Raw genomic sequence first — 55,907 nt, forward strand, 5'->3', positions numbered from 1 at the left:
AGAAAGAACGCGGCACCTTCTTTGGCGCTAGAATAGTAAAACACAGGGTTGGTCAGAGTTAAATCCGAGAAATGTATTGTTTGAGGTGGATCAAGAGGGTAGAATGCCTCGTTTAAATAATAGAGATAGAGAGAGACGAGGGAGACCGGGAACTGGAAGAGAGACAGAGTGGTTCTCGCGTCTAGGGGTACACAGATGTACGGAACGATATAATGGATCGGGTTCAACACTTCAATACGGGTTGGATTTTGTTCGAAATGGTGGTGGTGTCGGACCACCGACCACGTAATAGCAACTAGGGGTGATTAATGAGCGAGCATGAGCGAGTTAGGGTATGCTCATGCTCGCTCATTAAGTAAATGAGCGAGCTTTTAATGAGCGAGTTATGAGCGGCTCACGAGTTATGACTTATGACTCATAATAAAATTATATAGTGTGCCCACGCATAACAAAATTTGTTAAAAATCATTATAACAAAATCCAATAAATTGTCATAATTCATTTAAATGAGCGAGTTGTTATAACTATTACTTGTTTTGGGCTTTAGGCGGAGGTTTTGGTTCTGCCGATTGATAAAAAAAAATGAATATGAAACTATGAATATTAGTATATTACAAATGATTAAATGTTACATTGTGCTCACTATATTACACAGGATTAAATATGAAACTACGCTCACTATCTATCAATCTTAATGAGGCAAGGTTGATATTACACATAATTACATAGGATTAAATGTGGCAGGGATTAGATGTGGCAAATTATTAATGAGCGAGTTATGAGCGAGTTGAGTCATGCTCATGCTCGTTCATTAAGTAAATGAGCGAGTTGTTAATGAGCGAGTTTAAATGAGCGGATAAATGAGCGAGTTTAGACGAGCTTTTAATGAGCGAGTTATGAGCGATTTACTCACCCCTAATAGCAACCTCTGTTTTATTGAAATTTATTGCCGGATCGGGTATGGAAAATAGAATCCGACATGACTTGACCTCTTCATTGACAGCTTTCTGTTTGACTGTGGTGACACCATAGTAATGGAACTACGGATCTTGTTTGACTGGATGAGTTTACCACTTTACCTTGGTGTTTATATTTTGAAAGTGATATTAATCTATTTTAAGAAATTATCTGGAAGTTCCCATGAAGAGATGATGCATTTCCATTATCCGGTCTAGGTCAAGCGTAAAGCACGTATTTGAAATTAACAGATCATTATCCAGTATATATTGTTGTATACGGAAGGTAAAAGTTATCGACCTTGTACTGAAATTATATCAAAATTATGAATGGATCTACTCTAAATCTTAAATCTTAAATTCTAATTATATAAGCTCTAAATTGTAAGTTCTAAAACCTTGAATGCTAAATCCTAAATTTGACGGAAATGTGTTTTAGTTTTCTTCTCTATTCTTGCATCTTTTTTTATTTTTATTTTTTACATCTCTTCTTCGTGTAATGTTTTATTTGTTTTCTAAAACCCATAGTAGGTTTATTTTACCCGAAACAAACAAAAATCACATTTACCGATTCGTTTTTTTTTAATCTTTTTTATAATTTTCATATTGTACTTAATTTGATACATGATTTTTTTAGTGATGGAAATTATACTTACAATTTTATCTGTTTTAGTTTAATAATTATTTGAGGGAATTGTCGTGACAAACATATTATCGGCACTTTGTCCTATTAAAATGAGATAGATTAGTATTGACAAAAAAATATTTGACACTGATGATAACCGATCCAATGATTATCAAAATTAAAAATTGAAGCTACATATATTTTTAAATATAGTTTAGATAAATAATGTGTCGTATTTGGTGGTATTGGCAAATCATTTGATCTCCCATCAGATAGTTTTAGAATTTAGCGATATTCAGATGTATTCGCCCGAATTTTTTATTAATATCCAAATTTAATATTAAATTTCAAAAAATAACCGGATCAGTAACGTTTTTTGAAATCTACCCTTTCCGGAAAAAAAATTTCCGGAAACGGTAGCTACTTCCGGAAAAAAAATTTCCGGAAAAAATTTATACGGAAATAGGAATTTTTTTATTTTTTTTTTCCGGAAAAATTTTATCCGGAAATAGGATTTTTTTTTTTTTCCGAAAATTTTTTTTATAGGAAATTTTTTTTTTCAGTTTTTATTTATAATTTATTTATTTTTTGTATTTAAGTATTACAAATATTTAATATAGTTTTTTAAAAAATAGATGGAATACTATATAATTTGATTTATTCGAAGGACTGCTACAAATAATCCGGATCAACATTTTTCATGCCGGATTTTTTACGGCCGTAAAAAAAATAATATAATATAATATATGCATATGTATATGTATATATAATATAATATATGTATATATATGTATATACAATATAATATATGTATATATATGTATATACAATGAGTTAGGCTGGGGTGCTATGGATAGCATAGTGGCCTCTATGCTACGGCTCAATATTCGAGTTTTCAAAATCCAAACGGTCGATCCGAACCGTTCATCTTATTCTCCATATTAATATCTGCTTGGAGACCAAATTTTACATTTTTCTGAATTTTTTTACTATTTATTAAGTATTTTACAAAATTGTTGATCCAACGGTGGCTGCACAAAACAGTAAAACCGTTGGATTAGCGATTTTCAAAGTGGCTTAATAAATAGTAAAAAAATTCAGAAAATTATAAAATTTGGTCTCCAGGCAGATATTAATATGGAGAATAAGATGAACGGTTCGGATCGACCGTTTGGATTTTGGAAACTCGAATATTGAGCCGTAGCATAGAGGCCACTATGCTATCCATAGCACCCCAGCCTAACTCTATATATATATATATTATATTATATATACATATACATATACATATGCATATATTATATTATATTATTTTTTTTTACGGCCGTAAAAAATCCGGCATGAAAAATGTTGATCTGGATTATTTGTAGTAGTCCTTCGAATAAATCAAATTATATAGTATTCCATCTATTTTTTAAAAAACTATATTAAATATTTGTAATACTTAAATACAAAAAATAAATAAATTATAAATAAAAACTGAAAAAAAAAATTTCCTATAAAAAAAAAATTTCGGAAAAAAAAAAAAAAATTTCTATTTCCGGATAAAATTTTTCCGGAAAAAAAAAATACCTATTTCCGTATAAAAATTTTCCGGATTTAGCCTATTTCCGGAAATGGTAGATTTTAAAAAACGTTACTGATCCAGTTATTTTTTGAAATTTAATATTAAATTTGGATATTAATAAAAAATTCGGTGTATTCGCACTTGATTGGTTATTATATATTTTCAAATTGCATCATCAAATTTGACACATGACGTACATAAATTAGAGATAATTTTTTCTAATTTCACGTTTTATTTAATAACTATTTTACTAATAATCGCCATTAACATGTAAAAATAATCATCATTATATACCTTCTCATTAAAAATATAAGCCAAAAGGGATCCAATACTTTAAACTCTCAGAGAATGGAACTACCATTAATGAAAACATTGAAATTAAAATGACAAGTGAAAGTCCCTAAAATCATTTGGATATCACATTGTTTAAGATACATTCTGCGTAAGAACTATCATTCGATCTAGTGGTAGAAGACAACACTTTCATGTAAAAAATTGTGAATTCAAAATCTGAATGGAGGTCCTTTATGAACAGTTATATGAAAGTTGGTAGGTTAAATCTCCACCTGTCTATCTAAAAAGAAAAATCATTCAACGTAAATAAAATTGGTGCATTATTATTATTACTACTAGTAGTATTAATAATAATTAAAAAAAAAAGATCTCATGAATACTTACCAGTAATGTTGAATTGTTAATTTGTTATGGTTGATAATAAGAATGTAGGCAAAGAAATTAGATTGTAACTAGCATTCAAAATATGTATTTTTTTAAACTTAATTCTTAAGTTATCATTGTCAAACTAATTTATTTGGCATCGTCAACATGAGAAAAGTCCCAATATTACAAGTGATTTCTCCTCGAGGAAATGATAATACTTTTAGAAGGTAGATCTGGATTCATCTAGATTCTAGACAACCATATATTAGAATAAAATCATTTGACCGACATTTCGGGACATGATGTAGATCTCCATGTCAATTTATTCGCTTAATTTGGAGTAAAAAAATTGGGGACATCCAACGTATCCTACGAGTCTCGACATAAAGGTTCTCATGGCAGATTACTAAAGCTAGGGCTGTAAACGAGCTGGCTCGGGCCGAGCTGGGCCTTAGCTCAGCTCGTTTATTTTGGCCCGAGCCTGGACCGAGCGAGCTGGACCTAGGTCACCCGAGCCAAAATCTCTGGCTCAGCTTGTGACAAGCCAGCCCGAGCTAGCTCGCGAGCTAACGAGCTGGCTCGTTGGGCTTTATTGGGCTGTTATTGTACAAATTTAAAAATAAAAAATAAGAAATCTAATTCAAAAAATTTAAGAAATTGTCCAGCAGGCACATCTTCAAGCAACTAAAGCCATATTCTTTCTTCCCAAACCGAAAATACATCAATTTTGCATAATTGCGCCTTTAAAAATGGGACTGGACTTAAAATTATACGGAACTAAACCCTAAATTCACTGTAGCTTAACGAGCCGAGCTAGCTCGTTAACAGCTCGGTCCACTACCGAGCGAGCTGTTAGCGAGCGAGCTAGAGGCGAGCCACGAGCGAGCCGCGAGCTTTTTTGACAGCCCTAACTAAAGCGATGCCTCTGACAAAATCTGCGTACGGCCTCTCGCGGTGATCAGGATTCAGAAGATGAAAATATTAACAAGTTATTTTGTTTTTCACTATTAATATACAAAGTTCTAAATTAGTTAGTTACAGCTATGTTTTAATTTTTTCAGACTTTAAAAACTATAATGCTATCAGTCACTCTTTATTATTAGAGTTCTAAATAGTTAATTATAACTGCACAATAGCATAATCGTTATTTAAAATTTTGATGGATTAAAAACAAACTCAAATAATTTACTAGTAATGATTAAAACAGGATTCTCCGGAAAATGAACTCCGGAAAGATCCAAAAAGATATAGAAGAAAAGAGAATTCATATAAAAATTAATACGAAAATATTTCTAGAAGAATTTTTTTCTTTTCTTATTTATAACATTAAGAGATTAATCTGATTTTTAAACTTTTTCAAACAAAATATTTTAACTTGAAAAAAGTATGACCGGTTCTTTGACGTTCTAGAATTTCGGAGCAGGTAAAGATCTTTCTATATAGCAACAGGTTAGCAGAGTAATGATATAAATATTATCTGAATTATATTTGAAATATATTTTCGATAACCTCTTCAAACTACTTTCAACTTTAACAAACTGTACGAGCAGTATAAGCAATATAATAGTTATATCATAAGATGCATAAAAATTTACGAAGATTTTTATTTATGTTGCATAAATATGAACATATTGATGTATTATATGAATTATAAAACAATATACTATTTTCGTAATATCCGTGTCATCATATAATAACTAAAAGGTTAATTAATAATTAATGTATTGTTCCATCCTAACTAGGAGTGAAAACAATATTGATAATATTCAATCTGTATTCAAAAAAATAAAAGTGGATATTCAATATTCAAATATCTGTGTGGATAAAAATACTAATATAATTTTACATTTTAATTATTCATATCTAAATAGTAGATACATACTATGTATTTTAATATATATTATCAAAATATTATATTATTCATTATTATAATTAGATTAATATTATGAACTTTATTATTTTTTTAATAAATTTTTATATTATTTTAATAAATATCTATATTCGGCTGATATTTAATTTGTATTAGTATTCAGAAAATAAAACAAAAATATGAATATAATCTTATCACTTAAATATGAATATGATTTTAGCACTATCCATTCCGTATCACTCCGTTTTCACACCTGAATCCTAACTGATTTTACCCGTTTCTTATTTTTTTGTTCAACATTTCCTTCATTTTATTAAACTTTGTAATGTTTTTTCGAACTGCAAACTTCACATTTTTTTACCTAAATTTCTGAACTATAGCATTATTATAGTTGGCTTTGAACATTGACCAAAACTGTAGCATTATTATGTATTTTTATTTTTCCGGCAGAAGTAAGCTTTGAACAGGAACGAGACAAAGCCGAACACAGTCAACTCTACTGAAAATCCTATCTACGGTACTGTAATATGTGAAAGTGTGTGGCATAGCTCCGACACCGGTCTACAAGGAGGAATATCCGAATATCGGTGAGGACTTATCTGTTAGTTTTCTACTTACACGGTAACAAGAGATAATTCGGCCACATGAAATCTGGATCTCATTTCACGGTCAGGTACAACTGTACTGCACGGATCCCCGTGCAATGGTACCATTAAAAACCAGCAGATTACTAGATTAGCAACGCGGCAACTGGTCGTTCGTACATGGGACGTACTACACGTGGCAGCACCTGGTTTGCCCGTTACGTCGCAATTAATTTTTTTAGAGAAATTCCGATTTGAAAAGTTCTGATCGTTTGTGATATAGTACCTGCACAGTGTTTGAGATCACTGATCAACATCAAGGACGCACTCTATGTTAGGTAATAGTTTAGTAATGGGACCGACCTGTCAGTAGATTCACAGACAAATTTTATACTGAATCGGACAGAGAGAAGCCAAATGTTGTTTTTTTTTTTTTTTTTTTGAGAATTGCCCGTAGGCCGTAGGACAGAGAGAAGCCAAATGTCAGTAGATTCACAGACAAATTTTAGTCTGCACTCTGGATTAGATGAAAGACACTCTGTAATATGCCGAATTTTTAAAAAAATATCCAAAAAATAAATTAATTTATTAAAAATAATCAGTTTTTGAATGAAATTTTAAAAATGCCCAGGCCGCACATATTTTCCGTGCCCCAAAATTTTAAATATGTGCGGCCTGGACATTTTTAAAATTTCATTCAAAAACTGGTTATTTTTAATAAATTAATTTTTTTTTGGTATTTTTAAAAAAATCGGGTAATATGTGTATCCAGCTTTAGAACGTTCTTTTTTATTTTTCCTTTTAATTTGGATTAGGCTGTTATTTGGACGCATGTGTCCCGAATAAATCGTGAACATATTATTTTTTTCGTAATTTTCAGCGATCCGAATGAATAAATCAAATTCAGTCAGATCCAGTAGAATAATGATATTATTGTTACAAAATTATAAAATCGAGATATTTGTGCGCTTTTTCAGACGTGTTGATGCCTTATGTAAGGACGGGTTGTTCCTCTAATATTATTGCATTAAAAAATGAACTCTATTTGAAAGAGATACAAAATGATGTGAAGATTCTTTAGATTCGTTAAATTAGGAATTTGCATGCATAAGTTCAGAATTTGAATAATTTTAAGTGTATTCTATGTTAAATAGGTACGTAGTTGGAAATTTTTGTATTTAAGTTACGCTCTTTTGAGTTCTAATAAAAAAAAATTACAAGAGTTTATTCTTTGAATATTGAGCAACTGATAGCATCTCAATATACTTATAATATCGATGTACACAATTTATACATCCATATATTAGGACTAGGGTTGCACAAAAAATTTATAGTACGTGACTTGATTTGAGTTTGATTCGAAAAAGTTCATAAAAAAATTGATTCGAAATAGTTCGAAATAATTCAAATCAAATTCAAACTGGACCTGGTTCGTTCGAAATAGGTTCACGAACTATTCTAGTTCGAGATTCAAAGTAACGTAAACCATTGATTTCCGCTGATGACTTAAAAGTTAAATTATAAGGCCGTCCAGTCATAAGTCATAACTCGAAAGTCGTAACTTGTGCTCTCATTTCTAAAACCCTAGACAACTTTCACCTCTCGCTTTCGGCGACTACGATCACTCTTCCTTGTTGTAAAAAAATTTGTAAAAGATTTGAAATTGAGTTCGTAAAAAAATAAATTCGAAATTAATTCAAACCAAATTTACTTCGAAATTAATTCAAACCAAACTCAAACTGAGATAAGTTCGATTCGGTTTGATTCGTTTGCAGTCCTAATCAGGACCGTAGGCCAAAAAAATTCAGTAAAGTAATTTTAATGTATTATTTTCAAAAGTAAGACGTCATGTTAAGTAATTTTTAAAAATTATGGGTCAATTTTTGGTTTCTCTTTTAAGATTTGTTTAAATAAATAAGAATCAGTTAGCTTAATTGTGATAAAATACGGAGTCAATTAATCCTCATTAATTTATATTAATTTGAATCCACCCCAACATCACATTATATCCGTCTGATTAAACATATCATTAAAATTTGAAGTCCTTTTTATTAGAGAGGACAACAAATGATAAATCGTATGTTAATGATGAATTTCGTCAGGCGACTAAAGAATAATGGATGATCAAATTGTTCACAATTGTCAAAATCCACTATATTCTCAATTCATATTGTTATATTAAAATTGTCAAGCATAGTAAGAAATTCATAATTCTAGAATATATCGGTGAAGTTTAAAATTTATGATTCGAGTATAATTTACATCGGTATAAATTTGAAAAAAAAAACCATGTGAATAATAAGGGTATAATTGTGTCTTATTTATAAAATTTGTAAAATTCACAAATCGTACCATATCGTACAAATTATACAACAATATCCGCTAAATTTTTTTTTTATATATATAAAGATACAAGAAAAAAAATATCAATGAAAATCATGTTACTGATGTCTAGTCAGACAATATTCACTATATAAAAAGTTGCAGATTTAAAATTAAAATGTAGATCGATCTCTCGTAGAGTAGATGTTAAATAGTTGGTGAGTTCGACAATTGACATGTTATTGATCTGTCCTTGATTAAACTGATTAGATATTAATAGTTACACGTATATAGTAAAGCACTAGCCAGTAGCCACTAGCTAGGGCTTAACTTCTCTATGCCAGAATCACATGCAAGTATGTAACAACTAACACGCTCTAACTAGAAAGCTGTCATTTACTGATAAGAGCGTACTAATCAGTATTTAAATGTGAAATGCTAATATATTAACTAAAACCTCTTAATAGGTTCTCGTGAAATACCCTGACTAATAGGATCTTTGTCGCCGTTTCATTGGTTGACGAATTGATTATTAATCCCCTCAACAATAATTTACTAATTAATTATGTGCTCGACCTCATTTCAGCTCGCAATTCATTATTCTTGCCCAAAAGTAGGGGGCAAATATTAATATTTTATAATAGTTCTATGTATCGTCAAAAACTTAGCTTGGTCAGTTATAAACTTATAATTGGAATTCAGTTTAAAAGAAAGCGAGACAATCCAAAATCTTAGCTTGAAATTTTATTGTCAACGTTCATGAAGTAGGTACCAACCAGCTTTTTCTTGATTTTTTTTTCATACCTGTACGTAGCAATGACCTGAATTCGAATCCTCTAAAATACCTCAAAGATTGTGTTTGAATGTGAACCGTCAGATCAAATTTAATACAAATATAAAAAAGATCCCGTAAATTTTAATTCAAATATGATTGGCTTGAATTCAGATCAAACTGTCCGAATACAAATTTAATTCTTGAGTGATTTTTAAAAATGTATCCAATGATGGATCTAGAAGAAAATAGCGAATATGATTTAAATAACTAATTATGTTCAAACTCATTAACTAATCGGATACTAGATAAAAAAAAAACAATGTTTTAACTTATAATTCTCAAATTTTTAGCTTCTAATTTTTAGTGCTCTAACTTCTAATCTTAATTAGCAATTAAAATTCAAAATAATTATTGTGATTTTAATTTTAAATTTAACTTTAATTAGAAATTAAAATTTCAGAGGAGCAAATAATATTTCATGAAACAAATCCATAGAAATTCAAAATTCTAGAACTAGAAGAGACAACTCCTTATTCTTATTGGATCCGCCCCTTTTGTTTCATGCCCGTTACACAAACTGAAATTTTGAGTTGCTTTCAAAGAATCCGGACCCGCAATGAGCCGAGGCAAGTTAGGTTAAAACTTTAAATGCATATTTCATGCCTGTTATACTACCGTCTACCGAGTATAAGCGCATACTTCCAAGTTTGACTTGTGATATTTTGTTCTCCTCGGTGCGCACTTAATCAGCACAAAAAGCCAGGTCGGAAAAACGACTCGTTGGTGTGAACGGAGATGCGACTTGGATCCTACTTGTCAAATTGTCAATACCAAATCATCTTTTAGGTTGTCAACGCATGTTTCCATAATACAACTACGTATTAACAAAATGACACAAAACAATAATCAATGCACCGAAGAAATGGATGAGGTGTGGCAGCGGGAGCAATCAGCATCCAGCTCGGATACTGACAATGGACCAGCTGTATTTACAATTTATTAATTGACACGAGTTTGTATCTCTGTTATTTAACCTCTTATTCTGTCCCTATAATTCATTATTTGCACAGATAGACTGAAAGATACTGAATTGTACCACTGGTGTAATTATTGGATTGTAGAGGATGAGACGAATTGAATGAGGGAGATGATGCCTCGCTCTCTCAAACCGACCAGGCGCAGTTTGTTTGTGTTACAATCCAAGACGCGTTGTCTAGAAACCGCGCATGCAATTTGAAATTCTCCTTCTTTCTGCTTTTCGTTTTTGAGACACAATATGGATTTTTCTTGTTTATTTTAGTGCTCACGAGTTTCATTTTCGGGGAGTCTCCAGCTAGGAGGAAGACATGTACACTGTACAAGTGTACAAATTATTATGAAAAATCGCACAATATAAGATTCTGTGTTGTGGGTATATTTTGGTATTTGGATTCCTTTTTGCCACTACTATTAAAATTTTGGTTTTATTGTCTTTGTAAATATTGCACATCTGATTTAATAGCTTATTTTTTATATACAATTTCTCTAGTTGACTTGCGAGTTTTAAAATAATAGATACAGAATTAGTCACATAACTTTTTGTAAGTAAATGATAGTATTATATGAGAACGTCATAAATTATGACAAGTTGCGCAGAGTATAAATCTTACAACTACTCCTATGGACATGTGAGTCAAAAACTGAGATATTTGTTTTTTTTTTTTCTGTTGTTTTTTCATAGAATACAGTTGAGAAAATTTTAATTTTATAGTTTACCTACAAAATAGTATAAGATTAAATCATCACATGTTCTCAAGGAGTTGGAGCTTGGTTGTCTCAAAACATGGAAGATATACCCATACAAGAATGGAACCCAGCCACAGAGGGCCAGATCATTTATGTGGACAGTGAGGAAGACTCTGCACATTAAGTTTCGATTTACTTGATGCTCTTTTGTGTGCCATGTGTGGCCTGTATCTAGTTTATCTTCTAATTCAACGTACTTTAGTTAGTGATTTGCAGTGGGATGCCTTGTGAGAGTATCCCTTCCGTAGCTAGCTTTTGTTGATTATGACTTTGGTCTATTTTGGAGAACGGTCTTTTTTTGGTTCTTGGTTCTCTGCAACTTAAACTGGTTTCTATATGAAACGGGCTTTTAAGCCTTATTTCCAAAAAAAAAAAATAATAATAATTAGAAGATGTGATGTCATTTTATAAAATATGTGACTACAAAAGTTGATAACCACAGTATTGTGGTAACTCACTTCAGCGTGTTATAATTCACTCTAATTATATTACACATTTATTTGACTAAAAAATAAACTTTAAAATTTATAAAATTTTACATAAACTCAACCACAAAAAAAAAAAAATCAAAGCAGACCAACTGTTTAAATTCAATTTTGAATTTTTTAAAATTGCAAATAAAAAAAATATAGCCCAATTAAGGCCGAATTACTAATTCATAACAGACTTCAGAAATTACAAGGCCTCAAAATGACAGACCAAGCCCATGTATATTAAGTTCTTAGGCCCATAATAAATTTCTTACAAGCCCAGGTAGAATAAGTACTCTTCTTAAAAGACCAATGAATCATGATTCATGAAACTTCGTTCCAAGAAGTAACTCAAAATAAAAAACAAAATAAAAACAGAGATTGGGATTTTCTCTTCCACTTCACAATAGCAGCCACTGACGCTCTCTCTCCCCGGCAGCAAAAGGTATGATTTCAGATCCTCTCCCTTCCTCTGTTGCTCTCTTTCTTTCCGTCTGTTTGGACTCGCGCTGAACCGCTCTCACCACAAAACTCTAAAACTGATTTTTGAAATTTTACCAATTCTTTCGATAGTTAGTTGCTATTGATGTTTTGTACAGTTTTTACGTTAAGGGTTTTGTTATCATCTAGCAACTGGTAAGGTTGAATATTTTGGCTGGTACAAACAACTTCCAGATTGCGTTGGTGAACTGTTTTCTTAATTTATGGGATGTATTTCAAAGTTTGTTGTCTATCTTTCAATTTTTATATTAATTTCAGGAAGGATTGGGGGCTATATGGACTGGGCTTTAACAATGCTCGGAATATCATAGTAAATGCTGCAGAATTGGCCAGCTATTTGATTAAGTGGAACAAATTTCAATACTGATGCTGATTTATCAGTTAACTTTTTTATAAACTGTAATGTTTGGACTCATCTTTTGGCTGGATTAGGTGCTGTGTTTTTTGCTGTCTGCGTAGGTTCTCCTATTGATGTGGTATATTTTTATGCATATGCTGCTATTAGCCTATCACAAAATTGGTATACTATTCACAATTTTTTTTTATGGGTGTTGCATTGTACAGGTGAAATTAAGAATACTTTGCTCTAAGCCCTTTTGCTTCCACCACAAGGTGCCACAGTATGATGAAGAAGACGAAGAAGGAGGCAATTGAAATCAGTATACCAAACAGCTTAACACATGTGCTCGCTGAGTCCAAACATTACAATTTATAAAAAAATTGAGTTAACTGATAAATCAGCATCAGTATTGAAATTCATATTGGTAAAGCTTCGTCCATTTAGGGTTTAGGGTATACTGATTTGGGAATTGAAATCAGTATACCCTAAAACCTAAACCCTAAACCTTCCGCCGGAACTTTTCCCTCTCATCTTGGTAAAGCTCCCCGATATCTATGATTTCGTCTCTCTTCCTTCGTGGCCGACCTGCCCCCACAATTCTCTTGGATCCTTAGGAATAACGACGGGCCCGATCTGGAGTTCTACTCCATGGCTTTCAACAAAGTATATACCATTCGTACTTGCTGCTCCTCTGGCAAGAGCCTCTTTAGACCTGCCGGTGGTTACTTGCTCACTGGCCGAGAAGGTAATGTCGATAGCTTCTCTCTACTGAATCCCCTTCCATAGTGAGGTTCCTCTCCCTGTGCTACGTGATCTTGATCCAAATATGTTTCCAGAAAATTTCGCTAGGTTTAGTCCTTTGAGTTTTCAAAGTGACATCTATGTGCTCGCTGTTGATTATGATACTTCCATTGGCTGTAAACTTGGTGATGACGGGTGGGACATCACTGGACCTGGATACGAGTGTCAATACCGCTCTTACTATTTTCAGGGTTTGCTTTTCAGGCTTGAGATTTGTACATGGGTTACAGCAATTATGGATACTAGTAGCTGTAAAGAGCTCTATGTCATACAACCACCTAAATATGAAAAAATTTCCAAGATGTCCTTTCGAGGTCCTTACCTTGTAGTCTTGTGAAGATATTTTGATTGTTTGTTATAATCAATCTTATGACTCGATAGATTACAAATTTTATATTCACCGTCTCGAATTTGGCAATGGAAAAGGGAATCCTTGTGGGATCAAGCATAGCAGCATTGGAGACCGAATATTGTACCTGGATATGAGTGTCAATACCGCTCTTACTATTTTCAGGGTTTGCTTTTCAGGCTTGAGATTTGTACATGGGTTACAGCAATTATGGATACTAGTAGCTGTAAAGAGCTCTATGTCAGACAACCACCTAAATATGAAAAAATTTCCAAGATGTCCTTTCGAGGTCCTTACCTTGTAGTCTTGTGAAGATATTTTGATTGTTTGTTATAATCAATCTTATGACTGGATAGATTACAAATTTTATATTCACCGTCTCGAATTTGGCAATGGAAAAGAGAATCCTTGTGGGATCAAGCATAGGAGCATTGGAGACCGAATATTGTTCTTTGATTTTTCTCTTGGTTTTGGTTGTAGTTTTTGTCTCATAGCAAGTGATTTTCCCGAGTTCAAAGGAAACTGTATCTACTTCATAAATAGGGTATGTTTATGTCTATATGTGATCAATATGTATGATATCGAGAATGGTGAAACAGTACTTATCTATACCCCTTTCAATCAGGAAAACCCCATTGCTTGGTTTATACCTACTTTAAACCATATCTGACATCAATACATTTTAAGATAAGTGTAAAGGGAACTTGGTCCAGTTGGCCGTTTCTTCTGGCATTACTTTCCCTTTCTTTTATTCTTAGAGCATGATGTTGTTTTTTTAGCTTTGGATTATATAGATATACTCTCATTGTGTATGTGCTAGTCTTTTTATTCCGAACTTACGGGTTGCTTAATGTCAATGAATGATGTGTCAAAAATGATCATTGTGTGATTAAAAAAAAAATGATCATTGTGGATGTTAAATTAATGTTTATGGAATTTAGTATTCTTTTGACTAGATTTTGTTGCAGCTTGCTGCTGTTTGTGTCAAACTTAATAGACAAGTAATTTTACATAGAAGAATTTTAAAGGTCATGTTCCTTATGTTGAATTTTGTAGAGAAATAGTTCTCTTTGCTTTTCTGTAATAGTTTAAGGGTAAGTAAAAACGAAAACCAGTTATGTTTGGGATAAATATATGAAAAAGAGAGTTCGAATTGGAAATGCCAAATGATTTGACTAATTAATTGGAAATGAAATTTACTAAGTATGTTTTTGGACACGACGAAAGGTAATAATTAACTTTGCAAATCACAATTTATGGATCAAGTTCATTGGAGAATAACAATGATTGTGAATAAAAAACTATATTATTTATTTAATTATTTTTGGAAAAGATTGACAAAAGCTACCGCATTCCAATTACATAGACACCAGATTATAATTCTAATAACAGTATTAACCAAAAGGAATCTAACCTAACTAAAGCTACATGAAATGAAATTAAACTCAAAATATATCCTAAAAATAACTGATAACAGTAACCTGCCATGGTATTTACATCAAAGACCCTTATATCCTCAGAATATAGTCAGCCCATAACAAAGGATAACATAATTAATACACATTTTATGGGCCTAAACAAATGATTCTTAGAAGTAATCCCTCTCGTAAGTCGTAACCATAACTGCACCTCTTCCTGAGTCTCCGGTGTCATCGATCGTGGCGAATGGCGATCCTTCGGTGCCTTCTTTTTCATTGGTTTCTTTAGCGACAATCCAATTCTTTTATACACTGTAACTATCTGTGTTGTACTAAAAAACACAAAAAAAATTAGTGCTCTTTATTAAGGAAGTAGCTAACAGTCCTCCAACTCCAGTCTCCCAAAAATTTCCGGAGATTTTCAACTAATTATGTAAACATCAATACTAAATCCTGTAAACTAATTCAACAAATTATGTAAACATAAAAACGCGTGAAAGCTATTAAAAACGCATGAAAGCGGTTAAAACGCATGACAGCTGTTGAAAACGCGTGACAGCTGTCGAAAACGCGTGACAGCTGTTGGGGACCACCTTCTGTGAACATACACATAATATCTTGTAAACATACACATATTATCCTTTAAACATACACATATTATCCTATAAACATACACATATAATTCTGTAAACATACATAGTGTACTTAAAATTATAGCAGTTGAAATATCCTGTAAACATACACATATTATCCAGTAAACATACACATATTATCCTATAAATATACACATATGATTCTGTAAACATACATAGTGTACTTAAAATTATAGCAGTTGAAATTATGGCAGTTAAAAACGCGTCAGAACTAAGCTAAAAAAGGAAGGCTTTTATACACGGAGATTTTTGGGGGACTGTAGCCCGGAGGACACTACCTTTTCTCCTTTATTATCCTAGAATTGCGATGATTTATCGATCCATATCTCCTTTGAGTTGCTCGCTATGAAAAGTGATGGAGCGGGTGAACAATGGAGGTGATCCAGGCTCTCCTAGTATTTAGGATCTAATAACCAACGACTTTCGACAACATGATATTTTATCGACTATGCTGGCATGGCCCCTCTTAAGAGATATTAATTGCTATCCTCATCAGTGTACATGGAGTACCACAAAGATAATGCCACAAGTAAAATTTGTCTTTGTTTTCACTATTGAAATCCATATAATTTAACATGAATAATACTCATAATTAAGAGTAAAATCTTCACGGACCCATTCGATTGTGCGCAAATAGGGGAAATATCATCTATAGCTATGATGCAAAACAAAAATAAATCACTAGTATGGCGTGCGATTGCACAGCAAAAAAAAAAGGTATCTTAGATGGCGTGCTGATCCTTTGGTGCCATGCGGTACACTACTGACAATATAAATTTTTAAAGGAACGTTTCAAGTGAGAATCGTAAGAAATACAAAATTCACGTTTCTTCAGGGGTTAGATTATTTTTTTTTCTTTTTTCTGTTTTATTTGTGACATGGTTTCTATTTAATAAAAATCGATGGCATCCACACTTTCTTTTAAAAAATAAATGAAGGCACACTGTTAGAACACTATTTTGAGTAGGTGGTATATTTTAATTATATAAAATTAAAATGTATCAACAACACAATTTATGGCTTATAATCACGTCTAATATAATTTTATAATTAATTAAGACATTGTTCTCCGTAAAGAATATAGAAATTCAAAGTGCAGTACACATTATTAGAGGTGATTTAAGGACTTCCTAGAAAAAAAAAAACAACTATTATATTTCATTTGAGCAATTAATATGAGCTTACTGTCAGCAAATCAAGAAATAACTTTCCGAGTATGAAAGAAATAAAAAAAAAACCTCATGAATGTCATTTACATAATTACATTATATCAACCAATAGCCCGGCCCAAGTGATGTTTATGAGCTCTTGAATTTCTTCGAGTACCTCTACAAATTGGTCCAACTCGAAGTTCAATGAATTTTGAAGGATTAATTAAACTTGTGATTTAAGACCAATAACAACGCAGGTCACATATGACCCAAATTTGTACCATGGCATCTATAATCTATTGAGCCTCCGTTAAAAATTGAACTTGTATTTCAAGAGTTGATATCCATGATAAAGACTTAATTCATCAGTCCTCACAATTATTTCTTAAAAACAATTACAAGAATTTAAAAAATAGGAAACGTATTATATAATTTTTTTTCTTGGTTATTTATCTTTTCATGTAATTGGATGTCTTTTGATAACTCATCAAATGATATTAAATATGTGCAATTTTTAATTTTAATTATTTGATGATGAAAGCAATTAAACTTGCATCAATTTTTTTTTTAACATTTTTCATGTGTATAAGATTTATAATATATTAGATTATATTCTAATTGTCAAAATTATAAATATTATTTACAGTTATGGGGATTATCAAGTTAACTCGTTACCCATCTTTAAAACCTGAAGCAAATAGCTTCCCCTCATTTTTTTAGTAACATTTAGAAATTAATCCATAATTAGCGTCAAAATATTGAACTTAGCATACCATCATAGTTGTTCCTTTCAACGAGGGATTGATTTTCTTTGTACCCAACTTCTGAAAGAAAGATTTGACAAAGCCTTAACCAACAGCCAAGTAACAAGTTATCATTTAAGCCTTGTTGTCTCTTAAATTTTACTCATTGCCTTTAAATGACATCTCCACCTCATTTTCCTAGCTATTTCTTTCATCTTTTCTCCCATCTCACCAAATTTTTGTCATGTTTCTCACAGATCGGACATCAGAATAGTTTATTCCCACTAAGTTTTCAAGAGCGGCTTGTATCATCTTTAATTATCCCCTTGAGCGACCTCTGTCATGTGTTGTGACCTAACTTTATTATTTAAAAAAATAATGTGATGAATGACATTTCAATCCGTCATGAAGAACTTCTTTTTTCTTCTAAATTTAAAAAAGAGCAATGTGGTTGTACTTGGGCCCGTGGAAAAAAAAATAATAATTTCAAGTATGTATTAGAGACCTACATGAATGTCAAAATGTATATTCATTAAAAAAAAAAAATACCACCTTAGCATGTCCGTGTTCGTTTCCTTGATACATAGTTGTACATTTTATACAGCATACCTATTTGTTTTGGCAAAGATGCAACATATATATATTTCTCATATCTCAAGGTCTATTTCAGAAATCTAAACCATGTTTGCTGGTGATCGAATCCTACATACACCTCATAACAAACAACTGATATAAGCGCTAAAAAATTAACAGTAATTACATCACCAAAACTTAAAATAAAAAATAAAAAACATGAAAATAAATGCAATAATAAGTGGTGACAACAACAGACTTGTACCCTGACACCTCAGAAACACAACTGCCATCCCACTACTGCCTGGATTTAGACCTCTTACCATACCCCCAAATTGCCTTTGCCTCCCTTAAAAGCCCCCTTCGTATCTACCACTCCATGCCTCCACCATACCCCAAGAAATATATTGACCTTGCTTTTCATTTTTCTTTCTTTTATTTTTTTCATTCTTTTTTGTCTGTACTGTCGTATTTGCAGAATAACATTCGAAGTTTGTCAAATTTGCTAAATCCTTTTTTTTTTTTTTCTGTTACTTGCAGGATGCGCTAAAGTTGCAATAATTTAGTTCAACTTTACATTATCCTGATAACAATAGCTAGCTTTTCTATTATTAATGTGATAAAGTTGCTTTAATTGTTGACAAAACCTCGATCTAATTTGGAGATAGTTACTTTAATATTATTTCGATAATTTCTGTCACTATAATTTATTAATAACATACATAATTTGTAAATCAACATTATGAAAGATTAAAAGAATATATTGTACATTAAATACATAAATAAGTTTCGCAATACAAATTTAAATTATATGTGTGCAGTGCCATCAAGTCAACAACTGCTCTAATGATATAATGACGCTCTGCATGTCAGAGTTAATCATTTATCTACTCTTTAGATTTAAACTTATTTTTTCTGTGATTGTAGGGTCATGAATTGGAAGATGTTTATTTTAAACTGAAGCTATACATGCAGTAAATTTTTCAGTCAAAATTAGTAGAATATTTTATATGTATATGAATGAGAGTATATACTTTTCGTTAGAGTTTTTATTTTTATTTCAAAGCCCTTGGGCAAATTGCTAGAGAGTTCTACTTACAATCTTACATCCAATTGAAGTCTTCGGAACTTACAGATTATATTGGGAGAATTTTATATATACCACTCAAACACTATGAAATTACATATTTATCATTTCAATTTCATATAATTTACATATTTATCATTTAAATTTCTATAATTACATATTTATCATCTAAAAATCTAATAACTTACATATTTACTCAATTAATAAAAAAAAAGATCAATTAAGTTTAAGATTATATAAAATATAATTAATAAGTTATTTAGTTTCTTCTCCTTCTCTGCCCCTTCCTTTTTTTCGCACAGATTTTCCTCTTGTCTTTTTTAACGTAACTTTCCATTCTCGCTTAAACTCTCATCATCTCGTCTTTCCCACTTAAACTCGAAGAGAAGGGGGGCAGCAAACTCAGATTTAAGGATTCAAACTCCAGCTTAATCATCTAAAAACATGGTAACCACTCCAACTTTTCCAACAAAATAACTCATACTGAATTCGACGATGATATCACAATCCGTTATCAAAGTAGTAACTGAGTTTGAGAATCTGTGTTTTATTATTGGCTCAGTTTGGAATATCTATTTTTAATCTTTTATATTGAGTATAAAGGAGAACATATCTAAGGAAAGAAAGAGAGGCTGCTGAGTTAATCATTGATTAATTATAGTTTTAAGAAAATTAAACATAATTATCTGAGCCTTGGGTTTATTTTATAGGGTAAGGCTACGGTGCTATGGGTTGCATAGAGGGCTACGGTGCTACGGCTCAATATTCGAGTTTTCAAAATCCTAACGATCGATCCGAACCGTTCATCTTGTTCTCCATACTAATATGTGTTTGGAGACCAAATTTTACATTTTTTGAAATTTTTTTTACTATTTTTTTAGATAGGTAGAAAATCAGTTGATCTAAAAAATTCTGCACCATTCAGATATTTGATTTTCTGCCTATCTAAAAAAATAGTAAAAATTTTCCAAAAAATGTAAAATTTGGTCTCCAAACACATTTTAATATGGAGAACAAGATAAACAGTTTGGATCGACCATTAGAATTTTGAAAACTCGAATATTGAGCCGTAGCACTGTAGCCCTCTATGCAACCCATAGCACCGTAGCCTTACCCTATTTTATATATACTAAAGTTATATTGGGTAAATATGTGAGTTATTAGATTTTTAGATGATAAATATGTAATTATAAAAATTTGGATGGTAAATATATAATTTTACAGTTTTTGAGTGGTATATATGAAATTCTCGTGATTATATTTTTAATAAATAATACAACATTAATATTAATCCAAAGAAATTTGCATGGAGTGCGATACAATTACAACAGAATCGGGGTTCTCCTTGCAAAAGAATCCTATGATTAAAACTTCGCCATACTTCCTAATACACAGACACACCCGTTGCTTAAAAATAAAGGGGGAATTTCACATATACACCTAAAAAACTTCAAAATTACATATTTTTCCCTCTAAATTTTAAAATTACGTATTTTCCTCTCTAAACCTCAAAAATCCACATATTTACCTATTTTATTGTCTTTTATATTGAAACTCATTCTAAATTTATAAATTACCTATTTTACTCTTCATTAAAAGTATAAAACGCCCTATCAAACTCAAATTTGAATCTAAAGGGTTCATTTACCGTTAAATCCGCACGCATCGCAATAAGATTATTGCATGTTATTGTGTGTCCGCTTCAAGACGTGCTAATCTAGCGCGCACGAATCTCAAAGATTTAGATTCGCTTGCATTGCATTAAGATATGTGCACGTTACTTCAATATTCGTGTGTGTTCGCTTCAAGATTTGTGCTGATCTAGCGTGCACTGATTTTAAAGTAATTCGGACGGTAGATGAATCTTTACATTCAAATTGGAGTCTGATGGGTGTTTTATTTTTTAATAAAATGGTAAAATAGGTATTTTATAAATTTAGAATGTGTTTTAATATAAAAGACAATAAAATGAGTAAATATATGAGTTTTTGAAGTTTATAGGGGGAATATGTAACTTTAAAATTTAGAGGAAAAAAATAAGCAATTTTGAAGTTTTTGAGGGGTATACATGCAATTCCCCCAAAATTAAAAGTATAAAAATATAGAAACCCCCATAACCGAATCATAAACAAAAGCAAAAACTGCACAAGGTCCCAAATGTAGCCAAAACACTACCCAACGATCGATCAACTCAGAACATTCTTATAAGTTACAACAATCTGTCGCTTCGCTCTTTCACCCCCTCTCTTCCCTCCTCTCTCACTCTCTCATGGCCCCTCTAGCTCCTCTCTCAGAGGAGCCTATAAGTGAAGTTGACCCCAAATCCATTACAAATCTCTCAAAAAGAACTCACTCTTTCCGGGCATGGATCACAAACCATCTCATTTCACACAACAAGTCCGATCTACGCATTTTGTTAAGCGTCATTGGTTGCCCCCTCTCTCCTGTTCCGGTGCTTCCATCGCCACCTCAAAATGTAAGTAGATATTGTGAAGGGGTTAATTTATTGATAATTTTTGTACAATGTGTCATTTTTATTGTTTGTATAACTTCTTGAAATGCAGAATGGTTGCATTCCTCTTTCATTATGATAATGTGAAACTTAATTGTTTCATTTAGGTGGCGTCGACAGCTCAGTATATTATTCAGCAATTCAGAGCGACAACCGGCTGTGCGAAAATAGAAGGGGGAGTGAAGAGCATGTATGCAGCTGGCCGTGTGCAACTGGCAAAATGGGGCCCGGGAAACAGGACTACAGAAAGGCGTCATGCCGGATGCTTCGTGGTGTGGCAGCTAGTGCCTAACAAGTGGCTAGTTGAGCTGGCAGTGTCGGGACACAAAATTATGGCCGGCAGCGATGGCCATGTGGCATGGCGACGGACACCTTGGGTGGGAGCTCATGCGGCCCGGGGTGGGGTCCGCCCTCTCCGACGCGCTCTTCAGGCAAGTCATTATCACATATTAATCAAGAAATTGTTGATTAAACAGTTTAATTTAAACTTGACAGTTGACACTTGGAGCTTGCGTAATATACACATATATATATTTTTTAATTTTGGTTGTTTTTATAAATAATTCATTTGTCGTGCATTCATAGTACCACTGAGAAAAGGATTGACTTCTTAGGCGACATAATAGAGAGCTGCAAATTCACTCAAATTCTCCTTTTATTTTTCTTTTTAGAGGAAAAATAAAGTTTCCAGTTTGACACCTTTCTGTTTCATCCTTGTTTCACACTTGGTGCATGCTCTCATAATCCCATTGTTTTCACACAGTCACTCCTTTCTCAACTTTGGGTCCTTGTTGCTTTATTTGCGACCTTTCTTAGCTAGGTGCTTCCTTTTTGGAGCTTTGAAAGAGCCTTTTTGTGTGAAAAAAAGTTAACTTTGGCATGTGCTCTGACATTCGGCGTCTAATGACACATTGTAATTTGTAAACAATGGTCAAGCAGTTAATTACTTAATTGGGCTAAGATTTATTTAATTAGATTAGATGACATCATGACAGCAATGCTGACTATTGGAGACTTCTGTGGCGCTATTGCTGTGTCCAAGTGTGCTGCCGTCGCTGCTACACGTGTCGCATTTATAGGGTAGTTTTTAAAGATCTTCTCTTAAATTGAAATTGTTTAGGAAATGTACCCTCTAGAAAAGTTAGTTTGTCTATCTAATTCTCAAATGTATTTGCTTAATTGGATTGACAAAGATGGACACTTCAATTTCAAATTGTACTAAACTAAAACTTAATTGGGAGTTTTGGTTTTAAATTCTTATCAATGATAAAAGTTGTAAAGAAAAATAATAGAAAAATCTTATCTGAAGACGATCAAGTTAAAAAGAAATTGAGGTGGAAACTTTATGTTCTGCATTTGTGCACCATCTAGAAGATTAAACCTTTCAGAAATAAATAAAATGAAACGAAAAATTCTGTTAATCTTAAAAATGAATAAATGATGAATATCATTTTATTTGTGTATATTGTTTTGTGCAACAACTTGGGAGAGGGTAATAAATTGTTAGATTATATAAATATGATAAGATTAAGATTAAGAATTTTTAAAATGCACTACTTTTAACAAGATTTGTTTTTAAATTGATTTAAGTACGAATCACCTTACATAAGGAGGAATACCAAACTACAGATAGTTTAAGTTATTATGTGGGGCCACAATTTGGTCATGTGCAGAGAGTTGCTGCACAAATAGACTAAAGAATATAATTCAACACTTGGCAGCTGCTACTGAGTTTATAAACAAAAAATAAATAAAATATAATTCACCACATCGTTTGGTAAAGTATGGATTCGCCATCAAATCTTTTAAATTTTGTTGACGTATATAGGGCTGGCAAAAAAATTCGTAGTTTGTGATTTAATTCGAGTTTGATTCAGATTTGATTCGAGTTAATTCGATTCAAAATTAGTTCGAACTGAAACGAACCAAATTAGGTTCGGTTCAAAATTAATTCAAACCAAATTCAAACTAGGTCTAGTTCGATCGAAATGGATTCGCGAACTTTTATGATTTGAATCTCATAATAATATCGACCGTTCATTTACCTGATAAAATTAGAACTCAAGATAGAGAGTCATAATACAACCTAGCCGACGCTCTCTAGCTCTCAAAATACTCAGTTCTTGTATGATTACTTATTTTACTGCATATTTCAGTTTTTGTACTTAATCAACTTTTTATAATTATTTGTTGTGATATATTTTTTTATGAATAATTTTTCAACTTAAAATGCTCATTTCATACTTAGATGTCATACTGAAGCTCTTTTTTTAGTACCATAGTGGCAATTGTGAGAGTTAATGTAGTAGCTATCAGTCTTGCACTTGTTTATGCTCAGTTGGTATGATTATAGCAGCTAACAACTAATAAACTAGCCCATAATCCATTAGTGTGAATTCGTGAAAGGTAAAAGAAAGATGTGTGAATTGTCCCACGAGAAGAAAATTAATGTATAAACTACTGGTATAACTAGGACTGCTAAAAAAAAAAATTAGTTTGTAATTCGATTCGAAAAATATGTAGTTCACAATTAATTTGATTCGAAATTAGTTCGATTCGAAACAAATCAAATCTAGTTCAGTTCAAATCTTATTCAAATTAAACTCAAACTAAAATAGGTTCGATTCGGTTTGATTCGTTGCCACCCCTAGACGTATACAATGAGGCAATTCTTAAATAGTTACTAATTCTAATTTTAGGTCAATCATTGCTTTCCTATTTTGACTCAGCAGAGGTTTCACATATGAGATGCTTGAAAAATGTTACTTTAATCCCACTTGGATAATGATAAATATTGTTTTTAATTATTAGATTCCAATTTATGATTAAGAAAAGAGTCAACATATATTTATTATTGCGGAACCAAATATAGTACCTTCACACTGTTTTATTTGATTTATCAAATTATTTTCTGTCAAACTCCTGTTACTCTGTACAACAATCATTGCACTAATTGAATAAAATTCTCATTCAATGATCAGCCTCAATGTGCATGGCTCATGCATCATTATTTGAGTAGCAAACCTAATATGCATAGCTCTTATGGAAAATTGCCACACTCTATATCTCTAGACTATAATTGCACTAAATATATCTTTAATCACCATTTTGATCTTCTAGGGCTTAGACCCTGTAACCATCGCTGCGGTCTTTTCACCCGCGCAACACATCGGAGAGAAATTCATCGGAGAAGAAGACTGCTTTGTGTTAAAACTTGACGTAGACAAGTCAACGCTCTCAAATTGGGGCGATAGCACGGCCGAGGTTATCAAGCATAACATGTTCGGTTTTTTCAGCCAACGTAGCGGACTACTTGTCAGACTAGAGGATACACAGCTGACACGGATCCAGTCTCCGGGCGCTGAGGCCATGTATTGGGAAACAGCGATTTCATCTTCGATCGAGGATTATCGAATGGTGGATGGTGTCGCGATTGCACATTCGGGTCGGTCAACAGTGAGTCTTGTAAGGTTTGGGTTCGGGATCAAGACGAACCGGGTATTGACCCAAATGGAGGAGGTGTGGTCCATTGATGATGTGGTGTTTAATGTACCTGGACTCTCTGTTGATTCTTTCATCCCCCCTGAGGAGGTACAGAGGAGCAATATTTATGACATGTCTGATGAACCTAGATAATATTAGCACATGTATGTGAAGTTGTGATAAATATGTATATGGATGCTCTCCATTTAGTAGTGAAATGGAGACGGCACTTGTCTTTTCAAAAGAGAATATGAGGTATTCAGTGTTACCAGTACTCTCTTGTAGAAATTCTATTTTCATTTTCCTAGTAGTCCAGATAATAATCAAAATCTTGCTTCTGTAATTTGAGGGCATTTCTATAAAAATCAGTTCTTATCATGTCAAGAAAAAAGAAAAGAAAAGGAACTGACTTTTTTTTTTTTTTTTGCCAAGTAGCCCGTAGGACTAAAGGAACTGACTTTTGGTTGGTAGTATACCAGTATGTACATATATTGAGATTGGAAATGTAATAAAGTATGTAAGCAATTTGGATCTTTCTGGTATTTATTTGTCGTGTAGTGTGCTGCCAAAGGGACATTTATTATTTTGGAATTATGGATTGCTAAATGTACATTTGTGGTATGAAAGGTTTGTTTGAGGTAGGACCAAATTAGACTATTAACATGGCCCCCCTGTTATATATATATATCTAAAAGATATTTAATTCATGCATCTTGCACAGTGACTATATCGTTTTCACATAAATAAATGTAAAAGTTTAAGAAGAAAAAAAAGATATGAAATTATTTTGATATATCTTTCCACGAATTACATTTGGTGAATGCTATTATACACTTTCTTTTGGTCATAATGTACACATTGCTCCCTTTTTACTAGAATTTGTATTGGTTTCAAGTTTTTATGCCTTTTGTGACAGGCTGGATGTAACATTTTTTTTTTTTCCATGTATACTTGTGACTTGTGTAATATATCAACTAATCAAATTGTGAATCATTTGTTGTTGTGAGGATGATATTTGCATATATGTTCATTCTTTAGTTTGCTTGATTCAATTTTTAGTCTTGTAAAAGAATTGCCTAAAGTTGATGTGGAAATTTGACTTTTATGGTCATATTTGGTTGCTACTTAAATTTAGGGCCTGTTCGGCCAACAAATGGGAATGGGCGCGGGCAAGGGATTTGAACTGAAAAACACTGTTCCCGTGGGAAAAAAAAAATTCAGTTGAACTGAATTTTTTTTTTTCCCACGTGAATAGTGATCTGGCCGAACAGGCCCTTAATGAGGATTCAAGGTAGGTAAGAATAGGTAAGAATAGTGCTATAAAACACAAGGCGGTATAAGAGGACTTATTCTAGGCACTATTTGTGTTTAAATATATAGCACTATATTTATCAACCCCTGTACATAGCACTATAACTTATTCCAGATGCTATTTCAGGCACTATTTCTGTTTATATTTTGTTTGGCAGCTTAAGTCATAAGTTAAATTAATCCGTTTGGAAAAATAAGATATTAGAAAATGAATTTTTGTTTATGATAATGAGCCTTACAAACGAAGTAAGTGTAAAATACGTTAATTCGCTTAATAAAATGGTTTAACCTACTCTACCGTTATTTCATATATCTCCTCCTGTTTTATTTTTTATTTGACAACTTAAATGTAGAGTAACGAGTTTTGTCCACCCAATTGTATATAAAGGTTGACATTCTATTTGTGTCTATTTTCATGTGTTAATAATTAGGATATATTTAAATATCTTTTTATTTAGGTAGTAGACAAGACTTTTTAATTGTAGCACTTAATTCCTACAACTATAGTGGCTGTTCCGCAACTAATATGGGATTAAATTTTAAGTAGGGCAAAGAAACTGGATTAAAAAAGTAGCTTCTTTGAAAACTAATGAGACTTAATTCAAGATAAATAGTGCTTCAAAAATTTGGACAAGTGGAAGTTTAAGTTTAGGAATACATATAAACTTAGTTAAAATTAATTCTCACTAATAAAATATTGTTCGGAGAAATTAAACTTCTAAAGAGTAAAAAAAAAACTTGAGGAACATTAAATAGGGGTTGCTGAACAACCTCGTAGATTTTACAGAAGCATATAGAAGGCCTTACAAGTTACAAGTTGAAATGTTCCAAAATTTACTAATTTAAAATGCTGAGTATGTTAAAAATTGTAAATTGTGCCTATTAAAGCCCAAAAGGCCCTCATGTAACCTCTCTTATTTCACTTGACCCAAAACAATAAAAATCCAGAAAATATAATGGAAGACCTGGGTTCAAGGCTTACCATGTATCACCTATCGAATGTTGATTTCTTCTCTATGCAATAGTACAAGGAAAATCTAGTAAGGGAAGTATCAACTACTTGTTGGTATGCGTTAGAGCATCTACATCCCTGAAACTATTAGAGTTTATAATCTGACATGGCAGTTTCTAATTCAGTTTCAGGGATGTGAGAGAGTTTCTTATTTAGAAACTATGCAGGAAAGTTTCTTATTAAGAAACTATTTATAAACTCTATGTTGGCCAAATGATTGGCTCAAATTGTTTCTCCTTTTTAATTTGTTGCTGACGTGGCTTAATAGAAACTCTAAAATGAGTTTCAAGGATGTGGAGGTTAAAAATTTTAGAGGCCATAATTTCTAAAAAGTAGTTAACAGTTATTTAGAAACCCTTGTGAGTTTTAGGGATGTAGATGCTCTTAGGGTTTTTCTGTATTGGGCTGGTACACTGCTCCAGTTTTAATCTATTGTGGGCTTCGACATCCCCTGTAAGTTGTAAAGATGCTTCCCCGATTCAAGTAAAACAGATGTTAATCGAAACGGATACGAATTGGATATTACATGGATACAAAATGAGATACGGATCAGATTTTTATTGAAAAAATATATAAATATTATTAAAAAAATATCCAAGTTTATAATATTTTAATAACATTTATCTAATTATAATAGTGAATAATAATTTTTTTTCATAATATATATTTATTATTCGAATACAGATAATTACAATTTAAAATTGTACCCGTATCTATATACAATATACACATATATTCATATATTAGATATTTATATTTAATTTTTAAATATAAATCAAATATTATCCGTTCCGTTCACTTCTGATCTCACAAAAGATCTCCTTCTTTTAGTACCAACATCTAACCCTTTCACTATCATTGTTTCCCCAGTGGCCCAGTGGCATATGCGCATGTATCTCCATTGTACAGCCCCCCCATAATGTCTTGATCGATCCATGTATCCATGCGCCTCAACACAAAGAGCCAAGATGTCATGAAATCATAATCCGGATTCTGGCTACAGTTGCGTCTGAAATATATGGTCCGCTAAAAACCCTCTGCAATTGGGAAGCCTTGCAGTGTTACATCGACATCATATAAAATTCTTGCATTTATTTTTCTTGGCAGAAAATCGACGAACACCGTACGGAATACTGTAGTCATTGTACTTCTTTTTTGCAGCTAAATTTAAATATATTTGCATATATTTTATCTTCTGGGTTGTTAATTTTCGAATTATTCGTGCCAGGTGAATGATATGTTTTTTTTTAGGAAAAATAAGGATCTAGTCCATATTTGATTGATAATTGCAATTACAAAAGATTTGTAGTTGCATAAAGTGAAAATAAACACAAGTCACTCAAACTCACTTAAGCTAAAAAACAAAATGAAAGAAATGTCAAATAAACCTAAACTAGAAAAGTTAAAGCTAATAAACGGATAAAATAACATAGAAAATGGAATATACTGAAAAGTCGTATTCCTCCCGCCTGTTGTCCATGGCGTTGTAACAAATACGCCACTTTATCAATTCTTCCATATTTTTGTTGGTATCTTGGAATATGCGTGCACATCTTTCTCTCCAGATTACGAACATCGCTACCAGTAATGTTCTTCTAGCCTTTTTGTTGTTTTCCAGCCGCAACAAAGCATCAATGGTGTGTGTTCTCATTGTTGTTGTGATATCCATCCTTCTATACATCTCTGTGGCAAATGAGATGTTATACAAGGGAAAACTATCCTTCCAAGTACCGTAAAAAATTCTCCTCACTTTACGGTTTGAGATTAACTCCAAACCGCTTTAAAATTTGAACTAGCATAGGGGATAATATTTTTGGGCTTTGAGATTTGTGCCAAGTTACAAAGAACAACCCAGATCCACTAATTGTTAAAGATTCCCTATTACGGTACCGAGGAGGATCTGAATTCGTTATATGAGGGGGCAGGGATTGGAAGGGCAAGACCTTTTTTTTTTGGGAAAATTGTGTCCATGCTACTCCAAAACCTTTAATTTTGAAAAATGCCACTCTAAAGTTTCAAGTTCTACCAATGCCACTACAAATTTAATTTATTTCTAATTTTGCCACAAATACATCATTAGTCTTTAAAAAAAATAATAATAATAACAGTGACAAAAATACCCTTCTCAGAAATCATGAACCTAGCCTCCCCCCTTCGTGATTCCTTTCCTGTGCTTCTCTCCCGTGCTTCTCTCCTACTAGTGATTCCTCTCCTAATCACGAACCCTTCTAAGAAGAACATATGCAAAGATTGATTAGGTTCTCTCAACCCTTCGTGATTCCTCTCCCATGCTTCTCTCTCTCAACCCTTCTCAGAAATCACGAACCCTAGCCTCAACCGCCTCCTAGTTCCGCCTCAACAGCCTCAGCAGCAATCCGCCAATTCGCCCTCAGAATCTTGAGCCTACCTCATTAGCAAATGGTTATGCAGGATTAAAAGATGCATTGAGCTCTGATAGCACCAGATTCCAAAGATTTGCATTTCATTAGTCCAACGTGCATTTAGATTGAATTAATTTTCATAAGCTTAATGCTTTTAGATTCTCTGTGGGTACCATTGATTTAGTGATTTTAATTTTTGTTCGTACTGAACTCTAATGCTTAGCGCTTTTAATTTATCCAATTCACAGATAAAGTCAGAGAGCAATGGTACCAGTACTTAAATAAAAATGTTGAAAAGATCTTCTAATAAGTTGAAGTATGTTATTGTTGCTTTGATATATGTTGATGCTTTAAATGTTGAATTTTTCATGTCATTATGATTATAATAGGGGTTGAAACTGAACTTAAGTCACCCATACCAGTGATGCAAAAATAAGTGTGTGTCTTGGTTGGTTATAATGATGGTGTTCCTTTGGATTTCTTACTTGGGGGTTCTTTTTAATTAGTTCATTAGTTGTTATATAAAACATTACCGGTAATGCTTCTTGAGAGCTCTAAATAGAAAATTAAACCAAGCTCTCAATTCTCCTGTTTATGAGTAGATGACATGGACAAGTCATGGATTCCTAGTGGGTAAGTATAAGATTTATGAGTGGGAAAATTGGCTACAAAACTGATAAATATAGGTCCAGCTGCATGTGTGGTAAATATAGGTCCAGCTGCATGTGTGGTAAGCAAGGCTGCAAAACTGATAAATTAGTGCATATTAGATCTGTAATTGAATCAATCACTCTGTACAGCGTGTCCATGTGTCCAGTATATAACACTTTCTTGGAACAGTTAAGGGCCATGTTGAAAGCTCTTCATGATGCAGTACTGATTTGAATGGTACTGGAAACGCAGTTAAGCCCTACATGGGTAAGTTTTGTATCTATAGTCTGTAAGGCTACATGCTACATGATTCAGAAGCCCTTTTTATAGGATAAAAATTAGTCACTGGTTATTTTCTGGTGCCATGCATCACTTTTTAGTTCACTGGAATTGATTCAGTATGGTATTATGAGAAATTGACAGTATTCTTTTTGTGATTTTTCAATATAGGTGTATGTGCATGCCTTCTTTTATTAGCTGAAGGAGAAGATTGAAGACTTAGTGCTTTTGGGAGTTTTTGGATTTTAATAGTTGACAGGGGTCATTCTGCAAAATTGTAATATTTGTCATGTTTTTAGTATGGAGTTTGAACTGAATTTGTGTTTGTTTTTTGGCTTTTGTTGCATAATTATATCATATTTTTAGGGTTTTAATTTGTTGTAAAACTTCTGATTTATGTCATGTTTTTAGTGATGGTTAAAGAGTTGGTTTTTTGGATTCACAATTGCTAAAAACTTTGAAGCACACTCATATATGTGCTTCAGAGTTTCCTTGTGCTTACAAAGTTTCCTTGTGCTTACAAAGCATTCATTATGAAGCAAGGACTTCGATAAATAATTGATATAAAGAATATAAAAACTAGTAATAACTGTTTGGAGTACAAATTTTCTCTAGATCCATAAACGTAAAAAAAAAAAAAAGCAGATTCATAAATGAGCATTATTTTAGCAAGATTAAACCGTAATACATTCACACACGTTCAGTCGCTTGTACATACAATTTAAAAGAACAAAAAAAAACATACAATTTAAACAACTACAACAAAATCAACCCCACTCATCTGATGCCGCACCCCTCTCGCACCCTCCCAAGCCTAGCCTCTGCCAAGTTGCCAGTCTTCTTCCAAAGAGCAGTCGGATGCCTAAATTGCAACCAGTAGGGATGAAATGATACTTAAGTGGTGAATCGGTCCCGGTCCCTGTCAACAAAATCAATTAGTGTGTTATATAAGTACCACCATACCGGTATATAAATGCAAGTACATCAACACAAATATACCTGTTAGTCATATTATGATGCAGTGGCAAATCTAAAGTATAAATTTTATAATAAATATCCAAAAATATACTATAGTTTTTTATTCTTTTGTGCTTCTTCACTGCCACATTTAAACAAATCTCCCCACCGCCCCCCCCCCCCCCCCCCCCCCCCCCCCCCCCGTCCCTCAACCCAACCCAACCAAACTGGCAATTATTTTCCAATTCAAGTGAATCATTGTCTAAAATATCCATCCATCCCAAAAGTGAAACACAAAAAAAAAAAATTACTAAATAAATGGAATGGTACACTTTCCATATTTACAAGATGAGATGTAGTAACATACATTTCCCAGTGTTGTGCAGTAGGCAGACCACCTCCAAGATCCGCACCAGTTGATGCCTTTTTATCAAGATGGATCTATATACAAACATTCAAAGTAAGAAAGTGCATAAAATAGTTCAAAATTGAATGAAATCCAACTGGTTTCATGTCATTTTTTCTCCATTTTGTCCTTTGAGTTATTAGCTATATAATGAAGGATTATTGCGAGCTAAGAATCTATTTTCTCCAAAAAAAATTAAGAAAAATAGAAAGAAAATAGGGTATTAATTATGTGAAGAGATCCATTATCAATATAAACCAATATAATTTCTTGATAAAAATAACTCAATGATAAAGTAATTGTTTACCAGAAAAAGTTAAATGTCCCAGTTTTCCTGTGATAGAGATTAAGTGCCTTGATTATCTGCATATCCAAGAGGTTAATAAAGAGACGAATATACATATGAATTATATTGAAGGAAGAAAAAAACATGTAAAAATGCAAAGAAAAAATATTTAACCAAAATAGAAAATTGTTCAACTTTGCGCAACAAAATAGAAAAGGAATTATGACAAAGTAAGAATAGATCCACTGTCTAACTATTACGTGGAATAGAAAAATAAAATGCAATAAAAAGAGGTATACGATACCTTAGGGAACAAAAGGAAGGGGTTGGGAAGAGCAATCACAGGTGCAAGGAGATAACTGGAGGAGCCACCGAGAGCCTCTACCACGTGCCAATAGAGAAGGACAGAGAGCCAATGATAGAGAAGGAGAGAAAGTTGAGAGAGGGATCAGCGCGAGAACTATCAACGGCGAGAGAGGGATCAGCTAGGCAGAGAAATTTTCAACGGCGAGAGGAGGATTGATGGATCGGCGAGAGAATAGAGGAGGAGATCGATTCCCCTTTCTCGCGTGAAAGAGAAGAGAGGAGGCAGGGATCGGCTGTGGCCTAAGTGTGCATTCATTTTAACTGAGGGGTATAATCGGAAATACAGAAATACGTATTTTAAAATAGAATTTTTCAGATTATTTTTAATCAAAATAGTATAAGAATGGCAAAATTATGAATAAATCAAGTTTGTAGTGGCATTGGCAGAACTTGAAACTTTGGAGTGACATTTTTCAAAATTAGATGTTTTGGAGTGGCATGGACACAATTTTTTTTTTTTTTTTTCAATTTCTTATCAATATTATTTTTTTATTTTAAGTGATTAAATTAATAAATGGGATTATGAGTAATAATTAATTATTTAATTTTGAAATTTTAATGGGAAAATATCTTAAAAAAAGGCTATGTTGGGCATATATATAAATTTCTCATATATAAAATTTATCTCTGTAAAATATACTTGGTTTCAAGTGAAATATGTAATTTTGGGACTGGGAAAGAAATTAGAAACCCTAGTTTAACCTAGAATTTGGCATTTATAAAATGCACATCTATCCTAATTAGTTAATAACTTTTCTTATAACTATGTTTCAATCCTTTCAAGTTTACTGTATATAAGTCTGATAATACATGGTAAAAAAATGTCAGATTTTTACAAGGTTATAAATAGCGATTAGCTTGTCATCACGGAAAGGCTAAACAAAAAAGTTATCGCAGATAATTTAGCTATAACAAAAATTATCCTACATGACATTTTTTATTTCAAAAATTATATTTTATATTTCTAATAATTATTAGTATTATCTAAAATCTCATAGAGCAATAAATTGCACCAAATTGATTAAGAATTAATTATAATATTTATATTGAACAAGTACAAAGTTTAAATTGTTATTCAAAATATCTTTAGTAATATTACAAGAGTGAGGCTATGATACTATGCATAGCGCGGATTGATCCGTACTATGAATCAATCTTTTTGTTTTCAATATTCATAACGGGGCTATTTAAAACACTGTTTTTTATAATGACAAACTTTTAAAGGGTTGTACATAAAAAAGAAAGAATTAAATGCTCATAATTGGTTGCAAACAAATATCTAGGCAGCTAGAATTGCGCAGTTTTAATGTGGTCCGCTAATTAGGTGACAACAATAATAACCGTAAGCATCTGCATTTGTAATGTCATTTCAATTTTAAATTTTATATTGCAATTTCAGAAATATATGATAATTTCACAAATATAATTCTTTTTAATAAAATTAATAAAAATATTAATTCGTATTCGCTGAATCATTTCAGAAATTAATTTATGTGATTATGACAGTTTTTTTTTTTTCTCAATTTCTGAACACTAAAAGCACTCAAAATTAATTGTACGGGTGCAATGCTTTTGAAATTAACTTTTTTTTTTCTATTTTAATTCAGCTGAATTTCAGCAGGTTTTCTGCGGTGGTTTCATTGGTGGTTTGCAAAACAAGATAATTATTTGCTCATCAAACATCTAGACTTTATTCGCTACACCAAAGCCGTATTGCAGAACATTTTAAAAAAGTGATTCGGACGAAATTAGAAAAAATAGTAGAAAAACAAGAAAGAAGAGAAATGTCAGATGTTAAATGAAAATTATTCTGATAGTATTTCTGATGTATTAAGTTATTATTATGTATAAAATTACGATTAAATTGATATAGCTTGGTCTTAAATAGTATAGATTAACCTAATCCGAGTTCTTATTTTTTTTCCAAGTTATATTGATTTGGGAAAAAAAAATTATTGCTATGTTGCCTTTTTTATTATTATATAATTTATGTCATGCAATTTAATAAATCAAACATTGGAATTAACCGACCTGTAGCCCGCTTTGTCTTTTTTATCGAATCCAAGTGACACTTGTTTGGATTCATCTGAGCGAAATTTAGAACATTTTTTTTGATTGATAGCAACATTTTGTTGGAATATTCAGCAGAGGCCTTTCGGTGTTGAAATTCAACATGTGTTTCTGTCTAAAATGAAGTGGGCCCAGGGGCGGAGTCAGCAAGACGGGAAGTCCACTTGTTTATCTTTAGTCTATTTTTTTTTTCAATATATATTATTTGTCATATTTTTCAGAAAAAAATATAAAAATATATCTGTGTCTAAAATAATTACAAAATTATGTTGTGTTTTGAAAATTTTGTTCCATTCTATCATATTTTCTGACTCCGCTCCTGACTGTGCAGATATTGATGTCCGTTACCGTGTTTCTTTTTATATATTATGGACATGCGAAAAATATATCCTTTATCCAAGAATTTAGGTAACAAAAAAGTGATAAATTTGGAGTTTTTAGTTATATGAAAAGTTATTGTTTATAAATTCATATGATTTGCGGAAATATATATTAATTAGTAGAATAATATATCTTGTGTAATACATTTATCTGGCGTCATTGGTGATATATATTGAAATGTTTATTGCCTAATATAATGTAGTTTTTAGCTAGTTGAACTGATAATTTGTAAAAACAAAATAAAAAAACATTGCCAAATTTATTTAAATAATAAGTTCATGAAAATCACAAATATAAATATAAAGCAATATAGATAATCGAGGTAAAAATATTGACAATACTGGTTTCACTTTATACAAAGCATAATAAGTCATATGTTTTTTCATTTTCTCTATTGTTGTGTGCTGCATGAAGTCAAATAAGTACTGTCAATATCTTCACCCTAAAACCATGATGTTATCATGATTTTAATGTTACAACATATGTTGTTAAGTACTATAGCAAATTTGAAATTGATAATTACATGTCCAGTTTAACTAGTAATTCCCATATGACACTAGAATATCATTTAGCTTCTTTAAAAGTAAACGTAGAAGAGTAAACCCTTCTCATTAATTAAAAGAACGTAGAATAATCTCAAAAACCACAAACATAAGGTCCCACAATTGGAAACTGAGGACGAGAGACTGAATAGTAAAGATTTGGAAAACAAAAGCAAAGGAGAAAATGATCATGTTTTGAATAGTCACCAAGTTTTTTCCGTGGAGAAGTGTCCAGATGTTGACTTAAATCCAGATTTGCTGTGTCTTGTACATTAGGTATTTTCATGAATTTTATTTTGGAATTAATAGTAATTTTTGGTCCAATAAAGGATAAATTTGTAGGCATTGATTGCTAAATTTTTTGTTCTTATTACCATTTTAACAGTTTTATTATTCATAGATCTTTCAAATACTTTTCGGCACTGATTTTCTTTTCATACCGTTTGAACAAAATTCTAATTATTGTTTATAAAAAAAATATCACCCCATTGAAAAAAATGTCACATGGAAATTATATTTTCTTGAAAAATAATTAACGCGTTCTAGAATTCTTAGAGGTTTCATGTTTATAAAACTATTTATCAATGAAAATATGAGCATCCTAATGGATTCTTACTCAATAGTACTTATCAATATTTTATTTCATTCTGCACATTAAAAATAATGAAAACAAAACAAATATTTTTATTATAAAAGGGATAAAAGCTGAATAACCTGACTTATTTTAATGACTCATATTTACATTGAACTAAAGCGTTGTGTAACCATGAGAGAGAAATTTTTTTTTTTTTTATACTAAATGTTTATTATGTTGATTTTATTATAAATATAGGATTTGTCTTAACAATGAAAGAAGAACTAATAAATTGTAGTATAAAAAAATAATACAATCATAGTAATAAGTTTGAAATTCAGTAATAATTATGCGAGTACTAAATTCATAATTAGGATATAATATGAATATAATTCCGAAATAATTGATTCTTTTTAATATGCATATAACTAATATTGAAAATTTGAAGTTTAGAAAAAAATTATGAATTTAGTTCACGAATAACTAAACAATTTGGCCACAAAGGATCAAAACCGTGTGAAATTATTGAATTTTGAAACTTTTAACAAATTTGGCATCTTAATTTGACCTGGTTTAATTAGTTGAATTAAGTACAATCCGTATCAGCCACATTCAAACTTCTCATCACAAAAGAAAAACAAACAAATTACCGTTAGAAAACCCCAAAGTCCAATAATCCAAACCCGATATAAATTTCAGAAATCTGTTTCTGAAATTAACTTCTTAATTCAGTGCTATTGAACAGAAGTCGGCATCTGCTATTATTTTTCAAAGTAAACTATAAAGAGGAGGAATTTTCTTTTATATGGACCATTCAATTTAAATATACACATTTGATAGGAGGATTTTTATTGTAAAATCGAAATGTTGATTCTAAATCTAAAATAAATCCTCTTATTTTTTTTAAGCAAATTAATAGCGTAAAATTGAAGCCATTTGAACAGAGCATGCTTATCAGAACTAGGTAATTAATTCAACAATAGTGATGGCTATCTACACACCCAGATCACATTAAACCAAATAAGTAGCAGTTGGCACATTAGAGTACTATTCAACATCGATCTTGTGGTGCAAAATTAAAAGACCAATTCAACACAATTTGCTCTCTTTGATATAAATTTGACAATATCTTTGCATTTAATGTACATGAGAAAAGGTAAGCTCTCAATTCTTGTCTCATCTAATATTTATTGAGAGTCTCTGCTACTATTAATAGAGACCTCAGCTTGCATTCTCAGTTGATCTCAAAGGAAAAAAGAAGAAGAGAAAGATAGAGCTTTAACCTTCGAAATCTTAGACGACAAAGTTGGTATAGCTCAACCTTAAAGGAAAAACATTCTATCAAACAATACTCAGCTTGATCGAGTTCAACCATGGCGGGTGAAAGCAGTGACAGCCGAGAGCTGTATGAGACTCCGACTTGGGCGGTGGCGGGAGTATGTGCTGTGATGATTATTATTTCTCTTTTGCTTGAGCATGGTCTTCACCATATTGGCGAGGTACGAGTTGACATCAAAATTTAGAAATTAGAAACACTGTTGAACCCTTCTATTATTATTGTTGTTATGTCGATATTGTTGTTGCTGATTTTATTCTTTATCACTACTATTATTAGGGCAAGTCTCGTGTATAAAAGAACAGGGATAATCATTATTGATTTGATATATGATATTTTGATGAGAATTTTTTTTTATAAGAATATTAGTATAATTATACATCCATCACAATATATGACAAGAATCAAACACCTTTAAACATGAAATATATATTCTATTTATTTCATTCTTTTTTACTGTCAAAATAAAGATTTCAAAAATATCTTAATTGTCACAAACTCACAATTCAACTTCTATAAGATTTGTTACCCAAAAATGTATAATTGATAATATTTAGTTTTTTGGTATTGCCTTTGGTTTATTGGATGGTCAATATTAAGTTCACAACTTTCATCTCTAAAAAGCTATGTTGTATGGATACGGGTACCAACGTCGTATTGGACACGATACGGGATACGGAGATACAATAGTTTTCAACATGATACAAATATCGGCCGAACGGGTACAAGTATCCATATGGCAATACGACATGGAACCGTATATGAAGTATGAGGATAACATAGCTAAAAAGTATGAGGATAACCGTATATGAATTACTATTATCATTTATTTATTTTCTTGAGTTGGAGCTTTCTGAGTGCATGGGATTTTGGTTAGTATCATGGTTTGCATCCAAATTAATTGGGCTCAGAACAACTTTTTGGATCTGTTAGAGTGAGTTTATATGTCAGTGTCACCTTGCTTTGAGATAATTTGATTTATTTCATTGATTCAATTTTTAGTAAAGATACATCATATATTTATACAGTATTTACAGAGAGAGAATGAAATTATATTTTATTGATTCAATCTTTAGTACATATACATCATGTATTTATAGCCAAGGTTTATAAGTATAACAATCCTATAACAAACTAAATTATCTAACTAACTATTGTTAAGGTCCTAATCAATCTTGTTTGCTTCAGTTTGACTTAGTCAAATCTTATTTGCTCTTGTTTACTTGGTCAACACTGTGATTTCTCTATCAGGAAAAAAAAATTACTATGCTTTTTTCTCCACTTCACTTCAGTTATTTTTGTAAACGGGCAGAACGTTGTGTTTCCTTTATTTTTACTACATCTAAACTCGGCTTCTATTTTCAGTGGTTCAAGAAGAAGAACAAGAATGCCTTAGGAGAAGCTCTTGAGAAGGTTAAAACTGGTGAGTTCCTTTACCCCTTTTTGTTCGAATTTCTGTGTCATTTCTCCTTGAAAAGAAGAAACAAAAGAGAAAACATTTGTATTAATATTTTTCCAACTTGTTGTATCCTTTCATTACTGAACAATCTGCTTAGAAATAAATGCTTGAAATTTAACCTCGATTATTCATGGAAATTGCAGAGTTGATGATCCTTGGCTTCATCTCCTTGTTGCTCGTATTTTTCCAGGAGTACATCGCTAAAATATGCATACCAGAGTCAGTTGGCAACACCATGTTGCCATGCCGTCTGATAAAAAATGACGAAAATCCTAAAAGACGGCTTTTGTCGACTGAAATTATGGATTTTGGTTCTAATCGTAGGAGCCTTGCTGCTGCATCAGAATTCAAGTGCCCTGTTGTGAGTCTGCAATCAATTTACTATTCAAAATCACTACTTTTGTATAGTGTAGGATCTTTAGATCAAGTGATTTTCTACCTATTTATAAAAACTTAAAAAAAATTCTAAAAAATGTAAAATTTAATCTGCAAGTACATTTTATATGAAGATCATGTTGAATGGTTCAGATCGACTGTTTGAACTTTGAAAATGAAGATTTTGATCCAAAGTATGAATCAATGTGCCCTATGCATAGTACCATAGCCTCAGTCCTTTTTTGGAAAAAGGCATACATAGCCTCAGTCCTGTTATAACTTATAAAATAAAAAGGGTGTTTATCCAGTTATTTAGGTTGTAAATTTTCATTCTAACTGAATGTCTTGACAGGGTAAAGTGCCTCTTATGTCAACAAAAAGTTTACATGAGTTGCACCTTTTCATATTTTTCCTGGCTGTTGTTCATGTTGTGTATAGTGCTTCAGTAATGGCTCTTGGAAGATTAAAGGTATGTACATCAACTCAAAAATTATCTTTAATTTTGTGGTTAATCATGTTTTATTTATTGCTTTAATTAGCTGTGATTTCATGCAGATACGGTCCTGGAAACAATGGGAAGAGGAGACTATGTCAATTAGTTACGAGTTTTCAACTGGTAATTCTTGTTCAAAATAGGAATTTATATTCTTAAATTATATATAGCTCTGGATTTGAATATAGTTAATTTCTTGGAAATAGTTGTTTTGTTCATTAGTTGGTGTAAGGCAATCACCTCCAATTAAGCAAATCAATCTCTCAAAATTAATACACAAGATGACACTCTTGGAAATCTCTTTATAAAGATATTATCAGAGATAATATTATTTTTTTTATTACGATCTACAAATATCATACAAACTATATATCATCCAATAGAATGCTTACACCACATTATTATGTATGGGTATATCATTTCAAACAAATTCGTAGAACTGCAAATGGAGATTGAATTTTATTGTATAACTATATTTTAATATTTGGTTTGTAGATCCTTCGAGGTTCAGGTTCACTCGCGATACGTCCTTTGTGCAGAACCATGCAAGCTTTGGAAACAGGCAAATGATTCTTGTTTACATTGTAAGCATTTTTAATTTGAGTATAAATTGATTTTCTGTGCTTCAACTTCAATTTGTTCATATTTGAATGAACAATTTTTTTTTTTCATTTTGATGTTTTTTTACTGGTATTTTATACTGGCATTCAAGGTTGATAAACAAACAGTCCGGGAACCATGCTCTGGCTTATCATGCCCAAAACATTGAAAGCATAATCTAATGTAAATGCAACATTAAAAACTATTTACAAAATTAAAATAGCCGGCGTGTGTCTATTGGCCCCTCTATTATCTCAAATATATTATAAGAAACAAGTCAATTACTATAAATTTCTATGTCTATATCACAACAAAAGACTCAGTAATTTCTTTGGTACAGAGGACGAAGGTAACAAACAACGTGGAAAAACCAAATGGGTGATATCAAATACTTGGTATATACTCAGCCAAATGGGGGAAATTAAAGAAAAATAAAAATTAGACTGGTCATGCCAGAAATTTAATTCTTGTTTTTTGTATTATTATTAAACATCTCTATGCCCTACCTCTTATCAGTCTGTTATAAATGACTGTTTGTTCTTTATTTTTGATAGGTAAGTTTTTTCAGGCAATTTATAAGGTCTATTCGAAGGACTGATTACTTAACATTGCGCCATGGCTTCATAAATGTAAGGTTCCTCTAATTCAAGCATCTTCTTTCAGATTTTTGTGTGTAAATATGTTTTTATTTGACATCACTTACATTCTTTAGGCTCATTTAAATCCTGGAATGAAATTTAATTTTCAAAAGTACATAAAACGTTCACTAGATGATGATTTCAAAGTGGTAGTTGGAATCAGGTATGAATTAATTATTAATTTATTATTGTTATTTTCCTCCTTTTACTTAAATTTTGTAACACTTACGATTGCATTTTTTTTTGTTGGTTTAATAGTCCAATTTTGTGGGCTTGTGGATGCATCATCCTGCTTATAAATGTATACAGTAAGTATAGAATTTGTATTTTAATAGAATAATTTATACTAACAAATCTATCACTAAACTCTTTTGTTTGACATTATTTCCAAATTTTTCCTCCAGATTTTCAAAACTTATTCTGGGTCACCTTACTGCCTCTAGTTGTAAGCTCCTGCTATATCATGAATTCTTTTTACACTACTTCATGCCAAGATTAATGGATCATCTTGTTACAATAATTTGGTTAATCACTTGTTAGTTTAATCCAATGAGCATTTCATTCAAACTTTGATTAATTGTTTTGGCTTCAACTTAATGTTTGAATAGTTCTTATATTTTTTTCCCTAAAATTATATGCAATTTGAGTAATGTGTTGATAGTAAAACATTCATGCTTCCGATTTTAGTTGATTCTGGCGGTTGGAACAAAATTGCAAGCTATAATCGCATCAATGGCTCTAGAGATACAACAGAGGCATGCAGTTATTCAAGGAATGCCAATTGTGAAGTTAAGCGACCACCATTTCTGGTTTGGTCGGCCCCGTTTAATTCTGTTTCTGATTCACTTTACGTTATTCGTGGTATGCAAAATAACTTCCATAATTATATAACATTTTATAGTATATACAAAACATAGCCTAAGTTAAATCTAAAGAAGTTTTTTTTCTTTTCTTTTCTTGTAGAATGCTTTCCAGCTTACATATTTCCTTTGGGTTTGGGTAAGTACCTAAATTTTTATTTCAGAGAACTATAATGAAACTGTCATTTTTATTTTGAATTTTAAAGGAGGCTTGAGCTAACTTTCTATATTGATGCAGTATAAATTTAAACTAAACTCTTGCTTCCATGAACAATTTGGCTTCGTCATTGCGAGACTTTGTATTGGGTAAGTTCACACCTTGTTTAATGCCCTAAAATTGAACTTCCCCTTTTTCAAAGGATATACTTATGACACTGGTAATTGTCTGATCCTTAATGTGATAGTAAACAGGGGGAAACAAAAAAAAAAAATGAGATGGGAGGAGGGGCTGGATCAATAACTGTTTTGTGATTATATTTTATGAGTGGACCTAATAGTATAATTCTTTGTAAAAATTAAAAATTTTAAAGGACAACTAACAGTTAATACCATTATAATATGATATAGTGCCTCTTCTCTTGCAACTTCATATACCAAACTAGTTTTTTATTAAGCTAAGTAAGCTGTGACCATCTATCAATAGTGCGTGAGACTTGATAAATTTTCATTTTTGCAATTAGTTCTAATTTATTCGACTTTTAAATGATGAACCCAACAAATTTGATTTTCCCTGATCAACATGTGGAATGAATTTTTGTATGATGTAGTTACTTTATTTTTTGTCTGTTTTTGACATCTTGTAGAATTGCAGTCCATCTCCTTTGCAGCTACATCACACTTCCCCTTTATGCTCTCGTATCTCAGGTGATTTACACTTTAGCATATCTATTTGATTTCTGAGACATGGCAACGTAAAGATATTGACAGAGCTATTTTGGCTTCACGTGGCGCACCAGTCATGTACTTTGTTCATTTTGTCTTTATTGATTATGCGCTGCATGAAGTGAAAATAGTTCTGTCAGTATCTTGACCAGCAGTAGGAACAACCGAACAAGTCTCCTCTCACCAAGTAAACTAATAAATCATTGAAACTTCTTATAATTCAGATGGGATCGCACATTAAGAGGTCTATTTTTGATGATAACACATCCAAGGCTCTCAAAAGATGGCGCGATGCAGCGAAGCAACGATACAAAGATAGGAGCTCGCATCCATCATCTGTCGCTCCAAGTCCAAGTCCAAGTCCTGGCCAAAGCCCAATGTCATCACCATCTCACCATCTGTACCAGTACAACACTGTAAGAGGGTCACATTTAGCTGACAATGAGTTCCCAGATGGCCAAATTGAGATGGCACGAGCAAGATCGCATGAAGTGCGGTTAAATATGGAAGAGGAAATTGATGAAGATGGCTTCTCATTTGCAAAACCCGATTCAAGGAGGCAACTAAGTAAATGAAGCGATTTCTTGTACTGTAATTGCTTAATTTTGGTGTATTGTAATTATGTTACTTAGGTATAACCTTTATCTAGTTCTTCTTAAGATTAGTGGCTTGAATGGCTACTAACGATTGTATTGATAATTTTTTTTGTTGGTCTCGTCACTTAACCCTCTCTATTTTAATATATGTTTTCCACCTTCTTATTCTCTTCAATTTCTCTTAGAACCTAAAATAAATCACTCTATTCTCCTATTCCTAATGATTTATTCCCTCTAATCCTCTATTCTTCAAATCACTCTATTTTCTTGCACACATTGCTCCCCTCCCTCCCTAAATCCGCATCCTCTACATTAACGCACTGTTTGAGTTAATTCAGAGGACTGTCCGATCAAAATTCGGACCAAATCCTGTCCAGCTTGTAGAGCATGGGGCCTTTAATATTGGTGTGGATTTAAATCGAACGGTCCTGAACTTAACTCAAAATTTGAGTTAAGTCAGATGATACAAATTCTTGCCTCCCCTTCCCCTCAACCTCCTCCTCTTCGCTCTGATCCAGTGTTGAATCTTTGAGAAGGAAAGAGGTGAGAGGACGGGAGGTGTTGAGATCGAGAGAGAGGTGGGAGGGACGTGTGGGGGCAAACGGAAGTGGGGACAGTCTAAAGAGATCTAGGATTTCGCTTTTACAATAGCTTCTCTCGGTTTTTTCTTCGAAGAGCCGCCTTCTTAAAATCTTCCTTTAATTTCTAATTAGACATGCTTAATTTTTGTAGTCTCTTATTACTTATTAGATATTGTAAATATTTTTATAAGCTTTGTTATTAGAGAAAAGGTAACGTCCCCCGACGTTCAGTCCCCGGATAATCCCCGCTTAATAAATCCTTCCCGTTTTAGCGTCGTTCGGACGCGCTTTCAACCTCCAATAACGGAAGAAGTACAATTTGCACACGCGTTTTCAACTTCCATAACCGGCAGCGACGCGGTCCCCACTAATTCCGCCGACATTTTCCCTATTTAAGGCATTCCTCTTGTATCGTTTTCCTTTTTTTTGAAAATTGAATTGTTTTTTTGAACCTTCCTTATCTGATTTTGAACCTTCCTGATCTGATTTTTCCTTTCCTTTCTTTGTTTCAATCGATTATTTAGTGCCAGAATCGAGGAGCATCAGCATTGACGAACAGCATCGATTTTTTGAGAGCTACATTTTCTTCGTTATATTCTGGTATTGATGTAATTTTTCAATTTCGTATAATTTTGAAACTTCATTCCTTTTCTGATATGATTTTTTTCCTTTTCTTCTTTGTTTCAATCAAGTATTGAATCTCAGAAATCGAAGAGTAGCGATTTCTATAGTTGTTTGAATTAAGCATTGACGAACAGCATTGAAGTTTTGAAAATTACAGGTCATTTTTCTCATTTAATATTCCTTTGTAGATCATTGTTGTTTGCAGGATTCAATTTTTGTGTTAATAGGATTGATTACATTAGATTGTCATTTTTATGTTTCAATTACATATTCAGTCTGGTAGTTTTCTAGTAGAACGGAATTAATACATTAGCTTACATTGTGATTTGTATGTGTTCTGTATACATAAACTGAAGTTTGAAACTTTATTATGCATTGGTTGATGAAGTATAAATTGATAAATTGTGATTATTTGGTAATAGGACTGATTGTTTCCATATCATATCTATTATGTTATGTTTATAGAATTATATGTTGTATTTATAGAATTTAACATATGTCCTTATAGGTTTGTTTGGGTTTGTGTAAAGGCAGGTTGATATAATGGATGTTGACCCGAATGAAGAATGTGTGGATGATACAGTTTCCCGATCATCTATTCATGAATGGGATCTGAACAAGGATCCTTCTGAATTTTCTCATGAGAAGCCTACTGAGAATGTGAATCCTGGTGAAAATCAGAATAGGGCTGAGAATGAGGGGGAAGAAGTTGTTAATGTTGGCCATCAGATAGAAAGCGAAGCTGATCCTGATGAGATCCGATTCATCGCTCCACCTGCAATAGGTGATAAGTTGGACTCTATTGCAGAAGCTTACTTATACTGGCAAATGTATGGGTACCAAACTGGTTTTGGAGTAAACAAGAGAACATTTCACAAGAATGGTGATATTTTTGTGGATTATAAATTTGCATGCAATAAATTCAAGGATGTAAAGGAATGTATTCCTGATATTGCACCTTTTCCTAAGAGACGGAGACCTTTAGTACATACAAAATGCCCGGTGTATATGAGGATTATGTATTCCACTATTACTGATAGATGAGAAGTGAGTGACATGGAGCTAACTCATAACCATGATCTCAATCCGGAGTCATCTTTCCTTATCCCTTGTTATCGGTTTATTCCACTGAGATATAAGGCAATGATGGAATATAATGCAGACCAAGGAATGAAAGCAGCTGATAATATAGATATTGTAACACAGATAGCTGGTGGTTATTTGAAGTGTACTTTTACATGAAAAGATGCTAAAAACCATTTAGATCAGTACAAGAGAAGTAAATTGAGGTCATTAGGTGGACATGATGCTGAGTTACTCTCTGACTATTTTGATGAAAGGAAGAAGTATGATTTGGATTTCTGGTACACATACAAGCATAGCAAGGAAGGGCATTTGTGTAATATTTTCTGGGCTGATGGTTGTGGCCGTGCTGCCTACAGATATTTTCATGATGTTGTTGTCATGGATGTGACGTACCTTACAAATAGGTAATATTTTTGTGTTACTTTACAAATTATATTTATGTAACATGGTTCATATTCTTAATTCAGGTTATTTTTTTTTGCAGAATTAGGAAGTTGAACTTACAGATTAATTTTACTGATTTATCTTACTGTTATAACTTATAGGTATCATATGCCACTTGTACTTTTTGTTGGTGTGAACCATCATTGGCAATCAGTGATTTTTGCTTGTGCTCTTCTCTCAAGAGAAACTGAGGCCGACTATAAATGGTGTATGAAGAAGTTTCTAGCTTGTATGAAAGGTGTTAAGCCAGGTGGCATTTTGACAGATCAGTGCCCGAGTATTGCATCAGGGATTAGTCATGTTTTTGGTGATGAGACAGTGCATAGGTATTGTGCATGGCACATTTTACGCAAATTGCCTGAAAAATTGGGTGGTGCTGATAACAAGGATGGTATAATTCTGCTTGTTAAAGATGTTGTATACAATGCGAAAACACCTATACAATTTGAAGAATCTTGGTTAACATTAATGTCAGAAATTGGTTACGAAAATGCACCGTGGTTTATAAGTATGTTTGCACAGAGGCATAAATGGGTTCCAATTTATTTAAATGACCGATTCTGGGCTGGAATGAATACTACCCAACGTGTGGAGGGTATGAATCATTTTCTTGACAAATATCTCAGAGCTAAGGCTACTCTAGCTGAATTTGTTGGTAGTTTTGATAGTGCTTTGAACAGAATATGGCAGAAAGAAAATGACAAGGATTTCGAATCAAAGACAAAAACAACTGCCATGTACTCAGAGTTACTTTTCGAGAAGCAGTTTGCCAAGGTTTATACTCTTACCATATTCTACAGGTTTCAACATGAGTTGAGAAACTCTGTTAATATGACTTGTGTATTTAAATTGGAACTACCTGACTCTACGAACATTTATGAAGTTGAAGATATTAGGGGTCATATTTTTGAGGTGCGTTACAACAAGGAGTATAAAGAATTTTCTTGCATTTGCAAATTGTTTGAGGCTTCTGGTATAGTTTGTTCACATGCTTTGATGGTTTTAAAGCATGAAAAGCAAAATTGTATTAATGATAAGTACATACTTGATCGTTGGAGGAAAGACAAGAATCGATTAGGTTTGATTTTGGCTGGATGTGACACTACTAACAGTGTTGAGAATAACAGGTATTTTTCCCTTATTTTTTACTAATTTTGTATGTTATTTTTTATATGGAATTAATATATTGTGGTTACCAGTTATTATGAGACATTTATTTTCATTTGTTTACTTTATATTGTTTGTAGGAGGTATGATTTGACAAGGTCAATTAATCCAATAATTGATGACCTGATAAGCTTTGGGTGTGCCAGTGATGAGCAGCAGAATATTGTTTTCAATGGGTTGGAAGCTTTTAGAAACCTATTAAGAGGTTTTTCTTTTTGTTTTTAATTAATACTATTTTATTTTAGTAATGTGAAGATTTGGTAAAGTTGTTTCTGTGTATTAGTGTATTTTTTTTATAATTTTTTACAATTAATATCAGGAAATATTGTTTCTGGGTCTGGAGATGAAGAGGTTGTGAATGCAACTAACAGGAATAATAATGTTGGCTCTCAAAGAAGTGTTTGTAGATTGAAGGGTAGTTCCACTAATCCAAAGAAAATGTCCGGACGTAAAGTAAAAGGTAATATATTACTTAATTTGCACAACTAATATCAAGCAATTTTCATATTTTTGTGAAATAGTTTGTAGTTTCAACTAATATAAATTACAGAATCACTTGGGTATGTATGCTTAATTAGCACTGGTGTTTTTTCTTATATTAGTTGAGCAATTGATTGATGAAAAAAATACGGAAGCTATGGTTACTACAACAGGTAGTGCTAGTGGCATTATAGAAGAACATTGTTCAACAATTCAAAGGAAAAAACCTACAGGAAGAGGAAAGGGTAATACAGTAATAACTTTCTTTCATTTGTTTATATTCTTTACCTAACTTGTGCCAAAATTTTTGTAGGTAAGGCTGTTAATAATTCTACAGGCAAAATATCAAGTATGTATAACAGTCACTTGTAATATATTTGTACCCTTAGATAATTTTTTCTTAAAGAATGATATTTATGATGCTATTTTCCATATGATATAATAGGTGACACATTAAATTGTGATTGGGATGCCATTTTTCGAACAGTAGCCATGTTGACTACACGTACAGCAGGAGGTAACTCCTCCATGTTATTTGCATTTTTTTGTAAAGTTGTTTTTGTTTATTTTTTTAAAATTATTTTGTTTTGCTGATCTTAACAGTCGATGAAGCTGTTACAAAACGGAAGTCCAAAGCAACGCAGAATGAGAACCAATATTCCTCAAGTAGTGAGAATGAAGTTTTGAATTTTGCACCAAACAAAAAAATTCTTCCTCCACTTGCATCCATTTCGAAGGGTCGGCCACGGCAATCAGCTTATAAGAATCCCATGGACAAGAAGAAGTAAAGCCATTATTTGTTTGGTTAAAATAACATCAATTCTTTAAAACATGTTGTTGTATTTGGAGTTTATCTTAGCAAATAAGATATGTACTATTGCAGAATTTATATCTTATGTTTATAGAATTTAATAAATGTTCTCATAGATTTTTATATGTTTATTTGTTTTTTTATTTATTTACCACGTTACATATATATAATTCTAGGAATTTTTTTTTTTGTTAATGAATTTTATAAAATCACTACATTTGGAAAGTAATGACCAAATAAAAAAATAATGACCAAATAGAAATATATATTTGTAGGAATTATATTTTATTGTAATAAAAAGATGTAAAAAAATAATGACCAAATAAGGACGAAGTAAAAAAATATAATTTCAAATATAATATGTATGCTCAACGGATAATTTTTGTATTTTAACATTATTCAACATATTAACTTACATTTTTTTAATATAATAAATATTTAAATATATATTTCAAGTATAATAAGTAAGTTCAACGAATAATTGTAGGATTATATGTAAGTGTTCACAGGATTAGGATAATATGTTTATAGAATTTAACACATGTTATTTGTGTTTTTTATATGTGCATCACAACTATTCAAAATCAATGATATATACTAATTAACTTACAGTTTTTTAACATATTAAATATTAAAAATAAAATTTCAAGTATAATATCTAAGTTCAACGGATAATTGTAGGATTTTGTGTGAATGTTCACAGGATTATATCTAAATGTTTACAGGATTAAGACAATTTGTTTATAGAATTTAACACATGTTATTATAGTTTTTTTATATCTGGATTACGTAAAATAATTTTGAAATTTTATATGTGAAATTTTACGTGAAGAGATTTTAATTTTTTTTTTAATAAGTTCAACGGATAATTTTTATATGTTAACATGATTTATCGCATTAACTTACAGTTTTTAACATATTAATTATTAAATTACAAATTACGAAATTCGGAAAATTGAAAAACAGACTAAGCGTCGTTTCGACTTCGTTCGAAAGGATTAAAATTGAATATATTTAATTTTTCAAAAATTAAATTTGTACTCTCCTGTCTTTTCTCTTTATAAAATTGAATATATTTATCGAGACGTCGTCCCCTTTCTCTCACCTAGGTTTTTTTCCGCGATATCCTTCTTCTCCGCACAGACAACTCTTTCAGTAAGTTTTGAAATAATTTTTTTTTTGTTTATAGAATATCCATCATTACTTTCTAGAATCTTTTGATCTTTTTTACTGATATCATAAATTTGCTGTTTGTGTCATAGTATTACTATTCTCTAATAATTTTCGGCTTTCTCAAATAGATTTTACGCTGTTTAATCCATTGTTATTGATCAGAAGGTTCTAATCTGCTTCATCTACATTTTGTTCAATGTAATTTATTAGTTTAGTAGTTGTTTATAGAATTTATCTTACTTTTCTATAGAATTAATGATTTATTGAAACAGTAAAAATTAAATTTGTTTAATTTATCAGAAATCTACTATATTATTTCCATTTTTTTTTTTAATTTATATAATCATGTTATTTTCCATTTATTTATTACAGAATCAACAAATTTGCAATTCCGATGGATTTTGGAACTGACCCGACCCAACGGTTGCCTCTTGAAATTCTTGAAAAAATTTCATCTTTTTTAACAACCAAAGAAGCTGTTCAGAAATGTCTGATATCAAAGCGTTGGCTATCAGTATGGAAGAGGGTGCCTCGTCTGATCTTTGACCAGAGTGAGTTTTATTATGGGAATGATAATGAAGATGATCAAGATTTCCAGAATTTTGGTGACCATGTGTTTGAGAAGTTTTTGCTGTCTTCAATTGATTTATTTCATATTGAACTTGGCAGTTTTAATTCATACCATCTTGTTGAAAGATGGATTCCTCATATTAGGAATCTTAAACCTACAGTTTTATCCTTTGAAACAACAATGGCCTTTTCTTTTTACATTGGGATGTTGTTTGATTGTCCGTCAGTACATGAGTTATCTGTTTGTATTCATGATAGCCCTGGTCAGTATTTTGATTTTGATTATGTTAAGATAAACCTCCCTCAATTAAGGAAGTTGTATCTGAGTTATGCTCATTTTGATAAGAAAACTATTAGTGATATTTTCAACAAGTGTCATTTCCTTGAAGATCTTACTCTTGTTAATTGCTGTGGAGATTTTTCATCAGTTTTCAAACAGAGAGTCATTTCTTTATGTCTATTTGAATGTACACTGAGTTTGATAGATGTTATACCAGATGTTGTAAGCCTCCCTTTTATTCGAAAGTTCAGTTTACGTTATTGTTTTGTTGATGATTCTAGCATCCAGAAAATTTTAAAAGGTTCTCCCCTCCTAGAAGATGTCTCGTTTGAAAATTGTCATGGTACGTTTTCTCCTGTCATTATGAACAAGTTGAAATATGTTTCGCTTAAAAGTTGTGTATTTGCAACTACTGAGGGTCGCCAAGATTTCTGGAAAGTTGAAAGGGCAACCATTAGAAGAAACAGCTTCACCTTAAAATCTGTTGTTTTTATTGAGGCGACATTTCATCCTATCACCGAATTTGATCCCTACTTCATTGGCCTCGTTCCTAATGATGACGATAGTTTTTTGAAAATCATTGGCCATTCTTCAATGGAATATGAACTGGATTTGAGTTCCGTATATTCTTTATCTATGCTCTTATCCGGTGTTGAAGTTCTTGACTTTTATGCCCCTCGAGAACCGGTATGTTTTTCAATCTTTAACACTATAATTATGTTTTATATGATATAATAATCCTCATGTTTAGTTTGTATTTTTTAATTGTGTATGTAGATTGATGTGAAGGAGGAGTTGGAAAAGGTTGCATGTTTTCCAAATTTGAAAAAATTGTATTTTGAACTTAAGGATTGGAGCATGGAAACAACTTGGTCAGAATTTCCTTATCAACATGATATTGTCAGGTGGTTTCTTTTAAATTCACCAAATGTTGATGATCTTACTGTCTTCAATCCATATGGCAATGTTAGGAAGTTCAAAGGTGCTCGAATCCCTGCAGACGATTACTATAGATATTTGGCTGAATACGTAACAGTTCATCACAAATTGAAGCTGACAATAAAATTTCCAAAGGATCCTTTTCATAAGTTGAAGTTTGATCTCAGACATCAAATGAAAAATTCAGAAAATGGAAAACTTGTTATTTTAGAAGTTGATGTGTAAATATTAGTTTAGAAATTTTTGTGAAATTGAAAAAGTTTCAACTTTGTTTTTTTTTTTTTTTTATTGTTAATATCATTGTTAATGTGAATTTTATGTATTTCTGTATAATGAACTTCGTTTGAATGAATTGAATGACTTTATATCTATTGTTATCTAATGTAATTTGAGATTTGTTTTAGTGAAAAAGATATGTACTATTGCAGACTTTATAGATTTTGTTTATAGAATTCAACAAATGTTATTATAGATTTGTTTGAACATCACATTTCTATGATTGTATGAATTGTATTTGTATGTAAACATAATTTTTATAAAATGCGTACGTTTCAACAAGAATTAACCAAAGACATAAATATCTACTAAAATATGTAGTTTCACAGGACAATATGTTTATAGAATTTAATACTTGTTATTATAGTTTTTTATATGTTAATTTCAACTATTCACAAATCGATCATGTACATCTTATGACCATATATATCTGGGTTATATGTGAAATTCTATGTAAAGAGATTTTTTATAAAATTAGTACGTTTCAACGAGAATGAACCAAATAAGAAAAATATAATTTTAATTACTAAATGTATGTTCACAGGATAATATGTGAATGTTCACAGGATTATAAGTGAATGTTCACAGGATTATAAGTGAATGTTCACAGGATTATAAGTGAATGTTCACAGAATTATATGTGAATGTTCACAGGATAATATGTGAATGTTCACAGGATTAGGACAATATGTTTATAGAATTTAACACATGTTATTATAGTTTTCTATATGTGAATTTCAACTATTCCAAATTGACGATGTAGTTCCTATGACCATCTATATCTGGATTATATGTGAAAATCTATGTAAAGAGATTTTTTATAAAATTAGTACGATTCAACAAGAATGAACCAAATAAAAAAATATAATTTCAATTACAATATGTTTGTTCACAGGATTGAATGTGAATGTTCACAGGATTATAAGTGAATGTTCACAGGACAATATGTGAATGTTCATAGAATTATATGTGAATTACATTGCAAAAAGAATAAACTAAATAAAAAAAATATAATCTGAATTACTGAATGTATGTTGACAGGATAATATGTGAATGTTTATAGGATTATAAGTGAATGTTCACAGGTCAATTTATGAATTTTCATAGAATTATATGTGTATGTTCATATTATCGCTCCTGTATTTATGTATTTATTTATTTTATTGTTTTATTGGTGCGCAACTCCACATCAGTCTTTTCGTTTAAAATAAAAATAAAAATAAAAGAATAATAATATTTTAATATTTTCTAAAAGTGTCGACCTTTCGACTTAGGTTTTATTCCGCCGTTCTTCTATAAACTCGCGACCTTTTCGAAGTTTAGGTTTTTCTCCGCTATTGTTCTATAAACAGATATCATTTGTCCGATATATTCGAGTGATATATTTTTGTATTAGGAATTATAATAGAATGAAGAAAACAGATGATCCTCCTTATGACCCTTCTGGCGATAGTGAATCTGTCCAGAAATTGGCGACTGTTTCTAAGGGTAATTTACTGATTCTATATAATATGTAAATTATGCGCGTTCGATTTTGAATGGACATTGTTAGTTTGTTTTGTTTTCACTTAGATTTCAGTTTGCATTTTTCATTTCCTTCAATTTATATTTATTTAATTTTTTTTTTTTCAGAAACTTTTCTAATTAGGATTATTCATTTTTTTTCAGATAAAAAACAGCCAAAATATGGACCTTTAAAGTACACTGCTCTTTCTCACAGATGTTTTGTGGATATTGCGATGAATTTCATTAATTTGAAAGTTTTAAATCGCCTATCTGTTGACCATATCAAACTCTTACTAAGGACTCCTTTTATCCACCTTCTAGTTATTCCAAAGGGAGTTGTTGCCAGCATTGGTATACTACAGGAAATTCTTCTTTTATGGGATAGTAATTCTTCCTGTTTTAATTACCATGGGAAGAAATTGAATTTCACTGCAAAGGAGGTATCGTTGGTGATGGCCCTCCCGAACTCTGGGGTTTATGTTTCTCATAAGAAGATAATGACAAAGAAATCTGTGCTGAGAAACAGACATTTCCCTAATAAGACAACTATTAAGAGAGATGAGATTGAGACTGCCATTATTTCTGCATTAGATGATACTGGTTGCCCACCGGAAGAAGTAGTAGGGTTGATAATTATGTACCTTTTCACTACTGTACTGTTCCCTCAGACTGCTGGCAATGTCCCGATGCACTTATTCTTTTATGTGGATAATGTGCTTGACCTTAGATTATACAACTGGGGGCAAGCAGTGTTTGATTTATTGATGCTCCACATTCCAACTGTTTCTAAGTGGTGCATAGAAAAGAAGGCTACAGAAGGAAAGAAACAAGAGATTATTACAACAAAAGGTGCGAAGAGAAAGAGATCTGATAAAATGGAGAAGGGAGAGAAGTATGTATCTGGTTATCTACCAGGTTGCGCATTGGCAGTTATTGTAAGTTAGTGTACAGAGTACAAACAGTAATTTATTCAATCGTACATTGTTTATTGTACTATTTATTTGAAGTATTATTATTATTATTATTTTTTTTTTTTTGTAGGTGTGGTTCCTTGAACATGCTCAAATGACAATATCTTTAAGGCCTACCCTTGGAAGGGTACCAAGATATCTGAGTTGGTTGAACACGATAAGCTACAATTTCCAGAGGAGAGGTTTCAACAAAGAAATAGAGAAACACAATGTAGCGCTGGTGAATGAATGTGCACTTGAACCTAGTAGTAAAGAGAAAAAAATGATTGACAAAGGATTGCAGGCTTCGAATTTCATGTTTATCATCTGTAATGAGGAGGAAATGAATAAAAGAAGTGAGAAGTCAATTTATGAGTTGCTTTTGGATATGGTTCCTATATACATGAAATTCGGGGTAAAGCCGTGCAAATTTCTATTAGAGAAATTTGAACTGGCCATCAGTAATTATGTTTACATTGATGAATGTATTCCAATGCGTAATTTCTTTTCATCGGAGGAAATACAAACCATGATTGTAGAATTCTCTAAGGATGCATCAATGAAGGCTTCTTCGCAATTCCTGACACATAAAAGTTCATCACGTAAATCCCGTGTTACATTGAAGAAGAAGACTGAAATAAAAGCAAGTAAGAAGTCTTAAATAAACTACTGTTTTTTTTTATATTATTTAGATTGTATTCTTACAATATGTAACATTTATGTTAACAGGAATTTTATTCAATTCTCAGCAGAATGAGTTGTCACAATGCGATGCAGGTTACTTATTTATATTATAAATATTTAAAATTGTTAATTTTTATAACTTAAAAATATTTTTTACTGTTTTCAGCTGTTATTCTTTCAGAACTTAACGTCGGGAAATATACAAGCAGTCAAAGAGAGCAAAGTTCTCCGATAATACCAAGTATGTTTTACATAATAGATTTGTAAATGTTGTAGATGTTTGCAGAATTGTTATCATATGTTTAGTTCATTCAATTGCTAAAGTCACAGGATCAGAAGAATAAGTATCTATTATTATATATGTTTTTTTTATAGGATTAGAAGAAAAAGTTTCTAATGATGTAAACATGAATTTGTCGTCTTTGAAGCACCCGTATGAAACAACAAAGAAAGTAGTGGTTAAAAAGCGTAAGATAGTTGACGAAGAGAATATCGGTACAGGTGCAGAAGAAGATGTACCAGAAGAGAGTTATCATATAGCAGAAGAGGAAGAGGGTAGAAGATCAGAAAAGAAGAAAGATGGTACAGAAGAGGGGGAAGATGGTACAGGAACTGAAAAGGACAAGGGTACAAAAAAAGATAAGGATGTTAGAGAA

The 55,907-nt window shown here is 31.8% G+C and overlaps 2 protein-coding genes and 3 long non-coding RNA genes across 8 annotated transcripts; 4 read left to right on the forward strand and 1 right to left on the reverse strand.

Moving 5' to 3' along the window:
• Positions 1-12,100: 12,100 nt before the first annotated feature.
• LOC144559508 (uncharacterized) lies at positions 12,101-14,442 on the forward strand. The gene is made up of 2 exons (XR_013513159.1): positions 12,101-12,591; positions 12,680-14,442. It is a non-coding gene; the product is annotated as an uncharacterized LOC144559508 (long non-coding RNA).
• A 6,901-nt stretch (positions 14,443-21,343) lies between these two features.
• Positions 21,344-25,758, forward strand: LOC144559893 (lipase (DUF620)). The gene is made up of 3 exons (XM_078309052.1): positions 21,344-21,706; positions 21,850-22,173; positions 24,863-25,758. The coding sequence occupies exons 1-3, from the start codon at positions 21,500-21,502 to the stop codon at positions 25,376-25,378; spliced, it is 1,047 nt and encodes a 348-aa protein (XP_078165178.1). The 5' UTR covers positions 21,344-21,499; the 3' UTR covers positions 25,379-25,758.
• Positions 25,759-29,665: 3,907 nt separating this feature from the next.
• LOC144559711 (uncharacterized) lies at positions 29,666-31,281 on the forward strand. Its single transcript, XR_013513212.1, has 2 exons — positions 29,666-30,847; positions 31,031-31,281. It is a non-coding gene; the product is annotated as an uncharacterized LOC144559711 (long non-coding RNA).
• A 133-nt stretch (positions 31,282-31,414) lies between these two features.
• Positions 31,415-33,215, reverse strand: LOC144559834 (uncharacterized). Its single transcript, XR_013513270.1, has 4 exons — positions 32,813-33,215; positions 32,530-32,585; positions 32,184-32,257; positions 31,415-31,778 (listed from the first exon to the last, which is right to left on the reverse strand). It is a non-coding gene; the product is annotated as an uncharacterized LOC144559834 (long non-coding RNA).
• Positions 33,216-37,621: 4,406 nt separating this feature from the next.
• Positions 37,622-43,848, forward strand: LOC144559829 (MLO-like protein 9). Of its 4 annotated transcripts, XM_078308969.1 has the most exons (16): positions 37,622-37,726; positions 37,803-37,940; positions 39,143-39,200; positions 39,380-39,597; positions 39,964-40,080; positions 40,167-40,227; positions 40,600-40,688; positions 41,259-41,333; positions 41,417-41,505; positions 41,601-41,650; positions 41,747-41,787; positions 42,030-42,203; positions 42,306-42,341; positions 42,441-42,508; positions 43,006-43,066; positions 43,309-43,848. In XM_078308969.1, the coding sequence occupies exons 2-16, from the start codon at positions 37,815-37,817 to the stop codon at positions 43,657-43,659; spliced, it is 1,614 nt and encodes a 537-aa protein (XP_078165095.1). In that variant the 5' UTR covers positions 37,622-37,726; positions 37,803-37,814; the 3' UTR covers positions 43,660-43,848. The 4 variants fall into 4 exon arrangements, with proteins under 4 accessions (XP_078165095.1, XP_078165094.1, XP_078165096.1 ...); XM_078308968.1 differs by having other exon boundaries at positions 37,722-37,940; XM_078308970.1 differs by lacking the exons at positions 41,747-41,787; positions 42,441-42,508 and having other exon boundaries at positions 37,722-37,940.
• Positions 43,849-55,907: the final 12,059 nt, after the last annotated feature.

The sequence above is a fragment of the Carex rostrata genome, chromosome 9 (assembly GCF_964058835.1).
Source record: "Carex rostrata chromosome 9, lpCarRost1.2, whole genome shotgun sequence".
NCBI classification, from domain to species: domain Eukaryota; kingdom Viridiplantae; phylum Streptophyta; class Magnoliopsida; order Poales; family Cyperaceae; genus Carex; species Carex rostrata.

Excerpts from the sequence above, each read along its gene's own strand:
- LOC144559829 (XM_078308969.1), top strand. The coding sequence starts at position 37,815 with ATGGCGGGTGAAAGCAGTGACAGCCGAGAGCTGTATGAGACTCCGACT. Across the intron at positions 37,941-39,142 it reads GTCTTCACCATATTGGCGAG|TGGTTCAAGAAGAAGAACAA; the intron begins GTACGAGTTGAC and ends TTCTATTTTCAG. Across the intron at positions 39,598-39,963 it reads CAGAATTCAAGTGCCCTGTT|GGTAAAGTGCCTCTTATGTC; the intron begins GTGAGTCTGCAA and ends ATGTCTTGACAG.
- LOC144559893 (XM_078309052.1), top strand. The coding sequence starts at position 21,500 with ATGGCCCCTCTAGCTCCTCTCTCAGAGGAGCCTATAAGTGAAGTTGAC. Across the intron at positions 21,707-21,849 it reads TTCCATCGCCACCTCAAAAT|GTGGCGTCGACAGCTCAGTA; the intron begins GTAAGTAGATAT and ends TGTTTCATTTAG. Across the intron at positions 22,174-24,862 it reads CTCTCCGACGCGCTCTTCAG|GGCTTAGACCCTGTAACCAT; the intron begins GCAAGTCATTAT and ends TTGATCTTCTAG.